This window comes from Pleurodeles waltl, chromosome 3_1 (assembly GCF_031143425.1).
Source record: "Pleurodeles waltl isolate 20211129_DDA chromosome 3_1, aPleWal1.hap1.20221129, whole genome shotgun sequence".
Lineage (NCBI taxonomy): Eukaryota > Metazoa > Chordata > Amphibia > Caudata > Salamandridae > Pleurodeles > Pleurodeles waltl.
Window position 1 is genome coordinate 1,340,667,716 of NC_090440.1, and position 72,089 is coordinate 1,340,739,804.

Genomic DNA, 72,089 nt, shown 5'->3' on the forward strand with positions numbered 1-72,089 from the left:
GTGTTCCACCCTGGCCTATACCTAATCTTTGTCAATCACAGATTTGCAGATTGGCTGTTTGGCTCATCCTCATTTGGCAATCTCAGACTGTGCCACAGGCAGATGGGATTTGCAGATTGACATGAGAAGTGGACATAGATTACACAGGTACTGTTTAAAATGAGATTAGTGTTTGTGTGTTCAATGCCCAGACTGTCAGGACAGTGGGATGGAAGTGTCCTTTTCCTGTTAGGTATTGCAGGTGGCTCTAATGTGTGTGTCCATTTGTGTCTAACACATGTCATGAAGTGGTATCCAGACCCTCAACCATCATTATGGTTTGTTTTGTATGTGTGCTAACTTGTGTGTAGCTGTCAGTGTTTTTCCTCATTGCAGACCAATGTGTATGTGCCTGAAGACTGATATAGGTGAGTGGCAAGCCTACAGATACCTGACCATGGTAATTGTAAGGTTCCATGTCTGGAGAGATTAGTACTGACCTCTGTCTGTTTCATGGACTATGGTTATTTGAAAGCTAAAGTATGGGTTTGTGCTAAGGCTTCAGGTGATGAGAAATGGAACCGCTCTGTCTGAAAGACTGATATGTCCCTACCGTCTGTATTCTGTGGGTTGGTAGTGAATGACACCTAAGCAGAAACAAGGAAGCCCACAGCAGTACTTTGGTATGTGCTGATAGCCATTCTCCAAATAAATATGTGGAGATGTACAATACAGGTGCTTTATGTCATGTCTATGTTGCAATCCCAATGCAAAATGTATCCTGGTTATCCAGTACATGTGTGATAACCATGCCAAACATTTAACATTGGAGAGTAACATTTTACTACAATAGTTATCATACATGACAGTTGTATATGGCTGATACATCTCACTTACACATGATCTGTGGTTAAGTGGTATTTATTGTGGAGTGAGCAACGAAATGAGTGATTTGAAACAGAAATAACACAAAGTTAAAAGCAAAGGGTTCAGTCACAGTGGATGAAATCATCAGGGTAGCTTCTATAACATTTGGAAACACAAGTCCAGTGTCCTTGCACCACAGGAAAATGGGGTTAGGTTTCAAAACAGTCAACAGGGTGTATCAGTGACACATAAGGGGAACCAATCAGGAGATGTTCACTTCCTGGCAGTGGGTTTTGTCTTGGCATCTGTTCCTCCTGGATATCTGGGTGGGCATCAACGTTTCCAGGGGATTTTTCCGCTACAGAGAGTGGCGTGTCTGAGGCATCCCCTTCCCCTGGCAGGGCCTCAATTCTTCTGGCAGCCACAGAAATAAAAGGGCCTGCTGTCTCATTGCTAGTGGAAGAGGCCTGATGTTGGGTGCCAAAGTTACTCAGGGTAGTGCTCTTGTTTTTTACCACCCCAGCAATGGAAGCCAGGATGGTATTTTGGGCCTGCCACTGCTGCACGGCTTCCTGGTGATTATCCTTCTGCAGCTGTTGGATCTCCCCCATCATTGTCAGTACCTGGCCCATCATGCCTTGGGAACTTTGGTAGGCTCGCAAGACTTGGGAGATGGTCTCCTGGTCAGTTGTGTCCTTTGGAGCCCCCATCCTCTGGCCCACACCATCGGTCCCATGCACCCTACCCCCAACCACCTGTGTCCCTGGCATAGTGTGCCCACTCCCACTGGTGCGAGGACCATCATTGTCAGGGGTGACATTTGGAGACTCAGGTACCTGTACTGAGGGCACACAATGGAAGAGACTGTCCTTTGGACACAGGTTTGGGGCGGATGGTTGCCTGTGATGTGGTTGCAACAGGGCTGAAAGGAGTTGTTGTGAGCAGGGTGAGGCTGACAGTTATTGACTGACCAGGTGTCCCCGATGGGCCAGATTTGTCCTCAGTGTCCAAACATCCAGGGATGTTTTCCTCACTGGGGCCTTCATCCAGAGGGGTAGTGTCAGTCTCTGGCGTCCTCTCCATGTTGGTGATGGCAAGGTTACCTGTATGAGAAGTTTAACACACGGTTGCTGTAAGTGATGTATAGACAACTAAACATGGTATGTGAGATGCACACACTGCCTTTACATGATCCCCTGAAATGACAATGGCAGCAGCTACTAATTCTGGGTTAGTGCAAAGTGGGACACAGAGATTAGCAATTGCATACAGCATGCTCCAAATTCTTGGATTATGTTGTTGTTTAGATGGCTGCTGATACCCTCATATCTTATCTGAGTAAAGACATGGCAATGTACATTTCTCTCCTAGTAAGGTACATGGCATCATTGAGTCAACTAGAAGCTGAACAATGCTCAATAGTGTCAGAGCTGGCACACATATTGGAGTTACAATTTGATCTGGGCCTCTGTCTGGATGTACTGCAAGTGCATCCAGTTTGCCATTTAGTTGTAGACCCCAGGTGAGTATATGACAATATTAGGGAGATTTTCTCAGAGGCCAGTTTGGTATGGGACACAGCTGTAGCTGTGATTTGCTTGTAATGGCACTGGTAGTGGCCACTGCATAGCTGTAATTGCAATAAACTGGTAAATGGTTGATGATTCAGGAAGGATTACTTTCAGGGTTAGTTTCACATGCAAGACATTTCAAATTTGGTGCACTGTTATGGTTTTGTTAATGGTGGAACAGTGCCTTTTGGGAGTTGTAGTCCTGTGAGTTCCCAGTACTTCACATGCCCATCCCAAACACTGTGGCCAAGGTGAGTTTACTTGCATGACAGAGAGGGGAGATTTGGACAGAGGGGCGGTGGGTGGTTTGGTCATTGAGGTGGTCAGTGAGCATGCAAGACAAAATTGTTTGGTGACATGAATGTTGTTGTTACTTACTCAACTCCATTCCCCCAGTTATTCCTGTCAGGCCCTCAGGATGCAGGATCCTCCCATGATGTGAGCTGTGGGGGAGGAGGTGTGGGCCTACCGCCAGTCTTGTGGACTGCCGACAGGTGCCTGGATGCCATGGAACATACCATCCCCCTGAGGTCATTCACCTCTTCCTGATGTCCTCCCTTGTGCGTGGGTAACTGCCTACAGCATTCACTCAGTTGACTATCCTTTTCCTCAACTCCCATTTTCCTGGTTCTTGATGTTGACCAGGGTTCGCATCTCCAATGGTTTTCCGCCATGGAAGAACTGATCTCTTGATTTGTTTCTTTCGTAATTAGAACGGTTGATTTTTGTCGGGCTGGTGGTGCTGGTGGTCGAACCTCCTTTTTTCCATCTGCCAGTGTCCTGGCGGTTTCAGGAAATTGGCTGCTTTTTGGCAGTCTGTGTACCTCTTAATACGGTGGTCAGATGACCCCCAACAATGAGATCTTTTGACGGCTGCGACCGCAGCAGTCTTATCATCAGACCGCCAAAAAGCAGCCAATTGAAAGAATTTAAAAATATTTTTGTCTGAAAAATTGATCTAGAGACTTTATGACAGATTTGTTTTGAATTTTTGAGATATTAACTTTTTGACATTTGAAAAGCTGATCAAATGTTTTTTTTCCCTTTCTCTAGTTTATTATTGTTTTAAAGAAATAAGAACAGAAGGAGAAAATGTTATTGTGTTAAAGAAAATTTTCATTTATTGTTAATTTTGCCACAAAAGGATTCCTGTTCTCATATGACAAGATGGGAAACAGCAGATGCTGTGAAACTGTAGAGATCACACTACTATTTATAACCTTACTGGTATTAGTTGGCCTGTCGGTGTGCTTACTGACTCCTGTGGAAAATGTTTCAAGTTTGATGAATAGCAATGTTGAAACGGAAACTAATCTTGAGAAACCTGAACAAATGATACTGATACATTGAGAAAATGTAGCTATTGGTTTTAAAGATAATGTATATGTAACAATGATTAAGGAATACTATAACATAATGAAGATTAGCAGGTGCTATGTGTGCACCTATCTTCCCAGATCAGCGGAGGAAAGCTCGACATATTTACATTTAGAGATATCATATTCACTGTCTTGTAACATTTTTTTAGCTATTTTTAATTGTTAGGAATTTCTTTCTCCTTACATAACTGATTTTGATGTGTCCTTGAAAATGTGTTAATTGCTGAAAATCATAAAGAATTTTAATATGGTGAGTATTTGAGGGTGATTGCACAAAACATATAATAATAACATGAATAGAGATAATTTGTGTTTATTGAATAGTGAAGAGCGTGATTTTATATGGGAATATGATGAGAGCGGAGTGAAAGTAGTGAGAACATTAGAGGAGTAAAATATTGCTTTAGAAGAAATACAAGATAAAGGAGAATTTAGACTTCCAGGTTTGCATCCTAGGTAAAAAATGGATCAGGAAAGGAAAGGTGAGATGTGTATGGTAAGGTGTAGTCCTACGGAGATGGAGAAAGTAGAATTTGAAGGTGAAAGTGTACATGACAAATCTCATGAGGTCAGTGGAGATCTTTTGTCTGGAGGGGAGCCTATTATATTTGTGGTTGGACTGCTAAATTTACCCTGCCAATAAAACTGTCTAGGTATATGTTGTTTGGTTTTAATTTTTCTTAGAATATACTATGTACATGAGTTAGATAAAGAATATGGTATCAGAAGAGTAAATCAAAGTTTGGACCCGTTGTTTTAAACCTTGTAGGGGCTTTTATACCACCAATGGGTATAGCCATGGATAGTGTTAACATTAAATGATTGTCTACAGTAGTAGTTAGACTTGCTTTTGAGACAATTGGGTCTTTTAAATTAATAGATGCAAAAATGGTTGCAATTAGATCAATGGTTATGCAGAATGGTCTTGCCTTGATAGTCTTTTTCAGAAAAAAGGGTGGAGTTTGTAGAGCAATAAAGGCAAAGAGGTATTGTAAGTACATCCATGATTATAGTGGAGTGATTGATTCTTTCATTAGTAACTTAACTAATTTGACTCATGAGATGAGATCATTGACAGAGCCAAGGTTATGGGAGAGTGTAGGATTCTGGGTAAGAAAATTAGTAGGAAGATTTGATAAAGTAGATGAACGGTTAGGTAATTTTGGGTGTGGTGTTCTTCAATTGGATCCAACACCTAAAATAATTATGATAATTTGTGCGATTGCTCAATTACTCTTACTAAAGTTTTTAGAATATATCTTTAGTAGACATTAATACGACTAAAAGCTGTAATAAGGAAAAGGTAAATGGAAGTGGATTGGATGACTACAAGGAACGAATGTATCAACAATTGAAGCAATTGGAGGAGAGTGTATGACTATCTAAAAAGATGAAGGTTTCGACAAGTAAATGAACTAATGGCTGCTTAATAAAGTTTATCAATGGGGATTTTAGTGCATATTAAAAAATAATCAGGGGGGGTTTGTTAAAGTTTTTTCTAATGTGCAATTTTGAGTGACAAATTACTTGTTTGAATTAGTAATTTTAATGATGCCTATGACTGTAACAGATTACTTAATGATTTTGTCTCAAAGCTATATGGTTATTTCATTTAGAAATATGATTAATAATGTAGTATAGTTATGCCTCATTTTTATGTGAGACACCATTATTTTAAAATGGATGGAGTTTCTGGTGTTCTGCTCATCTTGCTCCTCCTCATGCCCCCTCCCGATCAGCTACCTGCTGCAAGACTTTTCCCATTACAGTTTCCATGGAACTCAGGGAACGATTATGTAAATGCACTGTAGTGTTAGGAAGCATGTATTGTGAATAAAACATCCCATCATGTAACCGATACATCATTTTGAAGGAATTCCATTGTTAGTTTTGATGCAGACTTGGAGAACAATATAGTTCTTTGGGCTATTGTTAAGAAACTGTTTCATATTTGAGATATACACCTGTGGAGTGCAGTTGCTGCGGAAGCAAGGGGAAGATTTCTCCTACCTTAAGAAATTGGTTAGTGTTAGGAATCTTTCGGCCGATGATAGCACAATTCTTGAACTTTCAAAGACCAGGATGTTGTCCTTCGAGAGGCTAGAACCCAGTCAGATCTCTGCTGGGACAACCATAGGATCCTCATATTCCCGGACTATACCCGTGAACTGCAGGCCTGGCGACGTTCATGTGAACAGAAACTGCGGGCTATGCAGCTGACATACATGCTCCTCTTTCCCGCAAGGCTGAAAGTCATAATGGGCGGGAAATCCCTCTTCTTTGACTTGCCGGAGGCTGCATGGGAATGGCTCACAGAGGAGCGCCCTGTGACTCGGGGGGGGGCACCTGAGTCGAGGAGCAGTCTGCCAGAGACGGGCTGGGCTGGCCCCCGAGGAGTGCCGGGGGGCTGCAGGCGCACTCGGTCTCGTCGGAGACGGAGGAGCGGACTCCGTCGAGCCTCTGCGGAGGATGTACGGCATGACCAGGCCCCCGCTGGCAGAGGGGCCCTGAGGAGAAGGGGCCGACTCGAGATGTGGAGGGGTGCGCGCCTGAGCCAATCTCCCTTGCTCTCCTGACTTTGACTCCTGGAGCTGTGAGTATCTGGGAGGGTCCGGGTGGGTGCTCCCCCATGGAGGTGAGGCGAGGGACAGTGTTGCCTGCATTGTAGAACTCCGACTCAAATGGAGGGGTCCACCATTCCACGTTCACTGTAGACATTCTGTATCTACTGTTTGGGGCGACAGATACTTCTGGGATGGAAGTATGGGGGCAGTTGGGGGAGTTCAAGGGTTGTTTAGCAGTTCTGTGCTAAGGTTGATGCAGTGTTTCATTTTTCAGGGTTGGCTTGACAGGTCACGATGGAAGGGTCGGGCGGGCGCAGGGAATGCACTGTTCTTGTTCTTTTGACTATGTCAGAGTCTGCCAAGCGAGTATTATCCTGGAACGTAAACGGACTCCTAGAGAAAATCAAGCGGTCTGCCGTGTTTAGCACCCTCTGTCATTTTGCACCGTCTGTGGTCCTATTGCAGGATACCCACCTGCTTGGCACTCGATGCCCTGTGCTGCTGAGAGGGGGGCATGACTGGGTTTATCATGCAGGCTTTACCAGAGGCTCTAGGGGGACTGCAATTTTATTGCACCGTTCGCTAGCTATGGTGGTGGCTACCTATCACTCGGCCCCGCAGGGCCGTTACGTGGTGGTCTCGGGGTTAGTGGGGGGCGCCCCATCAACATCCTTAGTGTTTATGCCCCCCCCAGAGCTTTCTTACGACCCTTAGGGATGTGGTGGCGGGGCTCCCCAGGGACTGACTATTCTGGGAGGGGGACTTCAACTCTGTGCTGAACCCAGAATTAGACATTATGGGGCCCTTGTCCTCGAATTGGACTGTCAGAGCCTCGGGCTGCTTAATTGGGTGGAGGGTCTCGGTCTCTGTGATGTCTGGCGGACGTGGCATCCCCGGTTGCGGCGTTACACCGAGACGTCGGCAGCGCACCACACTCACGCCAGGATAGACCTCTTTCTTGTTCCGTCCCTTGACGCATCTCGGGGTGCTGGGGTGGAAATGCTCCCACACATGGTCTTGGATCATGCGCCGCTCTTGCTATGACTAGATGACGTTGATGTGGGTCGACGCCCGATTTGGCAGCTTAATGCATGTTTCCTACAGGATTACGACTATGTACAGGCCATAGGCAAACGCCTGTCAGAGTACTTCTCTATTAACCTCGGTTCGGTGTCATCCCCGGGTATACTTTGGGCTGCCTGTAAGGCTTCCCTTCAAGGACACGCAAAACACCTTCTTCATGTGAAGGAGCGGGCGCCTAATCAAGCGGTGTCAGTGCTGGAGGGCCGACTTGCGGAGGCTGACAATGAAGTAATTACGAGGCAGCTCCTTCTCATTCGGCAGGAGATCAAGCCTGCAACTCTTGAGACAGCGAAGCATATGTGGCGAGCTTCTGTGGCCCAGGTTTATGGGTGGGGAGACAAAAATGGCAAGCTTCTGCACTGGTTGGCAACTGGTCCAATGGCGGGGAGGATCGTCCCGGAGATTGTTGCTGGGTCGGGCGGTCTTCGGGTCGCCCTGTGAGATTGCGAAGAGCTTTGCCACCTATTATGAGAGATTATTTGTGGAGCGCCCTAGACCACTAGCGGAGAGAAATGACCCCCTATTATATGAGGTGTCCTTCTCTAAGATTTCGGTGGCCGACAGAAGAGACCTGGATGAACAGGTGAGTGTAGAAGAAGTTGGAGCCGCCATCGCCGAGTTAGCGGTGGGTAAGACTCTAGGTCCGGACAGGTTCCCAGCTGAGCTCTATAATACATTTTGAGATGTACTCGCCCCACACCTGCTAGCCATGTTTGAGGAGGCAGAAAGGACTGGGGGATTCCCGCCAGAGCTTGACCAGGTAACTATTGTAGTATTCCCCAAGACAAAGCCGCCGTCGCAGAGCTGCTCGGACTATTGACCAATCTCATCCTTAACTAAGAAATTAAGATTTTTCTTAAAGTTCTGGCGGCCAGATTATGAAAAGTGTTGCCCTCACTAATACATTCGGACCAGTGCGGTTTCATGCCGAATAGGGGTACTAGGCATTGTATCAGATAGCTGCACATGGCACTGGCTATTCGGGCCATCCTGACCCCCCGCTGGCACTTCTCCTCCTGGACTTCGAGAAGGCGTTTGATACGGTGGATTAGTCCTATCTCCGGGGGTGCTGGAGAGGGCAGGGTTCGGCCCATGATTTCAGGCCCTGGGGGGCTCCTCTACTCTAACCCTACAGCCCGAGTGCAAGTGAACGGGGTGGTGTCAGATTTGTTCCCCATCCGGAGGGGGACTCGTCAGGGCTGCCCTCTCTCTCTCTGTTTTTATTCGCTCTAGCGATGGAGTTATTGGCGAAGCTTGTTAGGCAGGATCCCTTGGTTGATGGTTGGGCCTGGCCCACTGGGCGGGAGGACCGCATTGGGCTGTATGCAGATGATGTTCTGGTGTTTTTAGCTAACCCGGCTAGAAGTAGGCTGCGGGTGTGGCAACTCTTAAGACTGTTTGCGGACTCATCGGGTCTGGTAGTTAAATCCCGGTAAGTCTCTTCTGGTCCTGCTGAGCCCGGCCAGAGATAGCTATGATTGGCAGCAGGGTATTCCCCTCTGCCGTAATAGCTTTCGGTATATTGGGATACATGTGGCACTCTTACCTGAGTTGGCGTGGTCCCTCAATGTAACACCCTTGACTCAGAGAGTCAGGGAGGACCTCCAGTGCTGGCGTTCACTCCCCCTCAACATTTTGGACCCAATTGCGCTGTATAAAATGATGGTGCTTCCTCGGCTCCCTTTACGTGCTTCAAAATTTCCCACATCATATTCCTAGGAAGTGGTTTAGCGAGATGGAGGTGGTGGTGCGGCGGTTCTTATGGCATGGTTCGCGTCCCCGGCTAGCGCTCCGTACCTGTCAAGGGGACGTTTATGGAGGGGGACTGGGAATGTTCAACCTCTGTCTATACTACTTAGCTATGCATCTATTGGTCATCCATGACTGGCTGGGAGGGGGATGGTGGGATCCGGCATATCAGCTAGAACTCTTGACGATGGGCTTCTATGGCTTGCTTGGGAGGTTATACTGTGATCCCCTGCTGCGTATTGTTCCAGAGGTGACTCGGTGGTGTTGGCGGGGTGGAGGGCTGCACAGCGAACAACCGAGTGGTGGCGTCGCCTTACCCAGCAGACGCGGTTGTTGCATGGACGGTGGCTTGGGGAGGTCTCAGCGCTTCGGGGATTCAATAAATGGGACCTTATAGGTATCTCCTAGCATGAGATCATTTCAGGAGCTCCAGGAATGCTTTGAACTGCATCAGTCCCAATTCCACAAGTTTCTGCAGCTTAGGCATGCATTGCAGGCACATATTCAGGCAGGGACAGAACTCCCAGAATTCAGCCGCGTAGAGGCCAAAGTTATGATGGGTGTACTAGGTAGGGGGGAGTGTCACGCATCTACCGCTCATTAGTTAGTAACACCACCCAGGCACTTGACAAGATCCGAGAGCGATGGGAGCAATGGGTGGGTCCGATCGATGAGGGAGACTGGAGGGAGGCGTTGATGGCCTCACAATCCCTAGTTGCGGCCTCCCGACTCCAAGTGGTGCAGATATACTTTCCTCACATGGCATACCTGGCCTGACCGGATGTGTAAAGCGGATCTGCGGCCCCAAGCAGACTGTCCTTGTTGTGCAAGCCCCAACACAGACTTCTTTCATATGGTACGGACCTGCCCCCAAATAACCTGTTATTGGAGGGCGGTGCAGGGAGAGATCTCAAGAGTTATACAGGGGGAAGTTTAAGTGGCTCCATTGCTAGCTCTCCTAGGGATGCTCGATGGGGTGGGATCCAGCAGAGCGCAGCGAACATTTGTGGGGGTGGCCTGCTTGGTGGCCAAAAGAGACATTGCAGCGAACTGGAAGGCCGAGGCCGCTCCCTCGATCATAAAATGGCGTCAGGGGGTGGACCGGTGTGCACAACAGGGGGTGGTCTGTGAAGTACGAGGACACCTGGCCAAATACACAAAGGTGTGGGGGAGTTGGAATGGGGCAAGATGCCTCGGTTCACCGTAAGCAGATGTGTGCAGTCTGACAAATGGGGCAGTGGTTCCTGTATGTGCATTAGAGTACTATTGCGATGGATCAATATGGTGTACTACTTTACCTGTGCTGATTGTACCAGTGACCTATCGGACTGTCAAGCTGTTTCACATAAAACTAATAAAAATGGTTTATCAAAAAATTTGGGGTGATATGCTCTTTCACAGACAGAGGTTGGGTTACATTAGAACCCTGGATCGAGATTTCTCTCCAATGCCTTTCAATAGGACTCCACTGAGCCACCTTGTTAACAACCCATCCTGTCTTGTATTATTTAGTCCCAATACTTCAGAAACTTTTCCCTCCAGATCATTTATGACCTTCTTTAGATCACAGACCTCATCCCTTCGGCAAAGTACAATATCCAGCAGAAACCCTGGTTTCCTCCGGTCAGCCCAGTGGGAATGCCGTAATTAGGCTGGCGGGGAGGTTGCCAGCACGGTGGCGACGACCCTGTCGGGAGTGTGGCAGATGGGCGTTTCTGTCCACCAAACTCCTAATCAGACCCTAAGTATCTGTTTTGACAGTGAATAACTGGAATGACATGCACAGGAAATTGACCCTCTATAGCAATGTCCGGGAGAAGTGCCTTCTGAGAATTCCTTATCTGTACTGCTTGCTTGACTCGAGAGGATGCCTTTAACTTCTCAAATATTTTCAGAACTTGCTTACTTTCTTTACTCAGAGCAAGGGGAATAGTGGGTGGTAGAGCGTGAATGGTGGAGCAGTGGGATTTAAGATTATTCTGCTTCCGCCAATAGATTATGAATCTTATTCATCACAAATGTTTTCCCCATGAACGTAAGGTTTTCTTGTGTTATAGTGGAAGCAGCAGCCACATCAGACGGCTTCCTTTTCCCTATTTCAGTTGCTTAACAATCATGTTTTAAGGAATGTTCCTGCCCCACCCCAACAAATTAGGGCACTCTGCTGCTGCTACTTCAAAAAAATGATTTAAAAAGTGATATCTAACTACTTTCTACCACTGACCTGTGACACTAAAACCAAATATAACCCAACCTTTTTCAAAAGAGTAATATATATATATATATATATACATATATATATATATATCTATACACACACAGACATATATATTTTTATTAATAAAAACAATTGCATTTAAAATAGTCCAAATGACACTTCCAGTCATTTAATCCATTGGTCAATGAGAACGTAGTGCCAGAGACCCAAAAACAATACCAGTACTTTTATGTTAATGTTAGAGGGGTAGCCCAGCTCAGCCTTCTCCAGGCGTAGATGGGCCACCGTTGGCCCAGGCTTTGTCTGGGTGCCGTCCCGTGCTGAAAGATTCCCTGAAGCCTTTTGAGTCCCTGAGCGGGGTTCCTGGAGCCCCCCCCTGAATGGAGAAGGGGTCTGAGGCTTAGGGGGCTTGTAGTTTCTCTCTGTCCCATCAAGTATTGTGTCACTTAGGGCCAGATGTACCAAAGCATTTTACCCATTCTGTGTCTATGGGAAAAAGCTTTCGTACATATGGCCCTTAGTGAGGTAGTGAAGAACTTCACACATGAAGATGCAGCATTCAGCTGGGGGCTCAACATGATGCTCATTCTCAAGTTTCTTGAACAAATGCACAGCAGTCAGACATTAAGCATTACTTACAGCAGTGGCCACCGCAAACCCAATGAGAAAGCACTGACTCATGAGGAGGGGCCCAAAACGACCAGACTTGGCAACAATCATTTATGACATCAAAAATGGAATGTATATTTTGGGTTTTATGGGTGCAATTCAAAAATCAAAAGAAGCGGCTGTGGCTAAGTGCATAGAACATAAGGCTGGCAAAGACATTGGGGGTCATTATGACCCTGGCGGAAGCCGGAGAAGCGGCGGTAAGACCGCCAACAGGCTGGCGGTCTTTTTGTTTTGTATTATGACCATGGCGGTTACCGCCATGGTCATCCGCTGCTTCTCCGTTCCGCCCGCTAGGGCGGAGACGACCGGCGGGCTGGAGACCAGTGTCTCCAGCCCGGCGGCCGTCACTATACCGCCGGCGGTATTTGGACCCGGCTGACCGCCATGGATTTCATGCGGTTTGAAACCGCCATGAAATCCATGGTGGTAAGCACTATCAGTGCCACGGAATTCCTTCCCTGGCACTGATAGGGGTCTCCACCACCACCCACCCCCACCCCGACTCCCTCCCCTACCCCCCCCCCACCACCCCTGCCACTCCCCAAAGGTGGCAGGACCCCCCTTCCCACCTGACCCCTAACATAACATCACTCATACACACACGACACGCACAGAGGCACCACCAACACACATACACGCACACACACCGACATACATGCCAACATCCACACACACAGTCAGACACGCACACCCACATTCAAACATACACGCACACATCCATACAGACATACCTACAGACATGCACGCACTCATTCCCAAACACACAACACCCCCGCAAGCATACACGCACTCACACACCCCCTCTACATACACACACACACACCCCCATGCACGAACACAACACACAACACCCCCCCACTCCCCTCCCCTCACGGACGATCGACTTACCTGGTCCGACGATCCTCCGGGAGGGGACGGGAGCCATGGGGGCTGCTCCGCCGACACCACACCGTCAACAGAACACCACCACACCGAATCACAGGACGTGATTCGCTGGGCTGTGTTCTGTTGGCGTGGCGGTGGAGCAACCTCCACTTCCCCGCCGCCCGCCAGTATGAGCCAGAGCTGCCAACGGTCATAATAGGCCGAGCGGCAAACCGCCACCACTGGCGGTTTTCCGCACGGCGGTCCCTCGGCGGTCTTGGAAAAAGACCGCCGAGGTCAAAATGACCCCCATAGTCATTTTGGGAAATAGCTATGCGGATCAGATGGCCAGGTATTGTGTCCTACAAAAAGAGATGATTGTTCAAATAAATGAAAATAGTTATTCCACAATTTATATTTTATAGAGTTCAAATAAAGTAAGTTGTTTCTTTATGGACTCAATGCAGACATTCTTGAGTAAACTAATGGATTTGCAAGAGGATGCTCCTAAAAATTAGAAAAGAAAATGGGAAAATTGGGGCTATTAAAAGAATTATCGGAATTTGTATGCAAATTCAAAATAGAAATATGTCCCGCCAGACTTAGGGCCTGATTCTAACTTTGGAGGACGGTGTTAAACCGTCCCAAAAGTGGCGGATATACCACCTACCGTATTACGAGTTCCATAGGATATAATGGACTCGTAATACGGTAGGTGGTATATCCGCCACTTTTGGGACGGTTTAACACCGTCCTCCAAAGTTAGAATCAGGCCCTTAGTGTTACTGCCCATGTGTAAATATTTACATAACCAAACTCATGCAGAAAGAGATACCCTGGTTAGGATTTTTCAGAAATACTGGGAGAACACAGAATTTCAACAAATTGCTGAGGGTGTCTGTAGGTGCTGCCTATTGTGCCACTTAAATAATCAGAGCAACAAAACTGTTACGATTATGAATCACATTGGCAAACCAGTAGGCTCATTTACAACATTGCAGGTAGACTTTATTGAGATGACACAGTGTAATGCCTTCAAGTATGTCTTGGTAATGGTGTGCCTGTTCCCCAAATGGATGGAACCCTTTCCCACAGCAAGAGCAGATAGCCTCACATTGCCAAATTGCTGTGGAGAGAGTTCATATCAAGATTCAGACTACCAACTTCTATTGACACCAATTGTGGTGCCCACTTCAAGAATGAAGTCCTGCAAATAATGTGCACAGCTTTTGAGATCAAGCAGAGGTTTCATTGTAGTTATTGACTACAAACCTCAGATTTTGTGGTACATAACAATGGAGCACTCAAGAATAAACTAGGGAAGGTCTGTGACGCAACTGGTCTTACGTGGCCTGATCTTCTTGTTTTGATGAATATGATAAGTACTCCAGACAGAAGGACAGGCTTGACTTCCCTTGAGCTCACTGAACACAAGAGTGACCCAGAATGTTCACGTGAACCTAGGTTAAGTTCAAGGAAAGGGCACATTCACTTGAAGCTCACTTAATAAAAAATATACAATCAAGCAGAAAATCCTGCCAATTAGTTAATCAATCAAAATGCTTAAATAAAGACAGTTGTCAATTCTGTCAAAAACATCTCAATTTTACACAAAGCAACCAGTACTCAGATGCATAAAACACATCTTTTTTTAATTGTGAGTAATGACCAAGGCATAAAATATTTTTTCATAGTCATCACAAAAGATACAATAGTGAAGGTAGTGCACCCAGAGTGGGACAAAAACAACACAAAAACCAGAACAATCACAAAATCCACTGTTATTTCTTCAATAAATAGTGTATCTTACACAAAGACAGCCTCCTGGCTTCCCTTGAGATCCTGAAGGGCAGGGCAATGAGACTTGCTTTTGGACCTTCAGCAGAACTAGTTTCAATAACTGATAACGTTGTTTTGGATTATTGCAAAGTTCTGCCTGATATGGTGATATCTGTCTCTTCCAATCCAAATGGATGATGGACAGAGTGTTGAATCTTTTCAAACACTCACCCCCAGTCACAGATCTGGGTTTCATCAATCAATCAATCAATTTGTAAAGTGTGCTACATACCGTGAGGGTTTCAAGGCGCTGGGAGGGGCGTGGAGGGTGCTGCTACTGCTCGAAGAGCCAAGTCTTGAGGAGTTTTCTGAAGGAAAGAAGGTCCTGGGTCTGTCGTAGATCCGACGGGAGGGTGTTCCAGGTCTTGGCGGCGAGGTACGAGAATGATCTTCTGCCGGAAGATTTGCGCCAGATGCGGGGGATGGAGGCGAGGGCGAGGTTGGCGGAGCGGAGTTGCCGGGTGGGGGTGTAGAAGCTGAGTCTGTTGTTCAGGTATGTTGGTCCGGTGTTGTGGAGTGCCTTGTGTGCGTGGATGAGGAGCTTGAAGGTGATCCTCTTGTTGACAGGGAGCCAGTGAAGGTCTCTTAGGTGGGGGGTGATGTGGCAGTGGCGAGGGATGTTGAGGATGAGTTGGGCGGAGGCGTTTTGGATGCGTTTGAGGCGTTGTAGGAGTTTGGATGAGATACCGGTGTAGAGGGCGTTGCCATAGTCGAGTGTGCTGCTGACGAGGGTCTGAGTTACTGTTTTTCTTGTTTCTGTTGGGATCCATTTATAAACTCTGCAGAGCATGCAGATGGTGTTGTAGCAGGAGGAGGAGATGGCGCGGACCTGCTTTGACATGGAGAGTGAGGAGTCGAGGGTGAAGCTGAGGTTTCGGGCGCTGTCGGTGGGTGTCGGTGGGGGACCCAGTGTGGTCGGCCACCATGAGTTGTCCCAGACGGAGGGGTGCGCCCAAGGATGAAGACCTCTGTTTATTCCGAGTTCAGTTTTATCCGGCTGTCTCTCATACAGTCGGCGATGGCTTTTAGTCTCTCGTGGAGGTTGGTTTTGGCGGTGTGCGGGTCCTTGGTGAGGGAGAGGATGAGTTGGGTGTCGTCGGCGTAGGAGATGATGTTGAGGTTGTGCTGACGGGCCACTTGTCCGAGGGGGGCAAAGTAGATGTTGAACAACGTCGTGCTGAGGGATGAGCGCTGGGGTACACCGCAGATGATGTTGAAGGCTTTGGATTGGTACAGGGGGAGGCGGACTCTTTGGGTTCTGCCGGTGAGGAAGGATGCGGTCCATTCGAGGGCCTGGTCCTGGATTCCTGCTGCGTGGAGGTGGGATTTTAGGGTGTGGTGACAGACGGTGTCAAAGGCGGCTGATAGGTCTTGGAGGATGAGGGCTGATGTTTCTCCAATGTCGAGGTGGCTTCTGATGACCTCTGTGGCGGCAAGGAGGGCGGTTTCGGTGCTGTGGTTCCGTCTGAAGCCGGACTGGGAGGGGTCGAGGATGTTGTTGTCTTCGAGGTACCGGGTGAGCTTAGTGTTGATGATTTTCTCAATGACCTTTGCCAGGAAAGGGAGCAGAGAGATTGCCCGGACGTTTTTCAGGTCCTTGGGGTCCGCCTTTGGTTTCTTGAGAAGGGTGTTGATTTTGGCGTGTTTCCAGCTTTCCGGGAATCTTGCAGTTTTGAAGGAGATGTTAATGGCTTTCCGTAGGTGTGGTGCAATGGCTGTGTCTGCTTTGTTAAAGATGTGGTGTGGGCAGGGGTCTGATGGTGATCCAGAGTGGATGGAGTTCATGGTCTTGCGGGTTTCGTTGTCACTGATGATGGTCCAGGAGGTCAGTCAGCTGGAGCGGGTGGAGTTCGTGGTGGGTGGGGTAGAAGCGTCCGGAGTGTGAGGGGAGTTGAAGCTGTCGTGGATGTCCGTGAATTTTCGGTGGAAGGCGGTTGCTAGGGTGTCGCATAGTTCTTGGGAGGGGGTGATGTCGTTGACGGTGGTGTTTGGGTTGGAGAGTTCTTTTACAATGCTGAAAAGTTCTTTGCAGTTGTGGGCGTTGTTTTCTAGGCGGGTCTTGAAGGAGGATCTTTTTGCTAGCCTGATGAGTTGGTGGTGTTTGTGTGTGGCATCCTTGAGTGCTGTGTGGTTGTCTGGAGTGTGTTCAAGTAGCCATATTTGCTTGAGTTTTCGGCAGTGGCGTTTGGAGGCTTGGAGGTCGTCGGTGAACTAGGTGGCTTTTTTGTTGATGTGGTTGTTGGAGGGTTTTCTGAGTGGAGCAAGGCGGTCGGCGCAGTCGTTGATCCATAGTTTGAGGTTGTGTGCGGCGATGTCAGGGTCGGTGGGGTTGACAGGCGGTTTCTGGGCTAAGGCATTGGTTAGTTGAAGTTCAGTGACTTTGCCCCATCGTCAGCGGGGTGGTTGTTCCGTGAGGTGGTGTTCTGTCTGCTTCTTGAAGGTGAAGTGGACGCAGTGGTGGTCGGTCCAGTGAAGTTCGGGGTTATGGTTGAAGGTGACGTGGTTGCTTGTGGAGAAGATGGGGTCAAGGGTGTGACCGACTGTGTGGGTGGGTGTGTTGATGAGTTGTGTGAAGCCGAGGTTGGCGAGGTTTTCGGTGAGGGTGGTGGAGTTGGTGTCATTGTTGTTTTCGAGGTGGAAATTCAGGTCCCCGAGGAGGATGTAGTCCGTGGAGGCGAGTGCGTGGTTGCTGGCCAGGTCGGCGATGGCGTTGCTGAAAGGTGCCCTGGGTCCTGGGAGTCTATAGATGAATGTTCCTCTGAGCGTGGTGTTGGGGTCCGTGCGGACTTGGAAGTGAAGGAGTCGTCCAGGGTGGTTTTGACTTCGAGGGTGGCTTTGTGGACGATGGCTATGCCTCCTCCGGTTCTGTTGGTGCGGTCTCGGCGAGCGACTTTGTATCCATTCGGGATGGCGATGTCGGGTGCTGAGGAGTCGTTCCACCAAGTTTCGGTTAGAAAGGCCACGTCCGGGGAGGTGGAGTCGAGCAGGTCCCAGACTTCGATGGCATGCTTGCGTGCTGAGCGGGCGTTGAGGAGTATGCAACGGAGGCAGTTGGTCTTGATCCTACAAGGTATGAGGGCTCTGTTGCAGGTGAAGCTGCAGTTGTGGCAGGAGAAGGGTCCGTGTGTGCTCTTTGGAGAGGCCTGGAAGCAGGTGGTGTCTCGGCTGGTGTTGAGTGCGTGGAGGGTGTTGGCGTCGTAGTGAATGCTGGTGGGGTGGCTGTTGCTGGGGCCAGGGGTTCTGGCACTGGGTGCGGTCCAGGCGCGGATGGGCGCAGACGGGCTTGCCTTTGGTGCACCTTTGGTGCGCCAGTGGCGCGACCGCGCCGCGGCTGCCATAAGAGGAGGGAAGGGTGGGAATGACAGCTGGGAGGGCCTGACAAATGAGAGGGCTGTGGGGGGTGGGGACGCAGGGGAATGCAGCGGCGGGAAAGAAGGCAAAAAGTAACGGTGAGAAGGAGGGGGGAGGCAGGAGGGGCCGCAGGGGACGCAGCGGTGGGAAAGAAGGCAAAAAGGAACGGTGAGAAGGAGGGGAGGAGGCGGGAGGGGCCGCTGGGGACGTAGAGGCGGGAAAGAAGGCAAAAAGGAACGGTGAGAAGGAGGGGGGAGGCGGGAGGGGCCGCAGGCGGACGAAGCGGCGGGAAAGAAGGCAAAAAGGAACGGTGAGAAGGAGGGGGGAGGCGGGAGCGGCCACAGGGGACGCAGCGGCGGGAAAGAAGGCAAAAAAGGAGGGGTGAGAAGGAGGGGGAGGCGGGAGGGGCCACAGGGGACGCAGCGCGGGGAAAAGTAAGCAAAAAAATGTGGAGTGGAGGTGGCGCAGAAGGCGGAGAGGGGAGCGACCTGCCTGCAGAAGCAGGGTCAAAGGTTGCTCCCTGCTACCCCGCCGCGGCTGCCATAAGAGGAGGGGAGGGTGGGAGTGGCAGCTGGGAGGCGGGAGGGCCTGACGAATGAGAGGGCTGGGGGGTGGGGCCGCAGGGGACACAGCGGCGGGAAAGAAGGCAAAAAGGAACGGTGAGAGGGAGGGGGAGGCGGGAGCTGAAGGGTGCTAGGGCCCCTATGATTGCTTCTAGAGGCAGTATACAGCAGCTCAGGTCATGGAGGTTTTGCCGGTAGCAGTGTCAAGAGTCAAGTGAGGGATTGTGCAGAAGATGGCAGTCACATCCGCCATGTACAGGACAGTTACCGCCGGAAAACGTCGCCATTGGCCCAAGTCCACCAAAGGCAGCAATGTGTTCCAATGGCAATGTCCACAGCGGTTGTAACCGCCTACCGCCATGACAACATCTGCCGGCGGAGTAAGGTCACTTCCTGATAGCCTATACAGTAGGTCAGGCAGCTGCCATTTCAGGGCTCACATATGTATGATGAAGTAATGAAAGTTGCGTAATTTACTGAAAACGCATATCTTTGATAATGTGTTAAGTGCTGGCTTACTGTTCACAAGTGTCAATGTGCATGTCATTAGTAGAGGAAGTGAAATGAGGTATTTTGGGTTATGTACATGAAACTGTGTTGCCACAATACTAGTGATAATATGAAGATAGTATAGGTGCAACACATATGTGTTACACGTCAACTAGGTTGATGTAACTTTTACTGTCAGTGACATGTATCTCCATTTAGAGAACATGCGAGGGTTTAGGGGATTTGAATACAGTACACTTTCATAGTTTGCCTAGCTATGTGCTAAATCCCACATATTCACTGTTTCATGAGACATGATTCAGATATATGTGTGACGTTGGTGTGATCATACTTATGATGTATAGATTGAGTCATTCACATACATTCTGGTGTTGTCCCACATAGTTACCCTGGCCTGAGGAGAGCAAGACAACCTCCAGTGTACCGCCCACTAGTAGACCTGCGGACCAGGGAGGAGCGACATGCAATCCAAATATATCGCATGGCTAGACCTACAATTATGGATCTATGTCGTCAGATGGAGCCAAATCTGATGCCTGACATTCACAATACCAATAGCATACCTCCTATAGTTCAAGTCATGTCAGTCCTGGCCGCTGGGTCCTTTCAGAATACAGTGGCCCTAACTGTAGGGCTATCTCAGCCCATGTTCAGTCTGGTTTTGAAGGCTGTACTGTCTGTATTGTTAAAATACCTGGACAGCTACATCAGATTTCCCCAACTTGAGGATTTGCCCTATGTGAAGGCAGATTTTTATGCTTTAGGACACATTCCATATGTGGTTGGGGCCATAGATGGCACCCATGTAGCTTTGGTTCCCCCAAGTGCTAATGAACAGGTATATAGGAACAGCAAAAACATCCACTGCATAAACATCCAAGTGGTCTGTTTGGCTGACCTATACATTTCTCAACTTTGCGCAAGGTATCCAGGATCAGTCCATGATTCCTTCATCATGGGAAACAGCAATATCCCACTGCTGATGACACAACTATACACAGAGAGGGCCTGGCTGTTTGGTAAGTCATATATGTCATGTGTGTTTGTATCTTTTTTTACTGCAACCATATATGTGGATGTCCAAGATTTATGTTTGGATTGGCGGAACTATGCCTTACAGGGGACTCTGGCTACCCAAACCGTCCTTGGTTATTGACACCAGTGAGGTACCCAACCATGCAAGGGGAAGTCTGCTTCAATGAGGCACACGGAAGGACAAGGTGTGACGTGGATTAGACTTTTCAGCTCATAAAGGCAAGATTTCACAGCATAGACAAGTCTGGAAAAACCCTCCTCTACTCACCCAGCAAGGTTTATCAAATAATAATAGTTGCCTGCTGCATGCTCCACAACCTTGCCCTGAGACGTCAGATACGATAAATACCAGATGAGGGGGAGCCGGCAGATCCTTTGAGTGGAAATGCAGATTTGCCAAGTGAGGATAAGCATGATGAGGATGAAGCTGGAGACATCAGGGCAGATGCCATCAATAAGTACTTCAACTGACTCAAGGTATGTGATGTGATGTTACAAATGTGAGTCCTTGGGGTACTATTGTTTAGCTTATGCATGCCAGGTCATGTGCTATTTACCACCATCAGTGAAGTCTTAAGGGTCTCCAAAACCCATGACTCAGATATGCATGCAGATTGTTACTTGGAGCTGTGTACAGAACTGTTATGTATAGAGTCTATTGTTTTGTAAATGCACATTCAAAGTCACATTTGTTGTTATGCATTGAAAATGTGATGTATGTTTTTCCACACTGGCCTATACCTAATCTTTGTCAATCACAGATTTGCAGATTGGCTGTTTGGCTCATCCTCATTTGGCAATCTCAGACTGTGCCACAGGCAGATGGGATTTGGAGATTGACATGAGAAGTGGACATAGATTACACAGGTACTGTTTAAAATGAGATTAGTGTTTGTGTGTTCAATGCCCAGACTGTCAGGACAGTGGGATGGAAGTGTCCTTTTCCTGTTAGGTATTGCAGGTGGCTCTAATGTGTGTGTTCATTTGTGTCTAACACATGTCATGAAGTGGTATCCAGACCCTCAACCATCATTATGGTTTGTGTTGTATGTGTGCTAACTTGTGTGTAGCTGTCAGTGTTTTTCCTCATTGCAGACCAATGTGTATGTGCCTGAAGACTGATATAGGTGAGTGGCAAGCCTACAGATACCTGACCATGGTAATTGTAAGGTTCCATGTCTGGAGAGATTAGTACTGACCTCTGTCTGTTTCATGGACTATGGTTATTTGAAAGCTAAAGTATGGGTTTGTGCTAAGGCTTCAGGTGATGAGAAATGGAACCACTCTGTCTGAAAGACTGATATGTCCCTACCGTCTGTATTCTGTGGGTTGGTAGTGAATGACACCTAAGCAGAAACAAGGAAGCCCACAGCAGTACTTTGGTATGTGCTGATAGCCATTCTCCAAATAAATATGTGGAGATGTACAATACAGGTGCTTTATGTCATGTCTATGTTGCAATCCCAATGCAAAATGTATCCTGGTTATCCAGTACATGTGTGATAACCATGCCAAACATTTAACATTGGAGAGTAACATTTTACTACAATAGTTATCATACATGACAGTTGTATATGGCTGATACATCTCACTTACACATGATCTGTGGTTAAGTGGTATTTATTGTGGAGTGAGCAACGAAATGAGTGATTTGAAACAGAAATAACACAAAGTTAAAAGCAAAGGGTTCAGTCACAGTGGATGAAATCATCAGGGTAGCTTCTATAACATTTGGAAACACAAGTCCAGTGTCCTTGCACCACAGGAAAATGGGGTTAGGTTTCAAAACAGTCAACAGGGTGTATCAGTGACACATAAGGGGAACCAATCAGGAGATGTTCACTTCCTGGCAGTGGGTTTTGTCTTGGCATCTGCTCCTCCTGGATGTCTGGGTGGGCATCCACGTTTCCAGGGGATTTTTCCGCTACAGAGAGTGGCGTGTCTGAGGCATCCCCTTCCCCTGGCAGGGCCTCAATTCTTCTGGCAGCCACAGATATAAAAGGGCCTGCTGTCTCATTGCTAGTGGAAGAGGCCTGATGTTGGGTGCCAAAGTTACTCAGGGTAGTGCTCTTGTTTTTTACCACCCCAGCAATGGAAGCCAGGATGGTATTTTGGGCCTGCCACTGCTGCACGGCTTCCTGGTGATTATCCTTCTGCAGCTGTTGGATCTCCCCCATCATTGTCAGTACCTGGCCCATCATGCCTTGGGAACTTTGGTAGGCTCGCAAGACTTGGGAGATGGTCTCCTGGTCAGTTGTGTCCTTTGGAGCCCCCATCCTCTGGCCCACACCATCGGTCCCATGCACCCTACCCCCAACTACCTGTGTCCCTGGCATAGTGTGCCCACTCCCACTGGTGCGAGGACCATCATTGTCAGGGGTGACATTTGGAGACTCAGGTACCTGTACTGAGGGCACACAATGGAAGAGACTGTCCTTTGGACACAGGTTTGGGGCGGATGGTTGCCTGTGATGTGGTTGCAACAGGGCTGAAAGGAGTTATTGTGAGCAGGGTGAGGCTGACAGTTATTGACTGACCAGGTGTCCCCGATGGGCCAGATTTGTCCTCAGTGTCCAAACATCCAGGGATGTTTTCCTCACTGGGGCCTTCATCCAGAGGGGTAGTGTCAGTCTCTGGCGTCCTCTCCATGTTGGTGATGGCAAGGTTACCTGTATGAGAAGTTTAACACACGGTTGCTGTAAGTGATGTATAGACAACTAAACATGGTATGTGAGATGCACACACTGCCTTTACATGATCCCCTGAAATGACAATGGCAGCAGCCACTAATTCTGGGTTAGTGCAAAGTGGGACACAGAGATTTGCAATTGCATACAGCATGCTCCAAATTCTTGGATTATGTTGTTGTTTAGATGGCTGCTGATACCCTCATATCTTATCTGAGTAAAGACATGGCAATGTACATTTCTCTCCTAGTAAGGTACATGGCATCATTGAGTCAACTAGAAGCTGAACAATGCTCAATAGTGTCAGAGCTGGCACACATATCGGAGTTACAATTTGATCTGGGCCTCTGTCTGGATGTACTGCAAGTGCATCCAGTTTGCCATTTAGTTGTAACCCCCAGGTGAGTATATGACAATATTAGGGAGATTTTCTCAGAGGCCAGTTTGGTATGGGACACAGCTGTAGCTGTGATTTGCTTGTAATGGCACTGGTAGTGGGCCACTGCATAGCTGTCATTGCCATAAACTGGTAAATGGTTGATGATTCTGGAAGGATTACTTTCAGGGTTAGTTTCACATGCAAGACATTTCAAATTTGGTGCACTGTTATGGTTTTGTTAATGGTGGAACAGTGCCTTTTGGGAGTTGTAGTCCTGTGAGTTCCCAGTACTTCACATGCCCATCCCAAACACTGTGGCCAAGGTGAGTTTACTTGCATGACAGAGAGGGAAGATTTGGACAGAGGGGCGGTGGGTGGTTTGGTCATTGAGGTGGTCAGTGAGCATGCAAGACAAAATTGTTTGGTGACATGAATGTTGTTGTTACTTACTCAACTCCATTCCCCCAGTTATTCCTGTCAGGCCCTCAGGATGCAGGATCCTCCCATGATGTGAGCTGTGGGGGAGGAGGTGTGGGCCTACCGCCAGTCTTGTGGACTGCCGACTGGTGCCTGGATGCCATGGAACATACCATCCCCCTGAGGTCATTCACCTCTTCCTGATGTCCTCCCTTGTGTGTGGGTAACTGCCTACAGCATTCACCCAGTTGACTATCCTTTGCCTCAACTCCCATTTTCCTGGTTGTTGATGTTGACCAGGGTTCGCATCTCCAATGGTTTTCCGCCATGGAAGAACTGATCTCTTGATTTGTTTCTTTCGTAATTAGAACGGTTGATTTTTGTCGGGCTGGTGGTGCTGGTGGTCGAACCTCCTTTTTTCCATCCGCCAGTGTCCTGGCGGTTTCAGGAAATTGGCTGCTTTTTGGCGGTCTGTGTACCTCTTAATACGGTGGTCAGATGACCCCCAACAATGAGATCTTTTGACGGCTGCGACCGCAGCAGTCTTATCATCAGACCGCCAAAAAGCAGCCAATTGAAAGAATTTAAAAATATTTTTGTCTGAAAAATTGATCTAGAGACTTTATGACAGATTTGTTTTGAATTTTTGAGATATTAACTTTTTGACATTTGAAAAGCTGATCAAATGTTTTTTTTTCCCTTTCTCTAGTTTATTATTGTTTTAAAGAAATAAGAACAGAAGGAGAAAATGTTATTGTGTTAAAGAAAATTTTCATTTATTGTTAATTTTGCCACAAAAGGATTCCTGTTCTCATATGACAAGATGGGAAACAGCAGATGCTGTGAAACTGTAGAGATCACACTACTATTTATAACCTTACTGGTATTAGTTGGCCTGTCGGTGTGCTTACTGACTCCTGTGGAAAATGTTTCAAGTTTGATGAATAGCAATGTTGAAACTGAAACTAATCTTGAGAAACCTGAACAAATGATACTGATACATGAAGAAAATGTAGCTATTGGTTTTAAAGATAATGTATATGCAACAATGATTAAGGAATACTATAACATAATGAAGATTAGCAGGTGCTATGTGTGCACCTATCTTCCCAGATCAGCGGAGGAAAGCTCGACATATTTACATTTAGAGATATCATATTCACTGTCTTGTAACATTTTTTTAGCTATTTTTAATTGTTAGGAATTTCTTTCTCCTTACATAACTGATTTTGATGTGTCCTTGAAAATGTGTTAATTGCTGAAAATCATAAAGAATTTTAATATGGTGAGTATTTGAGGGTGATTGCACAAAACATATAATAATAACATGAATAGAGATAATTTGTGTTTATTGAATAGTGAAGAGCGTGATTTTATATGGGAATATGATGAGAGCGGAGTGAAAGTAGTGAGAACATTAGAGGAGTAAAATATTGCTTTAGAAGAAATACAAGATAAAGGAGAATTTAGACTTCCAGGTTTGCATCCTAGGTAAAAAATGGATCAGGAAAGGAAAGGTGAGATGTGTATGGTAAGGTGTAGTCCTACGGAGATGGAGAAAGTAGAATTTGAAGGTGAAAGTGTACATGACAAATCTCATGAGGTCAGTGGAGATCTTTTGTCTGGAGGGGAGCCTATATATATTTGTGGTTGGACTGCTAAATTTACCCTGCCAATAAAACTGTCTAGGTATATGTTGTTTGGTTTTAATTTTTCTTAGAATATACTATGTACATGAGTTAGATAAAGAATATGGTATCAGAAGAGTAAATCAAAGTTTGGACCCGTTGTTCTAAACCTTGTAGGGGCTTTTATACCACCAATGGGTATAGCCATGGATAGTGTTAACATTAAATGATTGTCTACAGTAGTAGTTAGACTTGCTTTTGAGACAATTGGGTCTTTTAAATTAATAGATGCAAAAATGGTTGCAATTACATCAATGGTTATGCAGAATGGTCTTGCCTTGATAGTCTTTTTCAGAAAAGAGGGTGGAGTTTGTAGAGCAATAAAGGCAAAGAGGTATTGTAAGTACATCCATGATTATAGTGGAGTGATTGATTCTTTCATTAGTAACTTAACTAATTTGACTCATGAGATGAGATCATTGACAGAGCCAAGGTTATGGGAGAGTGTAGGATTCTGGGTAAGAAAATTAGTAGGAAGATTTGATAAAGTAGATGAACGGTTAGGTAATTTTGGGTGTGGTGTTCTTCAATTGGATCCAACACCTAAAATAATTATGATGATTTGTGCGATTGCTCAATTACTCTTACTAAAGTTTTTAGAATATATCTTTAGTAGACATTAATACGACTAAAAGCTGTAATAAGGAAAAGGTAAATGGAAGTGGATTGGATGACTACAAGGAACGAATGTATCAACAATTGAAGCAATTGGAGGAGAGTGTATGACTATCTAAAAAGATGAAGGTTTCGACAAGTAAATGAACTAATGGCTGCTTAATAAAGTTTATCAATGGGGATTTTAGTGCATATTAAAAAATAATCAGGGGGGGTTTGTTAAAGTTTTTTCTAATGTGCAATTTTGAGTGACAAATTACTTGTTTGAATTAGTAATTTTAATGATGCCTATGACTGTAACAGATTACTTAATGATTTTGTCTCAAAGCTATATGATTATTTCATTTAGAAATATGATTAATAATGTAGTATAGTTATGCCTCATTTTTATGTGAGACACCATTATTTTAAAATGGATGGAGTTTCTGGTGTTCTGCTCATCTTGCTCCTCCTCATGCCCCCTCCCGATCAGCTACCTGCTGCAAGACTTTTCCCATTACAGTTTCCATGGAACGATTATGTAAATGCACTGTAGTGTTAGGAAGCATGTATTGTGAATAAAACATCCCATCATGTAACCGATACATCATTTTGAAGGAATTCCATTGTTAGTTTTGATGCAGGCTTGGAGAACAATATAGTTCTTTGGGCTATTGTTAAGAAACTGTTTCATATTTGTGATATACACCTGTGGAGTGCAGTTGCTGCGGAAGCAAGGGGAAGATTTCTCCTACCTTAAGAAATTGGTTAGTGTTAGGAATCTTTCAGAACTTATGAAATTGTTTTTGCTTTGCCAGTGTGACCTAAACCTGATTGTACTGTGCCAGGTTTGCAGTTTTATTATTTTAATATGCATAAAATGTTTCTAAAACCCCTGGTTTTGAAGTATTGGGGGCGGACTTTCCATTTTGCTTCTAAATGTCTGTCCGATTATTTTGAGATTTCCTCACTTATGATGCTGTTTGTACTCTTTACAGGTTTGGCACATGAAATTTAGAGAGATTTTTATATTGACTAACTAGGGTTTCTGTTATGATCTGTGTGAGGAAATGAGGTTTATAATATGGTGTGGTTGTACAGCCTCACCGTGTAATATACTTACCAACCCCTTTAGGATCTTTAAGTTTTGTTTGTCAAACCTTCAGCTCAAGCCTAGGCAGCTGTGGCTCTGAGCGGCAAGGCATACACAAAGGAACAAGTGAGAAAACTGATATAAAGTTTGGTAGCGGGTCAAAATGAACACTGCACCTGCCCCATATCACCTATTACAGTAAAGATGAAACAAAATGTTTTATCATTCCATGTGTGCACTTATCACAGCACCTGCCACCAAAGTGCCAACCCGAGGGATAACAAATGAACAATATTTTGATAGTGCACCACTTGTTTAGATATATCAAAAAAGTCCAGACATTATGTGATGTCACATTGTTGTCTTCATTTTATTCAACTTTTCTTGAAACATATTCATAAAAAACATCAGCCAACACGTTTCGTCTTCGACAGAAAGGCAAGGGACACTCACATCCAATACTACACAATAAAACAAATATATGTACAAAATTAATATATGACAAAAAAACAATTATTGCTTCCCCTTACATATAATTACAAAAATATTCACATACATGTACCATGAGAAAAAGAAGCTATAGACACAAAAAACATTAGTCATGACAAACACAGTAAAATCTGTATGAATACATGGCAACATAACAACATGCTAGTTGATATGATTGATATAATTTTGTCAAAAGATTTCTTCCTGCATGATGGCCAATGGTCTATCAGATAGAAGGGACTGCAATAGGTTCCAGGTTTGCTCCTTCCTATGCCTGCCTCTTTATGGGCTGGTATGAGAGGGAGCATGCATGGGGCAGACATGCATCACAATGAACTGACTGTGGTTTTTTGGGGAAGATATATTGATGACATTATCATCCTGTGGAAGGGAACTGAGGAACAACTATTAGCATATCATCGCTTTCTCAACGATAATCCGTATAATGTTAATTTGAGCCTACAATACAGTTAGGAACGGATAGATTTTCTTGATATTCAATTTTACATTGAAAATGACAAGATACATAGCACCTTGTTTAGGAAGTCCACAGCATGTAGTAGTGTTCTTCATGCTAGTAGTGCTCATCCTAAATCAGTCATTAACAACATTCCGTTTGGCGAAATGGTTCGCATTAGACGTAATTGCAGCAGAGGTGACACTTTTTCTGCTCAGGTCACTAAAGCCAAAAAGAGGTTTAGAGATCGTGGGTATAACGAAGATGTACTGAGAAATGCAGAAAAACGTATTGGCACAGCAAAGCGTAGCACTACACTTGAAACCAACAAGAATAAAAGGAATTACAAGCCCAGGCATTTGTCATTTGTTACTCAATATTCTACATTGAGCAATGATATTTATAAGATTCTTTATAGGCACTGGCATTTGTTGGTGGAAGTACCCTAGTATTGGCATGTCTCTGACCAGGAAACTGAGGATTACTTACCTGAGAGGTTGCACTCTCAGAGATCATCTGTGTCCTAGTTATATCACAACGACTTGGCTACCAACAGGTCCGAAGGGATTATTTGTATGTCATGTTTGTAACATCTGTAGCTTTGGTATTGATAAGATAAAAAACTTTTATATAATACTGGCAAAAGATATGAAATTAGACATTTCATTAATTGTAAAACAAAGTATTCTGTCTATAGTGTTGGCTGCAATGGTGGTAAAATCTATGTGTGCAGTACAATCAGGCCCCTTAAACTTCGGATACAGGAGCATATTTGTGCTATAAAAAACAAGGATATTAAATATCCATTGGCACTTCACATGATCGAACTACACCCTGATGATGGCAAGATCTGGTTTCATGGGGTGGACCAGGTATCACCCAACTTGAGAGGGGGTGATAGGGAATTGGCCCTACGGCGCAAAGAGGCGGTGTGGATTTGCCGCCTACATGCTGTTGATATGGGTCATAATACTGATGAGAAATTCCATTATTTTCTTTAGGCTATGGTGAAATAATTGTCTGTAGTTTAGGTATTATGGTTATCTAACCTTCTGTTGTTTTATATAGATATGATGGTTTAGGTACATTTTTTGTTGATATTGGGTTGTTTAGTGGTTATCAGCATGCATAACAGAGTGAATATATATATATATATATATATATATATATATATATATATATATATATATATTCTGTCTGACCATTTATAAATGGCCGTTCTGCAATGCATAACTGATATCTCTATACACTGGCTCTTTGTTGATGGTATGATCATATTTGTGCTTTTGGCTATTATAGTTATTGAATGTTTCCCAAACTTATATCTTACTCTTGGAATATCTTACTGTTATTTGCATAATACTAGTTTTTTGGGACAGTTGGTATATTTTTTCTTGTTCTTGTGTATAGGATTATTGGATCTTTCCATTTTTGTTTTCTATTATAATTTTTTGCTTGTCCTCTTGCTTTGATGGCTTATGCATGTATGGGATTAATGATATGTAATAACGGTAAGCGTTACACTTTTTTAACAGTAAGCAATATCCTTATTTTTTATTCTTAATTGGTATTCGTTTATTCTTTCCACTATAAGATGGCCGCCACCTTGGTGTTTCTTCGTGGCGCGCCAATAAGCAGTCTGGTCACCATGGAAACATGCGTACACGCTGGACCTATCGGAAAGGTAGTCTCTGTTTATAACCGTAGCATTGTTGTTTGCTCGTTTTCACTTGTCGTTATGGCATGGAACGCTATGGTGGTGCTTACATGCAGACATAACAAAATCTGCAGAGGTAAACAGTTTTCATACAGCATTTTCTGTGAGATTATTAATACAAAATCTGGGCAAAGAGACCTGTAAATCTTGTTCCGTTGCCCATAGCGGTTGAAATATAAAAACTACATACACTATTGGTGTGTAACAACAGTGGTTATCGCATGCCTTTTTTTTTATAGTATTAGTAACCTCAGTTTTTTGAGCGTTCGGTCTTGGTGTTATTTGTTTGTTGGTCTTTCTGGTAGGTTTGGCCCTTACTTTGGCCATATCGTCACGGCGTGGAACCCTACGGTCGTGCTCACATTCAGACATAATATAATCTGCAGAGGTAAGCAGTTTTCAGACGGCATTTGCAGTGAGATTATCAATATGCCAACATGGGCAAAATGACCTGTAACTCTTGTTTCGTTGCCCATAGTGGTCAAAATATAAAAACTACATGTACCATTGGTGTGTAATGACGGTGGCTATTGAGCGTTGTTTATTCTATAGTATAAGTAACTTTTGTTATTATTATTTTTTGAGCGTTCTGTCTTGGTGTTATTTGTTGTTTTCTTTGTTTGTCCTTCTGGTAGATTTGGACCTTACTTAGGCCATATCGTATGAACATTATTGATCCTGACATCTATTTTGGTGACTACCATAAAAGTTATAAATATACAAGGTACGAATTTCCTACATCTTTAGTCGGTTATTATAACCTATACCAAATTTAAGTGTTAATACAATTACTAGCTATATATATTATTGACACACATTTGCACATATTTTGGTGGGCTCATTTAACTGTATGCAATTAGTATTATTATGGATGGCAAAGATTGATATGGGAATGAGTATTGGTGTTTTTAGCTATATTTAATTATTGATAAATGTTAAAACTAACTTTTTTCTGTCAGACATAGAGTCAGTTTTTAATAACTTTTATATGTTTGTTATTATATGTATTCATACGGATTTTATGTGTTTGTCATGGCTAATGTTTTTTGTGTCTAAATCTTCTTTTTCTCAGGGTACATGTATGTGTATATATTCTTAATTATATGTAAGGGGAAGCAATAATTGTTGTTTTTTTGTCATATATTAATTTTGTACATATATTTGTTTTATTGTGCAGTATTGGATGTGAGTGTCCCTTGCCTTTTCTTTGTTATTGTGGATTATGGGGGTTATTACAACTTTGGAGGAGGTGTTAATCCGTCCCAAAAGTGACGGTAAAGTGACGGATATACCACCAGCCGTATTACGAGTCCATTATATCCTATGGAACTCGTAATACGGCTGGTGGTATATCCGTCACTTTACCGTCACTTTTGGGACGGATTAACACCTCCTCCAAAGTTGTAATAACCCCCTAAGTGTTTTTTTGCACTATTAAGGATGGTTTGATTTCTTTTTATCTTTTTAGAAAAAGAACACTTTTCTTTTTATTAATATTCACTTAAAATATTTTTTGTCTTTTATTATTTTGAGGATATTATTTCTATTGTATTACCGCCCTGAAGAAGTCCTTTGTCGAGGACGAAACGCGTTGGCTGAAGTTTTTTATGATTATGTTTAAAAAAAAGTTGAATAAAATGAAGACAACAATGTGACATTACATAGGTGGTCATTCTGACCTCGGCGGTAAAAGGCGCTTACCGCCGGTCAGAAATCCTCCATAATCCCGCCGCGGTCGCGGTAACCCGCCACGGTCATTCTGACCTGCAGCAGCCAAACCTCCGAAAATCCGACAGCCACAACCGACCGCCAGACCAGCGGGCGGCGGAAAGGTGGAGGTGACCAAACCTCCACCGCCACGCCAACAGAAATACGCCCATGCCATTACGACCCACGAATCCACGCGGCGGTCATTCAAACGCGGTATTCCATTGGCGGGACACACCGCCGCGGTCAGAATACACACAAACGAACAAAACTCAGCCACATTGGAGGATTTGAATCCCACACACCTGATACACATACACACACCACTCCCACACACACAATACAATATAAAACACCCACCCACATCACCCACAAACCCCTACGCAAAAAAATTCTGAAAGAAGGCCAGAGCGAGACACCAGCATCCACAAACTAACAGCCACAGCCACTCAACACCATCACCCACACACTATCCACACACAAAACAACACACACCACCACACTCAACACACTTAACTACACATACTCCACCCCACACATCATACACACCACCCCATGGCACCCCAAAGACAACTCCGCTTCACAGACGAAGAACTCAGGGTCATGGTGGAGGAAATCGTTCGGGTAGAGCCCCAGCTGTTCGGCACACAGATACAATACACCAGCATTGCCCGGAGGACGGAGCTATGGCAGAGGATTGTCGACAGGGTCAACGCAGTGGGACAGCACCCCAGAAATCGGGAAGACATCAGGAAGCGATGGAACGACCTACGGGGGAAGGTGCGTTCCATGGTATCCAGGCACAACATCGCCGTGCAGAAGACTGGCGGAGGACCCCCACCTCAACCCCCACAATTCACATCATGGGAGGAGGAAGTCTTGAACATCCTGCATCCTGACGGCCTCGCAGGAGTCGGCGGAGGAATGGATACTGGTAAGTTGAAGCTTCACCACTGCTTCCCCCCCACCTGCATGCCAAATCATACCCCAACCCTCACCCCCATCCTCGAACCCCACCCTCACCCCCACCCCCATCCTCACCCCCACCCTCACCCCCACCACCATCCTCACCCCCACCACCATCCTCACCCCCACCCCCAGCACACCTATTCCCCGCCAATGTCTCACCATCACAACCCACACATCCCAAAACCTAGGCCTGCATGCGTCCACTAAGCATGGACACCCATCACCAAAGCATGCCCAATGCATATACACATCCCCCCCACAAGCCACCCTCACCAAAGCCCCCACACACGAATGCCAGCACTTGGGGACACGAGAACCCATAGATACACCCATATGCCACACATTGAAACTATAACCATACCTCTATACCCCTGCAGGACCCGACCGTCAACACACCGCGGCGGAGGGGCCAGAATTCTCCACACCCCCCACCCAAGAGGCCGTCAGCGATGACAGCAGCTCTGTCGACCTGGACACCGATGACCAGCCCGGACCATCGGGGACCTCTGGACAGTCGGTTCCCCTCACACAGGCCCAGGCCACTACAGCCCCAAACCCCTCTGGGAACACCAGCACAGCTCCCACCCAGCAGGCCCATGCCTCTGTCTCCAGGGCGCGTCAATCTGCGGTGTGTCTACCACTACAGGGCACCCAGGATAACCCACCACCCCAACAACAACAGGGACCTGGGGGCAGTGGTAGTGGGCACACCGGCCAGGGGGCAGAGGCCCAGGGAAACAGGGCAACTCGGAGGGCAGCTGTGCGACAGGGGGGGGACGGGCCCAGGGAACCCACTCTCCACGAGGTCCTCACCACCATCATGGGAGCATACAACCGCTCCCAGGAGACGATGGCGACGGTACTGGCCCGGTTCCAGGAGATCCAGGTACTGCAGGAGGAACACTATCGGGGGTACAGGGAGGACATCAGAGCCATCAACACCACCCTGGTTACCATGGTAGGGCTGCTGCAGGACCTCGTCAACACCAGGGCGGACACTCAACAACACCCAAGGGCCCCTGCCACTAGCCTGGACCAAGAACAGCCAACCACCTCTGCCGGCGCTAGTGGACAGGAGGCCCCCGCACAGCAGCAGCCCATCAGACCCCCACCTCCTGCAGGAGAAGAACCACCCCGCAAGAGGGCCCTGAGATCTCGCAAGACAGAGTAGGATGTCAAGACCCCCGCCAGCAATGGATACCACCTGATGTCATCCCACTGTCCCACATTGTCACCCTGTCCATCCTTGAACTGCCCATGCTCCATCTCTCCACAGGCCTCTGGACAATGCACCTGTGTGACTGTTACTCTGGACTCTGCCATGGACATTCCTTCACCATAGCCCCCACCCACTTGAAACCACCCATCCCATTTTGAGCACTTAAATAAACACCAATTTTGCACAAAACTATCTGGAGTCTGGCTGTGATTTCAATATATTGTAATTGACATGACAGTGCAAATATGTCCTTGTACATGGTGAAGTCAACAAACAGCTGCCACAAAGCTGTAGTCCATGGGGAAACGAAGCACAGGACTCGTAGTGGGGACCCCAGATCTGAAATAGGGAGGGAAAAGCCAAAACTCAGTCATCATACACTGGGGCAAATAGACAGGCAGCAGAGATGCAGGAGAGTAGTTAACAGTTACTAAATTATCTTTGAAATGTTACCTGTGTCCTATTGGAAGTACTGTTCAATGATTCTGTCCCTGTTGTCTGTTTCAGCCCCGTCGTCTTCCTCCTCGTCACTCTCCTCAGGTTCCACCGCTGCCACAACACCACCGTCTCGACCATCCTCCTGCAGGAAAGGCACCTGGCGGCGCAAAGCCAGGTTGTGAAGCATGCAGCAGGCCACGATGATGTGACACACCTTCTTAGGTGAGTACATTAGGGATCCACCTGTCATATGCAGGCACCTAAACCTGGCCTTTAGGAGGCCAAAGGTGCGTTCGATCACCCTCCTAGTACGCCCATGGGCCTCATTGTACCGTTCCTCTGCCCTGGTCCGGGGATTCCTTACTGGGGTCAGTAGCCACGACAGGTTGGGGTACCCAGAGTCCCCCACTAGCCATACACGGTGTCTCTGTAGCTGGTCCATCACGTAAGGGATGCTGCTATTCCTCAGGATGTAGGCGTCATGCACTGACCCTGGGAATTTGGCATTGACATGCGAGATGTACTGGTCAGCCAAACACACCACCTGGATGTTCATTGAATGGTAATTTTTTCTGTTCCTGTACACCTGCTCCCTGTCTCTTGGGGGAACCAAAGCCACATGGGTCCCATCAATGGCACCAATTACGTTGGGAATATGTCCAAGGGCGTAGAAATCACCCTTCACTGTAGCCAATTCGCCCACCTCAGGGAAAATGATGTAGCTCCTCACGGATTTCATCAGGGCAGACAACACTCTGGATAACACCTTCGAAAACATGGGCTGAGACATCCCAGAAGCAATTCCCACTGTTGTCTGAAATGACCCACTTGCCAAGAAATGGAGTACTGACATGACCTGCACCAGAGGGGGAATCCCTGTGGGTTGGCGGATGGGGGACATCAGGTCGGGCTCCAGCTGGGCACACAGTTCATGGATAGTGGCACGGTTAAGACGGTAGGTCAGGATAATGTGGCGTTCTTCTATTGTCGACAGGTCCACCAGCGGTCGGTACACGGGAGGATTCATCCGTCTCCTCGCCCAACCCAGCGGACGGTGCCTAGGAAGGACAACATGGAGCACACAGTCAAGCAACCCACAGGTACGTACTCACAGCTAGCACAGTAAACGATTCTCTATGCAGTGAATGGCGTGTCTGAGTGGCTATGCAAGGCCTAGGCCTGTGTGACGCAGTTGAAATTGAGCCATGTGGGCCCTGGAAATGGCGGCTGCCTGACCTGTGAAGTGTGACAATGGGATGTGAGGTCAATGCGCTGGCGTGGCACACCGCGGCGGGCGAAGACCGCGGCGCGAAGCCGCATTGGTTAACATTGAAGTCTATGGGTTTCAGGAGCCAATGGCGAAGGGCGCCGGCGGTGGCGGGACGCACCGCCGCGGTACGCACCGCCGCGGACGTGACCGCCATTTTCTATCTACTTATCCACTTGCGACTTGAACTTTCACAGGAGAGGACCTATACTGCAAGTGTTGCTGTGACCTTGGTCTGGAAGGGACAATGGCTGCTGCGCCTGGGGAAAGGGCCCCTGCCTTCACTGGAGAGGAGTTGGAGAAACTTGTGGATGGGGTCCTCCCCCAGTATGCGCTACTCTACGGTCCTCCAGACCAACAAGTGAGTTTAATTCAATCTGGATTTGGGGCCACTGGCTGGCTTGGGGGCCTGGCGGGGGGCCTGGCGGGGATGGGGGGCATGTTGGGCCTGGCGGGGGGCATGGCGGAGGGCCTGGCGGGGATGGGGGGCATGTTGGGCATGGCGGGGGGCCTGGCGGGGATGGGGGGCATGTTGGGCATGGCGGGGGGCCTGGCGGGGATGGGGGGCATGTTGGGCCTGGCGGGGGGCCTGGCGGGGATGGGGGGCATGTTGGGCATGGCGGGGGGCCTGGCGGGGATGGGGGGCATGTTGGGCATGGCGGGGGGCCTGGCGGGGATGGGGGGCATGTTGGGCATGGCGGGGGGCCTGGCGGGGGGCCTGGCGGGGATGGGGGGCATGTTGGGCATGGCGGGGGGCCTGGCGGGGGGCCTGGCGGGGATGGGGGGCATGTTGGGCCACTGGCAAGGAAAATGCTGACAAACTTGAACGTGGTATTTCTCCCTCCCTGTACGTGTCACATAGGTCCGCGCCCATGAGAAGATCGGGATTTGGCGTGCCATCGCCAAGGAAGTCCGGACCCTGGGGGTCCACCATCGACGGGGCACCCACTGCCGCAAGAGGTGGGAGGACATCCGCCGCGGGACCAAGAAGACCGCCGAGTCTCTGCTGGGGATGGCCTCCCAACGTAGGCGGGGTGCCTGCCGTCAACTGAGCCCCCTGATGTTCCGGATCCTGGCGGTGGCCTACCCTGATTTGGATGGGCGCGTGAGGGCAGCACAGCAGACACAAGGGGGTGAGTACAAGCATTATCTACTCTGTTGTCGCGCAGTGGAGGTGTCTGGGTGGGGGACGAGGACTGGGGGTCCCCCTAGGCCAGGGCGATATCTGTAGGCTGGGCACCCCCGTAAGCCCCTGTGTCCCCAGCCACCACCCTCAGTAGTTTGTCAGTACAGCCATCACTGGGCCGTGTCATCCATGGGTGCAGTTGTCAACTCTAGGCGTGTAGGGCATGTTCCACGGAATGCGTAGCGGACCCCAAGTGCGCAACTTAGTGCAGGGGGCATCTGTGTCTGTCATGTCCGCTAACTGTACCGGAGATCCATGTACTCAATATCCCTTTATTTCTCTCTCCCCCCCCCTTTTTGTTTGTCTTTCTGTGCTTGTGTGCATCAGCATCATCAGGCGGAGGAGAAGTGGCATCGGGGCAGGAGGGAGCTGCATCTCACATGGCCCAGGAGGGCCATGCCACAGAGTCAGACTGGACCAGTGAGACGGAGGGCGAGGGGAGCTCCACGACGGGGACGACTGGACCCTGCAGCGACACGGACACGTCCTCGGAAGGGGGCTCCCTTGCGGGGGTGGCACCATCCGTGCCCCCCGCCATTACAGGTACAGCCGCCACCCAGCGCACCATCTCCGCCCTCCCAGCAGCCCCTCAGCGTTCGCCCCGTGCCCGCTCTGCCAGGAAGCCGGGCATCTCCTTCGCCCCAGGCACCTCAGGCCCTGCCCCTGTTACCCCCGCTGCCCTCAGTGAGGAGGTCATTGACCTCCTCCGAACGCTCATTGTTGGGCAGACTACCCTTTTGAATGCCATCCAGGGGGTGGAGAGGGAGGTTCATCGCAGCAATGCGTACCTGGAGGGCATTCATTCGGGTCAGGCTGCCCATCAGCGATCGTTCCAGGCCCTGGCCTCAGCACTGACGGCAGCCATTGTCCCTGTCTCCTGCCTCCCTCTACTAACTCCCTCCTCCCAGTCTCCTGTTCCTCTGCCTGTCCCACCCACACCATCAGACCAGCCTGCACACACCACAACACCCAAGAGAAGCTCATCCAAACATAAGCACCACAGATCACGCAGACATTCACACACGCAACATTCCGATGCAGACATGCCAACAGTCACTACCACCTCTGTGACCCCCACCTCCTCGTCTCCCTCCTCCCTCCCTGTGACGTCTACACTCACACCTCCATTCACCTCACCATCAGCCAGTGTTTCCATCACCAGCACACCCTCCACTCCAGTCCGCACACGTGCAGTCACCACCCCAACTGCCATTTACACGTCCCCTGTGTCCTCTCCCACTGTGTCTGTCACCCCCTCTTCCACACCACACAAACGCAGCCACCCACCCACCCAACAGCCATCCACCTCACGACAGCCTATCCCTCCTGCACCTGCACCCAAAGACAGCAAACGTGACTCACCTACAACCACATCCTCTCCCTCCACTCCCATTCCCACTGTACCTCCCACTCTCCATTGCCCCAAGAAACTCTTCCTCGCCACTACTAACTTCTTTCCTGACCCTGAGCCCCCCCCTCCTTCTCGTCGGGGTAAGAAGAGCACCTCAGCCACCACCAGCCCTGCAGCCCCCTTGACAAGGGTGCAGGGGTATTGGAGCCCGCCAGCCCGCATGTCTGGATCTTCGCCCAGCAGCAAGGGGACAGCCAGCCCACCCCCTGGGAAGAGGAGCAGAAGGCGGAAGGGCCGCCGCAGGAGCCCGGGTTCTATATCCCCCCAGGACACTAGCAAGCCACTGTCAACAGCCACAGCTCCAAAGGGAGGAAAGGGCCACAGGCCCACGACTAAGGAGGGCAAGGGCAGCAAGTCGGAGAGGTCAGGCAGCAGGCCTGCTGCCCAGGAGGAGCCCACAACCCCCATAGCCGCTGCCCCGGGAGGAACCGGCACAGCTGCCCCGGGAGAGCCCACCACCCCCATAGCCGCTGCCCAGGGAGGACCCAGCCCAGCTGGCCAGGAGGGCCCCACCACCCACAGCCCAGGTGGGCATTGAAGGAGCACCATCCCCGCTGCCCAGGAGGGCACCACCAGGCAATGAGCAGTTGGCCATAGACCGGCCGCCGTCTCCAGAACCGCTGAACTGGGCCCCGCCGTCTCCAGAACCGCTGAACTGGGCCCCGCCGTCTCAAGCACCGCTCCGCTGGGCCCCGCCGTCTCAAGAACCGCTGAACTGGGCCCTTCAAGGCAAGGAGCGCTGAACTGGGCCCCGCCGTCTCCAGAACCGCTGAACTGGGCCCCGCCGTCTCACGCACCGCTCCGCTGGGCCCCGCCGTCTCAAGAACCGCTGAACTGGGCCCTTCAAGGCAAGGAGCGCTGAACTGGGCCCCGCCGTCTCCAGAACCGCTGAACTGGGCCCCGCCGTCTCACGCACCGCTCCGCTGGGCCCCGCCGTCTCAAGAACCGCTGAACTGGGCCCTTCAAGGCAAGGAGCGCTGAACTGGGCCCCGCCGTCTCCAGAACCGCTGAACTGGGCCCCGCCGTCTCACGCACCGCTCCGCTGGGCCCCGCCGTCTCAAGAACCGCTGAACTGGGCCCTTCAAGGCAAGGAGCGCTGAACTGGGCCCCGCCGTCTCCAGAACCGCTGAACTGGGCCCCGCCGTCTCAAGCACCGCTCCGCTGGGCCCCGCCGTCTCAAGAACCGCTGAACTGGGCCCTTCAAGGCAAGGAGCGCTGAACTGGGCCCCGCCGTCTCACGCACCGCTCCGCTGGGCCCCGCCGTCTCAAGAACCGCTGAACTGGGCCCTTCAAGGCAAGGAGCGCTGAACTGGGCCCGCCGTCTCCAGAACCGCTGAACTGGGCCCTTCAAGGCAAGGAGCGCTTAACTGGGCCCGCCGTCTCCAGAACCGCTGAACTGGGCCCCGCCGTCTCACGCACCGCTCCGCTGGGCCCCGCCGTCTCAAGAACCGCTGAACTGGGCCCTTCAAGGCAAGGAGCGCTTAACTGGGCCCCGCCGTCTCAAGAACCGCTGAACTGGGCCCTTCAAGGCAAGAACCGCTGGCCCTTTGGCAGACGTGGCAGGGCAGGATCTATCTCGGGCAGGGCTGCAGGATGTCCTCTGGCCAACTTGCCTCCTCCAGTGGCAGTGGGGTCTGTTATGGACTGTATGGACCGTGGCTTTGCACTCCCCAGGATGGCCCAGTGGGCAGGCCACCCACTGTATGGACTGTTTGGACTGTGGCTTTGCTCTCCCCAGGATGGCCCAGTGGGCAGGCCACCCACTGTATGGACTGTATGGACTGTGGCTTTGCTCTCCCCAGGATGGCCCAGTGGGCAGGCCACCCACTGTATGGACTGTTTGGACTGTGGCTTTGCTCTCCCCAGGATGGCCCAGTGGGCAGGCCACCCACTGTATGGACTGTATGGACAGTGGCTTTGCACTCCCCAGGATGGCCCAGTGGGCAGGCCACCCACTGTATGGACTGTGGCTTTGCACTCCCCAGAATGGCCCAGTGGGCAGGCCACCCACTGTATGGACTGTGGCTTTGCTCTCCCCAGGATGGCCCAGTGGGCAGGCCACCCACTGTATGGACTGTATGGACTGTGGCTTTGCTCTCCCCAGGATGGCCCAGTGGGCAGGCCACCCACTGTATGGACTGTTTGGACTGTGGCTTTGCTCTCCCCAGGATGGCCCAGTGGGCAGGCCACCCACTGTATGGACTGTATGGACTGTGGCTTAGCACTCCCCAGGATGGCCCAGTGGTCATGGAGTCCCCTCGTGGATCTGGCGTCGTGTACTCAAGTGGCTGAGGTGCCCCCCCTTCCCTTCCCCCTGAGGTGCCTGTCCTATTTTCTTTCTGATGCCCCTGCAGTGTTCTCTCCGTGGAGTTCTTGTCGTGGGACTGGGCCTTGCCCCTTTGCACAGGACCCCTGTGATCCACGGACAGTGGTTGGACTACATTTAGTAGCTGTGTATATTTTGTACATAGTTTATTTATTTATTGGGATTACTGGTGTACATATTTCAATATATCTGCCCGTTTATGATCTCTTCTTTTGGTCTTTGCATTATTTCGGAGGGGGGTGGTTTGTGGGTTGTGACAGTGATCTGTGGGAATGCATTGATGTGTGTGTTGTAGTGGGTGTGGGTGGGTGGGTGTGTGCCGGTAATCTTTTCCCTCCCCTGTGTCGTAGGTGCAGTACTCACCGATGTCTTCCGCGCCGCCGGGCGTGCTCCTGGTATATGAGCAGGTATAGGAGTGCGGGGATGACCTGCAACTCTGGTTCCATACTGCCGGAATCTCGCGTGGAGTGCGTAGAGGTGAGCGTTTTCCCGTTCGTAGTCTGTTTCCGCCGTGTTCTTATCGGCGGTGCTCCCGCCCCGGAAAAGGTGGCGGATTGGTGGGTCGTGATAGGGTGGGCGGTACTTTGTCTGCCGCCTGGCTGTTGGCGGGGACCGCCGCGCTGTTTGTTTGTACCGCCGTGGCGGGCGGAGTGTTAATACAGCGGGCTGTGTTGGCGGTTCCCGCCAGGGTCAGAATTGCATATTTTAGACCGCCGGCCTGTTGGCGGCTTGGCCGCCGCTTTATCACCGACCGCCAGGGTCAGAATGAGGGCCCAAGTGTCCAAACTTTCAGAACTTGCAGGAAAAGTCCTACAACTCTATCTTTAGAGCTCTAAATGTCCCCAAACATCCAGCACCTGCTCCATGGCACCAGACAATGGTTACTAGTGGGGAAATAGGTTTTCAGTTGAGTTCCTCAGTCATATGTCCAGTTCCCAGAACCTTCTGTTTTCCTCCTTGATGTAGCTGCTGTATCTGAGTCCTTGGACTCTATCTTTTTCCCAGACTTGGAAAACAGTAAGTAACAGCACCGTTAGACAGTCATGGATTAGCAATGTGGGGCTTAGCCAGCATCCAGTCTGGCTGAGCCTCAGTACAACCATTCAAAGTCCAAGATACAGGGAATAACTGGTGCAATCTGCAGTCCCTTCCCAGACAGAGAAACATTTTCTCCAACAGCAAACTTCCTATGTTCTTCTTGCCTTGTCCAGCCAGGTGTAGAACACTATTACCATGTTTTAGGGAGTGAGTACAAGCATTTTAGCACGAGTTAGCATTGGTAAAGTGTACAGACTCCCAAAGCCAATAAAACCAAATCCAGCAGAACAGTAGGGGAGAAGGCAAAAACTTTAGTGGAAGGCCATCCTAAGTCTGACAGCTTTAACACTTATGTTTTGGATTAAGTGATTGGCTCATTAAACTGGGAGTCAAACTGAAAACTCTGCCCATGCTCAGCTGCTCTATATCTATTATGCCCGCATTTACGAGATTGCTTCTACAACTGATTATCCTGATTATCAACTTTGTGTGTAAAATCAAAATCAAAAAGAGGTGCTGTTGGAAAATGGGCATTTGGTTTGATGAAAGAAACATAGCCAAATGGCACTAGACCACAATGAAAAGTGAGGTATTCATCTGAAGCTCCTTGTTCATCCAGCTAAGTAGCAGCTGTCCAGACCTTCGCTACCTCCCTTTTCACAGCTAATTCCTGTCAAGCTTTGTTGGGAAGATTCTTACACTGGATTTATGTTGCACAATACCATACCTGTAGAATGTTGTCCAGGCTGTCTGATGCTGTGAAGCAAGCTCAGGCACTATTAGGGCTTCTTTCAAAAAAGTAAATATACAAACATATCTTTACTCCTACACTTGGTTGTAACTCTCTGCTTTTTGGCTATCAACCATTTCAGAGTGCAGATTTACTCCTAAGGAATGTAGGAAGTAGTGGAGCCTCCAACAACAGAATTTACAACTACAAAGTTACTTCTTGTAACTTTGCATCTATTGTTGGAGATCTCCCTATAAAAAAGTATTGAAAAAAATATTAATGTTTATTATTCTCTAAACAAATTAATAGAAGCATATTAATTTACAATACAAATTAATTAAAAATATGTATTATTAATGTGAAAAAAACCAAATACCATTTTAGAGCACTTTAACTTATTAAATGAAATATGTATTAAATTCTAAAATAATATAAATGAATTAATTCAATTTATAAATATTACTTGTAAACAATAATTTAAAACAATACTCACCATACAACATTTGTATTTAATTTAATATATTTTTTTATAACTCTGTATTTATTGATTTTATCAAGGATGACAGACTCTTTTTCTTTTGTACCTATTGGTCAGGTTCCTGTAGGATGAGGCAGACATGCATTCAGGTACAAGATTCTATAATACCCACTACAATAAGAATTACACTCCCCCATACCCTCAGGAAGGATCTACCTGAGACCAAATCGTACATATCTTAAGAATCACGTAAACCCGACCTAACCACAGTTGGTCGTCGTTCCTTTAAGCATGACACATATCATTCCATCAGTTATCCTCATCCGTGCTCCCCTCTAGACATAACTCCTCCACACTGGAGTAATGTCCCCCACACAATCACATCAGTGAGTGCCCCTTCCCCTCTCCGCATCATGCGCAGATGTTGTTCTTCGGCAGCACCCCATTATCAGCAAGAGACTGCCGGGCACCGGGAGATCATCCAACCAATGGCCACCCTATGTTTGGCCAACACTAAGGCCAGTTGTGTTTGTTTGTATAGGATATTCTTACCCTGGGGCCTCTTCACCACTCCTAGAAGGCATGTCACAGGCGACACTTCGAGCCCTAGTCCTGTTATCTCCTCCACTTTACCCACCACCTCCCACCAGAGTTGATACACCATCTGACAGGACCAGGCCAAATGGAGAATAGAAGCATCCAACAGGCCACATCTAGGACAGCTCGCCCCCGTCGCTGGGTTGATCTTATTGAGCCGATCAGGTGTGATGTACATTCTGTGCACAAAGTTAAAGTGTAATAGTTTGAACCTGTGTTTGCATGACCCAGCACGTACTAGTGATAATGCCACTGCCCAAACCGCATCCTCCAAAGATTCTCCAAAATCACGCTCCCATGCCCTGCGTGCGATTGGTCATCCCGAAGGGCCGTATAAAACCTAGTGATCAGATGGGCGTCATCACCCCAATTCAATAGTCCATTCAACACCGTCAATGGTTTAGGGGCCAACGGAAACTCGCACCAGGGGCCAGATGTAGCAAGCCGTTTGCATGTCGCAAACTGCGAAAAACGCAGTTTGCGCCGTGCAAACAGCCTCCCGCAATGCTCATTCCCAAATTGCGAGTTAGTACCGACTCGCAATTTGGGAATGCGACTCGCAAATAGGAAGGGGTGTTCCCTTCCTATTTGCGACTCACATCGCAATTCAGAATTGCTTTGTGACCGCGAATGCGGACGCAAAGCAACTCGCAGTTACCACCAGTGTCACACTGGTGGTAACTCATTCGCAAAAGGGAAGGGGTCCCCATGGGACCCCTTCCCCTTTGTGAATGTCGACAAAAATATTTTTTCAGAGCAGGCAGTGGTCCTATGGACCACTGCCTACTCTGAGAAAAACGAAACCAAATGGTTTCGTTTTTTTTTTCATTTTGCAACTTGTTTTCCTTTAAGGAAAATGGGCTGCAAAATGAAAAAAAAAACAGCTTTATTTAAAAAGCAGTCACAGACATGGAGGTCTGCTGACTACAGCAGGCCACGATCCCTGTGAGTGCAGGGACTCGCTATGGGGTCGCAAAATGCGACCCACCTCATGAATATTGATGAGGTGGTTCTTTGCGACCCCATAGCGAGTCACAGAAGGTGTCCGAGACACCATTCTGCATCCGTTTTTGCGGCTTGCAAATTGCGAGTCGCTCAGACTCGCAATTTGCAAGTCGCAAAAACGGATTTTGCTACATCTGGCCCATAATCTCCTTGGCCACACTTTCCATTTTGGCATATTGCAAGAACTGACCTGGGCCTAGTCCGAATGTATCCTGAGCATCTAAGAATTAGATAAATTCTCTGTTGGGGTATAAATCTCCCACCACTGCACATCCTTCTAATCTCCAGGCTTCCATTGACATTAAAGCATACATATCCCTAAAGGGGGCTAAGTCCAAGATCTTTAACTCTCTATCAAACGGGGCACGTTTGAGAACCTTCTTGACCGCCTGCTCCAATATCCAAGCAGTAGTTTTAACCAGATATGGTACATCTGACTCAGACGGCCACTCAACATTAATAAATGCGCCAGCGTCTTCCCGCGCAACAATCCTACAAACAATCTCTTCTCCCAGTTGTCCGAGTCCGTCATCCACTTTGCAGCATGCTGTAGGTGCACTGCAAAGTAGTAATTTCTAATGTTCCAACTCCCTTTGCATCGTCGACAGTGGCACCCTACTGCGCCGCCCAGCCCATACCAACAAAATCAGCAAGCTGTCCAGTCGAATAAAAAGTCGAGCAGGCAGTGGGAACAGTGAGTTCTGAACCAGATAAAGCACCTTGGCAAAAAATACCATCTTGGCTACAGCCGCTCTCTGCATTGTCCAGAGAGGTAGTTTATTCCAGAATAGCACTGACTGCTCAAGACCAGACACTACTCGTTCCACATTGTGTTTTTCATGGGCTGCCATGGTTTGAGTCACCGAAATTCCCAGATATCTAAAGCTTTCTGGCTGCCATCGGAGCCCCACCCTCGGTAGCTCCTCCTGAGGGGTACCACAGAGAGAACCCAATGGGTACAAGAGTGACTTCTTCCTATTCAATCAAAGACCGGACACAGCTCCAAAAGCCTCCAACAGCTACAACAGTGCAGGTCCCAAAACACCGGGTTCACGAAGATACACCAGTGAATCATCCGCATAAAAAGAGACAGTATGTGTGGCCTGCCCCACTCGAAAACCCCACGGCTCCAGCTCCTCTCGGATCCAGATCGCCAGTGGCTCCACAGCTAAAGCAAAGAGAAGCGGAGAAAGTGGACAGCCCTGCCTAGTTCCCCTGCCAATCTCCCACGCCTCTGATAGCTCTCCCCCACTCGAACACGTGCGACGGGTGCAGTACATAGCAGTTGCACCCACGCACAAAACTGTGGGCCAAACCCCATACCTGGCAGCAGCGCTAGTAGGTAGCCCCATTCCACAAGTGTTCAAGGTTTTCTCCAGGTCCAATGACACTAGTGCCAGCTCATCCTTCCCCTAAATTATAGGCTGTGCTGCGACCCAGAATGAAACCACATTGGTCTTCATGCACCAACCTCCGAATTACTCCTCAAAGCCTAGTGGCCAATATTTTGCAAAGGTCCTTCACATCACTATTGAACATAGTAAGTGGGCGATAGGAGGAGGGATCACCAGGATCCCCCCCAGGTTTGAGCATCAAACAGACAATGCCCTGGCAAATGGTTTCTGGCAGAACGCCACACTGACGTGCCTCTTCTAACACCGGCAACAATTTCTCCCACAAAAGTAGTGGAAACGCTTGATATAACTCAATTGGAAACCCGTCTCCCCCCGGCGACTTAGATTTCAACAAGGCCTCAATCGCCTCACTCACCTCCTCTACTGTTATGGCTGTTTCGAGAGCCTTCGTGCATTCCGACTCTAAGAGCAGCAGCCGCATGAGCTGTAGAAACCCTGCCACCTCCTCATCTGGGATTACCGCACCCACACGCGATACTCTCTGCAGGTGCTCCACCAATACCTGTATATCCTTGCGCTTGGTAATCATCTCCTCTTTGGCATTCCTAATATAAAATATGAGGAATTCTCCACTTCTCTTTTTAGAATCCATGCCAATGATTTGCCTGACTTGTCCCTCTCCCTATGCAAGCGCTGTCTAAATGCTCGAAGTGTTACCTTGCTCAATGTATCCCAGCAGTTGTTCACCATCTTTTACAGCCGAAGCTGTTTCCTCTCAGCCTCCCGCTTAGGTGGTGTCTGACCCTGCAACGCCACCAACTTGTCCTCCCAATCAGTAAGTTCTTTCTCTACCAAGCAGTACCAGTGCACACCCCCCTCACAACCGCCTTCAGCGCTTCTCATTCCGTACCTCTAGAATCCGTAGTGGACCAGCTTAGGTCCAAATAGTCCTTGATAGCCACCGCCACCTTATCACGACATCCAGAATCTTCCAGAAAGCCCACAGGCATCCTCCAACTACGCGTTAGCTCAGTATTATCGGGTCCCCACTGCAGCTGCATCAACACAAGTGCATGATCAGACAAAAGCCTGGCCAGATGACCAACGTCCAAAATCTGTGATGCGTTGAGGCCACCCAGGAGAAACCGATCAAGCCTACTATGTGTGTTATGCTTCTTAGAGTGACATGTATACTCTCTGCCCTCCTGGTATAGTACCCTCCATGCATCCCATAGCCCTACAGTGTGCATTACATCCGTGAGGGATCTCGTCATCAGTGGTATGGTCCCCAATCTGGGCAGAGACAAACCTTTTCGCCATCCAGGATATCCAGGATACAGAAATAATCACCCGCCCAAATAGGAGGCACATCCATCCCATCACCTGTAATCTCAGGGATACCATCATAAAAGGAGGGACCATCAACATTAGGTGCATAAATGTTCAGAATGGTGAGGGGTTCCCCGTCTAACATGCCTTGCACAAGCACATACCTCTCCTCAACATCCACCTCACTGGGTAAAGGGGACCCTAGGGGCGATCCATATCGTCACCCCTCTCGCGTAAGAGGAGAAAGACGAGGAGAGCATCTGACCCCGCCATTTCTTTGCTAACTTTTGAGTTTCCTCCTCGTCATATGCATTTCCTGGAGGCAGGCTATGTGGACCTTATGACGTTTCAAAAAGGAGTGCACCCTATACTGTGTGGTGTAATTCTTCAGCCCCTGACGTTCCACATCAGTATATTGATCTGCTGTCCCATACCAAATAGGTTTTTCCCTCCAGTCCCACCTGTCCTTCATCCCTTTCGTCCTTGCCAGGGAGTTAAACAGAGTGAGAGTCCATTCCATCTCCTGCACACACACATGCACTGTTGTTGTAACCTGCAAACATTCACACAACGGACCAACCAAACAACCCAACTCCCAAGTTCCCACCCCGGATGAACAGTAATTCAAACACATCAAACCATACTATAGATCCATACCTATGATTGCTGCCAGGGCAATAGCCTAATCCCCAACTCCACAGCTCCAAGGTCCCACCATGACTGTGGAGTGACCACCCCCACCCTATCCACAACAGTTTTGTAGTTGTGTACCTACGCATAGATCGCAGGAAACGGCTTGCTCCCCCCCATCATACAACTTATGTGCGAATTAATAGTTTAACAGTGCCCCCCGTATAGCAGACCCCCCAGCAGCATTTCAGGTGCCATCCATGGAGATCCAGACCTTCCATTAGGAGAGCATGACATCGGCATTCCAAAGTCAGATAAGAGGTCACATGTCTACCGGGAGTGACTCCGCACCCAGAACCATCATTTCCACCGATCCATCAGTCGAACCAGGAGTCACCACAACTATTGTTCCATCTTGTTGGATCTCGACTCTGGTGGGAGCGGCAATGTCCACTATCTGGTCTGCAGTGCCCTCCAGCTGTCTCTCCCCACGAGATCTCCAATCCGGGCTAGTCGGACTCGAAGGGCAATGGACAGTCAAGCCAGTCTGTTCCATCCTACTAGGAGCAGTTTTGTCCCACATCTGCAGCCACCTCCAAACCTCCTCCGGTTGATCGAAAAAATGGATTTCCCCCTGGATATCACATTCAGGTGTGCCGGATATAGTAACATGTATCTGGCGTTCATAGCACGGAGTTTGGATTTCACGTCCATAAACCCCTTCCTAGAGGTCTGAACCTTGTTCGTAAAGTCACGATAAATTGAGATTTAACAGTTCTCAAAAACTGCTCTCTCCGATTCGCGGGCTGCCCTCAGGATACAGTCCCTATCCTTATAATTCAGTAGTCAGGCAATAATAGCTCTCGGGGGTGCCCCGGGACGAGGTCGCCCCACCAGGGCTCTGTGAGCTCGCTCCCCCACAAACACCCTGGATAATCCAACCGGTTCCAACACATTCTTTATCCAACTTTCCATGAAGCCTTCCACCTTGGCTTCCTCCGGACGTTCCGGGAACCCCAGCAAATGGATATTATTCCAACGTGACCTGCCCTCCGCATCCTCCAATCTGGCTTCCAACCTTACGACCGTGGAATTGACCTGCACTATTTGTTTGTGCAGAGAGCCCACCTCGTTCTGCAGTTCCACTATGGAACCCTCTGCTACCTTGACCTTCTCAAAGACCTTCCTGAGATATGCCTGCAGGAGATTGACCTCCACCGCCACCATTTCTATTTTCCCCTCAAGGGCCACCTTGGAGCCCTGTATAGCTGCAAGAAGTTCCACTCACAAAGGCTCACCGGTGGTCCCGGATGCACCCAGAAGATCCTTGGGCCCCTCAGACCATGTCTGGTGCTGTGGCAGCTGCACCAGCATAGTATATTGTTCAATGGTATTCTCCTGCGATGTCGTCGACTGCCGGTGCCGTCCCATACCGCAGCCGACAAGGTACCACGCAGTGTTGGCACCACGAGTAACCCTGATGAGGAGCAGAAGCGCCTGACAAAAATAGCCCCACCCGAAGCAGCAGGAGTCGCTGCTAGGCTGTGCACCACTCCAGCCATATGGCATTGTTAACAAGCTGCTGCAGGGTCAGTATATTAGTTCTTCCCCAGAAGTCCCAAGTAGCAAATTCCATACAACTGTGCCAGGCAGGCCCACAACTGGGCTACGAGCGCTTCACTGGCCAGCCAAGTCACCACTCTAGAGTCTGCAGCTCAACCATGCAGGCAGCACCACTGTTTGTCCAGGAGCTACAAGCTGCCCCTTCACTGCCCCCACTCAGCCAATCCAGATTTTGTCACCAGGTCCCCCCTCCTCACCGTGCGCCAGGATGAACAGGTAGACCCAGGCAGGGCCCTCCACAGGTGCTCGAGCACACAAGCCTGCTGCAAAGCCAGGCCGCAGCAGCCCGGAAGCCGGTACCGCCCACGCCGTGGCACTGCGATCTCACCAGGCCAGCCGATCCGGGAGTCCTCCACTGGGGGCGGCGATCACCCCCTCGCCTATGCCTCTCCAAGCGCGGCACGCCCGAGTGGACCTCTGAGCGCACACCTCCTTGTCATGCAGCCCAGAGATTTCCTGCCGATCAGCTCAGTCCGAGAACTGCGGAGCCCTCAATCCAGGCACCGGGGGCATCCGCAAGGTCCGGACACCTTCCCCTGCCGTAGGGAGAAACTTGCGATCACGGGTACCCCAGGATATTATGCAGGATTAGGCTGGAGAGCAGGAGTCCACCGAGAGTGCATCCCACCAGCCATCTTGCTTGGCCAGGCCCCCCATTTAATATTTAGCAAACTTAAACCTTATATATTTTAATTTAATTATTTATACATAAAGTTATCTTAACTTTTTATTTAAAATGATAAATTAAACAAGAATTATGTTCCGTCACTTAAAAAGTATCTGTATTATATATCATAAATATAAAATTTTAAATGTTGAACTAGTTTAATTTGTTGAACATTAGCTCCTATGTGTGTTATTTTAATACTGTCCGTCTGTTGGAAAACCAGTGGTTAGCATGCCTCATTCCAACTATGGCTGGAGGACATTTGAGTCCGTTATCACACTTTTAGGAGTGCAGTTATTATAGCAGTGTTTTACTAAATTGTTGGAGTGTTTTGTATGTGCATGTCCCTTCCAAACTCCTCCTTAAATTTCCCCAAACCTTTCCCATTTAGTGGCAATTATTCCCCCTTTTCCCATCACTCCCCCAGTCCCTCCGACAATTACTACTAAATTCTATACATATGTGTGCGGACATCTTCACACAGAAACTTGGGTGAGGTGGTGGTATCCTGCAGTAGGTTTGTGAAATGTATTTTGTAGTTTGCAAGTAGGACTATTGTACTAAAATGTACCACAAAAGGCAGCTTGTGAATTGGGCCCCTAGATTTTAATTTCCAAAACAAGCCTGTAGTCAGGAACGGAGTATTTGGAGGCACAAAACCAACAAAATCAGGAAACAGAAGTGCAGGGAAAGAATAGGTAGAAGTGAGATTGGAGGATTTGGAAAGCTGGTCAGTGGGGCAAAAAGGTATCAGGCAAGCCTTCAATGTGAAGGCTACTTAGATCAATCAGAGGGAAGCATCAAGGGAAGGCTCCAGGGGAATTTAAGAACAACCAGAAACAATGGTTAGCTGCCTCACAACTGCTTTGTTGTATGGCTGACACATAGTAGTTGCCTTCTGTATACTCCTTGTCTGAACAATTGTTGTTTTCTCCCTCCCTTTCCTTGTCTCTTTTCCGTACTAGTTTCCCTCACTTGGCTGGCGTGCTCCTCCGGTGCCTTCTCCTGTAATATTCCTCTGGCTTCCTTGCTGTGTCTTCTTGACCAGTCTGTTTTCCTGTCCTCAGGCTTTCTGTTTGCCAGAGGTTTACTGGTACTCTTGGTCTGTAACTGGCACTTCCTTACTTAGAACTCTAGTGTACTGAATGGACAGCATACATACCACCATTTCAGAATAAGAAAAGGGGAGATTTTGAAAGAAAACTCAACAGACTTTACTCTCCCCACTGAATAACATTGAAATAAAAGTAAATTTTAGGTGAAAGGCAGCTAAAACAAAGCCTTTATCTTAAACAATTAATGAGTCTTCCCCCCAGAAACAAGTCTATTAGCATGTATGGGACGGGTACCGGTCAGGGCCAGTGCTAGGCATGAGCAGTGTGGGCTGCTTCCCATGGCCTTACTCATGCTCACAACTAGGAGGCCCCTCACCAGAGCACCCCTTTCAAAATACTCCAGTCTTATGAGGCCCAAGGAGAAGCAGATGTGCAGCACTGCAAAGCCCAGGGGAGGAAGGGAGCCCCCTCCCCTGAGCCTCACAGCCATGGGTTGAAAGGGCTTCAGACATATAATCACAACATCTGCATGATAAACAGCGATTAAATGGGTACTTGAAGTGCCCTTAGGTGTGATGTGTGCCAGGGACGGTGGCCTGATCAGCGAACATGGTGAACACGTGAACACTCCGCTCCGCTAGGGCTCAATAAATATCCTGTCTGTACTACCCCATCGGGGGTCCGTAGACTGGCACCAAAAGCTGGAGAGGGGCGGGGAAGCACTAAGAGGGCTCATACGACGGGCAGAAGAATGGTGAGCGAGTCGTGGGGAAACCGGGCCCACGTGAAACCCGGCCGTGTCGGGTGAGGCAGTACCTGAGGGACGGCCGGGCCGTGGATGACTTGTGCTGCCCAGAGGGCTTGGTGGAGTCCCGGACGGAGTAGGGGGTGCTGTGGGAGGCCCTGCAGTAGAGCCGGATTGGAGAGCCCCAGGGCCCTGCCGTGACGCATCAAGGGGCAAAGGCTGAATCCTAGCTGATGCCTGTGGGAGACAATGAGAGGCCCAGGACAGGCAGAACTCATTGGGGGAGAGGCCGGGCCGGACCCTCCTACACCTATAGCGAGCAGCGAACCCATCGGGAGGGGAACCCTCCAGGACGTTGTACGGTCAGGCGCACTGGAGCAGAAAAGTGTCGGGGCAAGACCCCAGATGTAGATGGTGACTGGGAGTAAAGTGTGACCCCCGCACAGGGTCCCTAGGGTAAGATAAGACCCACCTGGGGGGCACGCACGCTGATCCAGGCTCTACAAAACCCACAACGCACTGAGACCCGCTGAGGGCCATGAAGCTGTTCCCCCGGGGGCAATAGGCAGAGCGGCCAACAATGGTGGCAAGAGGCTATGTCTGCCTTCTGCCCCCCTGGGCGATGTCCCGGAGGGGAGTGAGCGGGACATCAGGGAAGAGAGCCAGCGGCGACTGTGCGCCCCACGACACCGGATCCCCTGTTGGACAGCCCTACCTAAGGGGGAGGAGAGTGACTAACTTTAACAAAGCTGTGGGGGCTCCTACCAGACCCCCTTTGACATTGCCACTCGTTGCATCGAATGACTACTAAAAGCCAGAATAGAGCTAAGCCACAGGGGCAGTGCCAAGTAAGTGACTTGGCCCAAACAGACATGGCGAACCCCGTCCCGAGCTCCTTACAGGCCACACTAGACAAAATCCTGGGGACCATAGAGGAATCCAAAACAATGCTTCAGCGTGTAATTGGCCAGGTGTCTGGGGAACTGGGCCTGCTGACAGCTGACCACCAGAAGCTAGCAGACAGAGTCCAGTGCACTAAAACCATGCTCACGGACCTAGCTCTAGCCCATCGGGAGATAAAAGCTACTGTCTTACAGCTGACCGAACGTATCTACCGGCTGAAATGATGGGCAGAGGATGCAGAAGGTCGGAATCGGAAGAATAATGTGTAGGTCACTGGTTTCCCAGAGGGCGTCGACATGGTGGCCTTCCTGGAGAGATGGATGAAGACAGAGGTAGCCCCAGAGAACTCAACCCCCTTTTTCGCATTGGAGAGGGCGCATTGAGTGCCGTCAAGACCACTCGCCCCTGGCCAACCCCCACGTGCAGTATTAGCTAAGTTATGGCATTACAGGGACAGAGATACACTGTTGCAATGGGCCAGAGAAGTTGGGCCCTTCAGAGTGGAAAATGGGGCAGTAAACGTCTTCCCAGACTTCACAGCAGAGGTGCAGGACAGACAGGCCTCCTATGCAGCGGTGAAGCAGGTGCTGCATGAGGAGGGCATCCAGTACTTGCTCTTGTTCCCGGCCAGGCTGCGGGTGATAATAGAGGGGCACACCACTTTCTTCCAAACCCCAGAGGAAGCATGGATGTAGCTGGAGTCGCACAAAATGGGTGGAAATGCTCACACCAAAGTGGGAATGGCAACACAGTGGGGTGCAGGAGAATGAGGAAACAGCTAAATTGGTCCCAATCGAGACCCGGACGACTCCGGCACAGAATGCAATGGACAGAAAGGCAGCCCTAAAAAGCAGTGGCATCATTACGGAACACAGACCTGGCTGGCGACACTAGCGGAGGAGAATCGGACTGGCATACACATTCTACCGACTCGCACCACACTGATGAAACCCCAAGAGTGACCTTCCCCCACCCCCCAAACCGCAGATGATTTTGGCCACATGTCACTGACCTCACAATGAGGGTTTCCGATAGAACTTGGGGCCACGACAGCCACGGACACCCCAAGCTTCTCAACTGCGACTCCACGAATGGCGACTCTGACTTGATGCTACTGTTATGTTTACTTGTAACATGAAATATCCGAGGGATGGGGACCATCACTAAGGGCCAATATTACACAATTGGCAGTGGGCAAAACGCCGGGCACAGACGGACTCCCTATGCAGTTTTTTAAAACATATGCAGATATCCTTGCACCTCTATTGGTTGAGCTATACGCAGAGGCATATGATAGAGGAATACTCCCCGAGACGTTGAGGGAGGCACTAGTGGTCCCCTTGCCCAAAACCAAATTGCACAAGGCCTCAGTGACTGACTTTTGACCCCTGTCTATGATTATATGCGATTTCAAGATTCTGAGTAAGGCTATGGCTAACCAACTGCTCCTGCATGTCCCCCTCCTCATACATGAGGGCCAGAATGGTTTTATACCTGCGCCCAATACATCTCTGAACCTTAGATGGCTATTTTTACTCTTGCACATACCTCACGATGAGCAACACCCCACTGCCGTGCTCCTGTCAGTGGACCTGGAGAAGGCATTTGATTCACTGAGATTGGATTACCTGCAGGCAGTAATGATACAGATGGGTTTGGGGGAGAGATGGGTGTGATGGGTCAAACTATTGTACTGCCTCCAGATGGCGAGGGTACAGTATCCGACACCTAGCCCATATTTTGGGGCACCAAACAGGGATGCCCTCTCTCACCTTTATTGTTTGCACTCACCATCGAGCCTCTAGCAGCGCAGTTCCGTTTGGAGGGGCGCAGTAGGGAGGTGCAAGGGGCTCTGTGGATCATGTCATCTCGCTCTATGCGGATGACCTACTCATTTATGTGCGGGATGAAGCATCTGGGATCCCTTGGGGACTAAGTTTACTTGAGGAACTTGGGGGCCCTTCGGGCCTCAGGGTGAACAGGAAAAAGACATGCGTCTTCCCACTGGTCGCAGGTGCGGACTGCCCTTCCTCCTGCCCTTGTGATATCCCATGGTCCCCCATACGTTCAAATACTTGAGAATACAAGTATTCCACTACATGCAAGACCTCCGAGACGGCAACCTGGGTAAAACGCTTCAGTCTTTACGATCATGCGTGGCATTCTGGCGCTCTGTTAGACTTTCCATGATGGCTCGAGTATCATTATCCAAAATGATTATGCTGCCCTGTCTTCTGTACTACTTCACTAATCTCCCAGTAAATATACCAGTGAGCTGGTTTAAAGAATTAGATGCACTCCTCATGGAGCTCCTCTGGGATGGGGGCCAACAACGAATATCTCTTTCCACTCTCCGCCGCCCCACTGATGGAGGTGGATTGGGGGTACTGGACTTTGAATTATATTACCTGTCGAGCCAGCTTCAGTGGGTAGCTAGATGGGTCACGGGCGGGAATCGGTTAGACTTGACCACATCCCGGGGTAATGTTGGAAGAGATCTGTTGCTAGCGCGGATGCTCAGCCCCCAGATCACATAATGTCATGGTAACGGTGGCCCTGTCCTGCTGAAGACGGTGCCTGAGACGTACGGGCGTGATTGTTTCATATTCTCCTGAAATTCAACTGACAGCGATACTCTTGGGGACGCTGACTCACACTTTCTCTGGGAGCTAAATGAGGACTTGGACTGGGGTAGGGGTGACGGCAGTGGGAGATTGTTTTTGGGAAGGGGTCCTACTGCCACTCATGGATTTGGTTGAGGAGAGTGGAGTACCAGGAGGGTAATTCCTCCTATACCAGACACTGACGCACGTTTTAAGGGGATTATGGCTCACAGTGAACGCAGAACCAGAGGTGCACAAAGTACTCCAACTCTTATTGACAATGGGAGAGGGTGCCCACTCAGTTACCAGGCTCTATAGAGCCCATAGCGAGTTGACTCTGAAGTCTTTGCAAACGTTAAGTGTTAAATGGGAAGGGACGCTGGGCAAGGAGATGACTGACACAGAGTGGCGGAAGCTGCTGGCACAACCCCGTAGGGTATCGCGTAACACACGTCTCCGTTACATCCAATATAATTATATACACAGAACATATCTCACTCCACATAGACTCAGGGTAATATATGGCGGAGAACCCAGGAGATGCCCCAGGTGCAATGCTTTAGACTCAGATTTCGACCACATGACATGGGGGTGCCCCAAGATACAGTGGTACTGGCAGGGGGCATTGAGAGCTTAAGGGGAGGGTCCTGGACGGGCAGCTGGAGCTAGATCCTTCCCTTTGCCTACTGGGGCTGTACTCCAGGCCCACCTCCAGGACGGTTGGCAGCAGGTTCTTAGGCCTAGCCCTGGTACTGCTCAGATGCTGGATGGCCATGGCCTGGAAATCACCTACAGGCCTGGCCCTGGTGGACTGCAGACAAAATGTATCAATATGGGCACAGGCTGAACTACATGTGCTGCAGAGGGAAGAGGCTTGGGGAGTGCATCCACGTCCTAATGCTCCCTTGTGGGCCGAGGTGCTGGAGACATGGGTGACACAGAGATGGGGGTGGGCGGGGAACTGGAGGCTGAGGAGGGTATGCCCTGCTAGGAGTGGGCCCCATCCCCGAATTGATGGAATATAGGGGAAGTGATGTAACCCATGTAATACAGCAGAGACCACTCAGTGTGTTCATTACCAGAGGTAGATGGGCAGGGGCCACTGCTATGACGCCACTACATCTATACTGCCTCAACCCGTAAACCCTAGACAACACCTATAGCCAGTTGGGGGTAACTCTATTCCACTACAGGAGAGGAAGAGGGGTCATGGTAATGATAATGATCTCCCAATTCGGATAGCCCGGTTAGTCTTGAATACCTCTTTTATACTACAGCATGGAACTGTTCCTCCAGCCAATTGTTTAATGTTCCCTTTAGTTGTGTTAATGGTTGGAATGGTAATATTAAGGATGATAGCGAATGACTACTTGCTGATGTGGGGTAGTTGGTGCAGGTCTAAGCGAATGCAGATTTATTTACTGAATATAGTGGATGCAATCAGTAAACCCAGAAGGGTTGTGCTACAACTGTAATATTGATCAGGAACTAGCTGAAATGTCCGACCTTTCGTATGTACCATGCAACAGGGGATATCACTCTTGTCCAAGAATTGTACTACATTAGTAAAATACCAATAAACAAAGTTTAAAAAAAAGGTGTGATGTGTGCCCTGTCCCTGTATGAATGAAAAGCAGGGTGTCCGGCAGGGTGCACAAAAGAAAGAATCATGTCCCATCACCAAAGGGCATTACTCACCTAGAATGGAGGAAAGAGAGACATGTCATCAAAACTCCAAAAAGCATATTTAGTTTAATACACAGAAGCGTTTTACCTTTGTACACCAAATTATAACGCTGCATTGATATGTATTTAGTAAAAGAGAGAGTTTTTAAACAGCAACTGAGAAACATTCCTGACCTTGCCCTGATGATAATGGTATTGGTAAACTAAAAGCATGAAACTGGACTTATGTGGCAGGAAAGGACTAAATTAGGTGACAGTATTTACATAGTTATGCAGCAAGAAAAGGCAAATTATGTGGCATAATGAGGCACATTTTGTGATAGTATTACCTCATTATCTTGTAATTTTTATCATGTTATTACTATCTGGGCAAAGGTTTCATCACATTAGTACGAGTCTGATACCTGAATACAGCAATAAGCAAGAGAAAGATGACCAGTCAACCGTTGCAAAAGCTTTTCCACCGTGCAGCAACAGGGATTGCTGCATTTTTAGTAACTTTTAACCCGTTTGAGGTAGAAACATTTTTTTTGTTAAATGCAGGAGATTTCTTATGCGGCAAATCCATAATTATGGGGAAAAAACTGCGACCACACAATTGCATTATTTTAGTAGACCAGTCTAAGAGGCATGTCAGTATTCATGTATACCATATGTGTGGGCCAGATTCCTATCAAATATGGAGGACAATTATAGTCTATTACAAAAAACTCAAGTGACGTTGTACAGCACACGCCCTGACTTCACTTATTTGAATGTGCTCTAATGTGTGATAATGAATAAAATGGAATTTGGTCAAATAAAACATTTGCCTAGGATTAGACAATTTGGTCAAGCAGAGAAGCCAGGACTGATTCTAGATTTTCCAGTTTCTCACTGTGCAACTCAGCTACTACATGGGTATCTCTTAATGCTGTTAAAGTGTAATGCTTCATCTTTAATACTTAGATGGTGAGACAAGAACCTGGGTGACAGGCAGGGTCCACGTTGTATTTTTGGCAGTTTTACAAAGCACAAGCCCTGGCCATGAACATACCAGCGCTTTACAACAGGCACAGAATCTGTTGTTTGTCCCCCAGCATAGAGATTTGCCTGTCTTCATAGGATGCTGAGCCGAGGCCGGGATTCAAGACTGGCACCCTAGGATACATGATGGGCAGCTGTAGCCACTAGGCTACATCACCTCCTGTGAAAGCTCGGCTCATTTTGGGCTCAAGGTTGGAAGAGTACCTTGAGCTGCGCAGCCCTCTGGCTCGAGTTTTCAGTGGCTTGCCCACCTATAATAGCCTGCAAAAGACAGTACTGTTAGGAGGGGCAGAATACATGCAAAAATATTGAAAAAACGTTGGGAGAGTGGAGGGGTAGAAAGGGAGAGACTGATGTAAAGGAGGAGAACAGCTGAAGCAAAGTAAGAGGCTAGGGGGATAGGAGTGGTAAACAGCAGTGTGTGAATGGAAGGTGTGGATGTAAGAGGGCCAGAACAAGCAAGAAGAGTCATGGGGAAAGAGACAAGTTGGTGTAAAAGGGACAGAACCAGCAAAAAACGTTGAAGCAAGAGAAGATAAAATGCTGGGTGGGAACAGGAGATGAAAGGAGTAGAGTATTGTGGGGAAAGGTGGATGTAAGAGTAGCAGAATCAGAGAGAAAATGTAAGGTGCTTGGGGAAAGATGAGGGGTGAGGAGGAGATAATGCAGGGGTGAAGTGGGAATAAGAGGAGAATTTACAGGCAAAAGTAGGTAATAGGTTGGGAAAAGATGAGGTGAAAAGTAGAGCATGTAGGGGAGAGTTGGATTGAAGTTGGCAGAATCAACAAAAAAGTAAGAGGCTGGAGAAGAGGTAACAATAAAAATATTGTTGAACCTGTGTGTGCTGCTACCTCCAATGAGCCATTTGTCGAGGTTTGCAATTCCCTACTTCTTCATTTTCCAAGAAAAAAATTGTCTTCGTTTTATGATGCATGTGTTACCCATCACAAAGGGTTGTGACCTCAAACCAATCTCAATGTGTTTGCTGAATTTCAGCCTGCTCTTTGTGTACTCTATTACTCCTCTTGACCTTTTTATTAAATGTCACTCCTGGTGGGACCCTATCCTGACTGTGTCCTGACAAAAGATCTAGAGATGATAGCACTTGCTCTGAACTCCCTTTAGAATGTCTTACTTGTCTTGTCATTGGTTCCTAGCAATGTAACAAACTAAAGAAAAACTGTGGTTGTTTCTCTGCCAAAAAAACCTAACATCTCTTGGCTGCCTTTTCTCGACTACCCCACAATATTTTATTTAAAAGGTTAAAAAAAACAGAAGTATATTGTGAGAGCTTTACTTCGGGTCAGAAACATTAGGTGATTAATTGGCAGCACCTGTGGAGGATTCCATTGTTTATAACTGATTCAGAACTGATTATTTTTTTTCATTTGGCTAGAGTTATTCCTTTTACAAACTTGTCTCTCCCAAGGTGGCAGTAGCGAGCAGTCAAAGCTTACTCCAGGAAGTGATAAAAGTATTGCAAATGAATTACAGTACGTAATTTTATTAATTTCCGATTAACACATTATCCGGCTAGCCTAAAGTACAACTTTGGCGGTCCCAGAACCGCTGGCACTGACACTGCAGTCAGACCGCCACAGACAACTAAAGGCACCTGCAGGCCGGCGGAGACCACGTTTCCACCGGACATTTTACGAGGCTGCACACCGCCAAGATTTGCACCGCGGTTGCACCACCACAGAATCCCTGGCGGAAACAAACTCTATAAAAGGAGACACTTACCTTCAGGAAGCCATGCACGTCCAGAGATATCATGGAACATCAACTAGACATCATCCCTCTGCTCCTGCTCGCCAAAAGACTTCAGAATCTTCACCGACGACGATGACAGCAACCGTAAGTACATACGTTTACCTGTTACTGTTGTATATTGTTAATTTTTGTACACTTACACAACATACTATTGGGAAGGGGATGTGAGAGCGACACCCACATGTAACTGTACACTGACACGCACATTCACATATAGCCACACAGACAACCGCAAATACACAGTGCACACACTTCAGCCAGCACACGCACACACGTCAAAAACACACACTTATGCACACATACACAGCACAAGCCACAATAACATACAACACCACCTCTACACCATCAACAACACATTGGCAAGCATTCACAGGGACACATCACACATACAACACAACCTGCAGCCAACACGGAACGAACACACACAATTACACAATCAGACAGCTTACCAATTAACACATGCATCACACACACAGCACATCGTACCTATCATCACATGCACTAAACAGGCACACTCACACAGTCAAAGCACACAAAGCCACGCAACACAGCAAGAAACACGACAACACAAACACTGTACAATACCATGACAACAACATGACTGCTACATACACATACCCATCACACAACATACACCCTATCCATGGGGGACAAAAGCACTGCACACACCCACACATACTGGCCATACAATACAGGAAGCACAAGCACCACACACACACACACACACACACACACACAAATACTGACATACAATCAATGTCAGCCAGGAACATCTCTAACCTAGCAAAAGAAATGCAGGACAAAGATGTAACCAGGGAACCAACAAATGGTTGGTCTGAATATATATTTTTATCATAAATGTGAAGAAAGTCAAAGGCAATAGGCCAGTCCATAGTCACAATGATGTGCACCAAAGGCACATATTAGTGCCCCGAACTTGACTCCTGACTGCCATGTAACCTCCACAGGTAGGGGCGTCAAGGGGGCAGGCAGGCACCTCAGTGATTAACTGGGGGTGGTGGCAGGGAGGGGGGTCGGGCTTAGGAATGGAAGGGGAGGCTTTGGGGTTTGGCTTGGAAGGGGTGCCTAGGCTTAGGTGAAGGGTGGGTCTTCATGGAAGGGGTAGACTTCTTGGCAGAAGAGGGGCCTTGGAGGTTGAAGGGATAGACTTTGGGAGGGAAAGAACATGTTTAGGAGTTTCACAAGGGGAGAGGAGTAGGGAAAAGGGCAAACTCAGAAAGGAAAGCTTTTTTAGACACACAGGGACGGTCATAGCAAAAGGGTTTGGGTGTATGAGGTTTTAGTGCTGATGTTTTGGGTGCGTTTTGGGTGCGTTTCTGTGGGACATATACTTGTGGGTGTCTGGTGGGTGGGTGATTTTGTTTATGTGTTTTAGGCTGAGGGGGTTGGGGGTGCTTGGAGATGCTGTGGTGGGCGCTTGGCTGTCTGTTGGGGTGGTGACTGCAGGTATGGTGGATGTGCTGCATGTAGGAGTGTCAGTGGTTGTGGTATCTGCAGGTGTGGTGACTGGGGTGGATCTCTAAGGGTCTGCTGTGGTGCTACCTGTGTGTAGGAATGGTGTAGTGACTGGAACTGTGAATGTTGGTGTGGTGTCTTGCTTGTTTGTCTGATGTGCTGTCTGTGATGCTGGGGGTGGTGGGGATGTCAGGGCAGGTTGTGACTGTTGCTGTGTGTACATCTGAATGTTGCTTGTGTGTATGCCGATTGTGTGTTCAGTAGTGCTTATGCCTATCTAAGCTACCCTTGGATGTTGTGGTAGAAGCATGCCTGCCTGTTTGTGTGCTTTGGCCGAGTCAGGGAGGAAGCGTTTGGGATTGGGAAAAAGAAGGTGGAGGGGGGACAGTGGACAAAGGGTGACTGGCTGCCATCAATGTGGAGGCCAGAGCCTGAAAGGATCTTAGTAGCCCAGCCAGTGCACCATGAATGCCCTCCAGGAACACATTACTCTGTTGGATTTGAGTTACCAGTCCCTAGATGGCATTCACAATGGTCAACTGACCCACAGAGATGGACCTCAGGAGGTCAATAGCCTCCTCACTGAGGGCAAAAGGGCTAACACGGGCTGGGGTAGAGGTGCCTGCGGCAAAGGAGATGCCCACCCTCTTATGTGAGCAGGCACAGCCAACTGGGTGGGGAGCTACAGGGAAGGCGGTGGTAAAAAGGGGGTTAGCGGACTCAGTGTCCAGGGAGTCTCCACTGGAGGAGGAATCCAAAGATGATGAGGTGGATGCTGTCTCCCGCCTGGAACTCCCCTCGCCCCCTGGGCCACTGGGTCCCTCATGTGTCTGTGGTATGACTTGGGGTCCCATGGCCAGCAGCTTCCCCACTCGGCTGTACCCCATCTCCTTCACCTGCTGATGCTGGAAAACAGGAAGAGAGGTAGGGTCATCACATTCTCTTCATACATTAACATCATACTGTACACATCATTCACATTATGTCCAGTTGTACTACACCCCAGGTAGAAGCAGGTTAGTACCAGCATCATATCACAACAAGATACTGTCTACACCCCTACATTACAACAATGTCACACACCACCTAAGCCACCTATCACACACCTACTATACCACCATATCAGTAGAGCTATCATACTAACCACTTCATGACAACCTGACTTGGCAACATGATTCTGAGTCCCAATCCACAGCAACATATTCAACCAACAACAAAGCAATGGGAAATAGTGGTAATATTCATTTCCACATATCACATACACATAATCCACATATACCTACAATATTAGCTGATGTCATGTATACTAGGAAAGGAACCATATCATGTGCCAAACACAAGACAGCATGTTGCATACAAGTCAAAACCATTTCATGTCACAGCATCCACAAACTTCACAATTGAAATTTGCAAGCATGCAATGACTTTTCCTAATTTGGAGTATGATAGAGTCTAAACACATGTCACCAACACATGTACCAATAGTGATGTAGGAAAGGATGATACATAGTTTGTTGATCTACTTATCTTAGTCATTCTCCAACTGTAAATAGAGTCTTGCACACTCATTGAGCATAGAGGGCCAATTAGCCCATAGAATTTACCCACAGACAACCACAGGTACCATAACTATTCCTTAAATATAATGGACACCTGTCATGTGCATGAAGGCCACATAAAGTACAACATATCATGATGAGTGGTAACGACAATAGCTCAATGTTTGATTGGCATCATCACTATGCACACTTCAGATATGAGTTGTCTTACATCTGTATCGGAATTTGTCAATGACATAAAACCACATTTGAGGATACCATGATGGAGACATACACCTGGAGGCAAGCCATATGACTGACTACACATACCATTCCACTGACATGTGAATGGGAACTACAACGCCTGCACCACAATGAAGTTAGTGCAAACAATAGGTTTCCATACTAAAAGCAATCAAAACATATCCAATATAGCGAAAGAAAGTATGACTATGGTACATTACAATGTTTTTTATCACTGAACCTTACAACATACACATGATGTTGGCAAAAACCAGTGAATAATGTCTTGGCCTATTTAGAATGCCCACAACACAATGAATAAGGAAATAGCTGTGCAGCCACTTACCGTTCAAATTAAATGTACATGGCACTACCATTCAGAGTTCTGATAACAATATACGTGTTGCAATAGTAGTCTAGCAATATGCCCATGGTTTTCAGCATGTAGGATGACCACTCAGATGAGACATTACTGGGGCTAATGTACAGCCCTAACTTACCAAATGGGTTCACCTCCTCACAGCTCTGAGTAAGTTTAACAAGTATGGCATATGAAATGTCAGATGGACATCAAAGCCTCACACAAAGTTGTCACTCATCTGTTACCTCATGAAAATTAGGTATGACTAAAACAGACATTATGTTGCACATAGACATGGATCAAGGGGCATTGAAATGGACGGAGGGCAAATACCTGAATAACTTACCATCATGATATTGGGAGTATGGATCTGTAGGTGGCAAGTAACAACCAGCAGATTATATATAGTAGTATAGTGTGACACATATGACACAGTTACCTGTGCATTATCATATGCTTTTGTACAGAAGGGATAACATAGGAGAGTATACACAATAGTATGTGCACACCTTTGTGCCAATGTTGAGGACTTTGCATGCATGTGTTCCTTGGAGATCTTTGACCTTTTGCACTTATCACATTGTCGCAGCATAGATTATATCACTTCATACACTGACCTGGCATAGGGATGAAAATGTGTTAAATCAGTCCCCACCCCCTTGTGGCTGCTGTGCTGCCCTCAAACACCCATCCGACTCAGGGTAGGCAACTGCCAATATACGGACCATTAGAAGGGTCAAGGTCTGACGAGCACCCCTTCCTCCTTGGAAGGACATCCCCAGCTGTGCCTCTGAGGTCTTCCGGGCCCAGCGTCTCAGGTCCTCCCACCACTTCCTACAGTGGGTGCTCCGCTGACTGTGGACCACCAGGGTCCGCACTTTCCTGGTGATGGCACGCCAGAAACCCTTTTTCTGGTGGGCACTAAACTGCACGGATGACACAGACAAGAGGAGAAAATCATGTCCACATGCACCATCCCAAAACAAAAAGGGTGAACCAAAGGTTTGTGCAAGTAGCCATACATACACTTCCTCCAAAATCCCCTTCTATGTGGAATGACCATCTGCAGACAGGCCATGTGTGAAGTGGAGTCAGGCATACAACATGCTTATACAGTACCAGGTCTTGGCTAGAAACATAAGACCAGACCACAAGCATATCTTTAAACATGGTATAAATATGCAACTATTTCAAACATCACCTTCATTTATCATGTTATACAGTTTTTCTGTGGGTCAGGGTACATGCATCACACACTCCATACAATGTATAAGGGATCAAAACCATCTATGCACACGTGCACATGTCCATCTACCCACACACATCATCCCAATCCTTCATTCCACAACAGTTCATCAACATCATCAAACACTCAACATTTCATACATTGGTATTGAAGTGCACTTACCTGCTCCTCCGGTGCGCCATAGAGCTGTCCATATGGGGGCAGGCCCCCTTCCACCAGCTTGCCCAGCTCATCAGCCGAGAATTCAGGGGCCCTATCACCTGTAGGATGTTGCATAAGTGCGCTCAGAGGCAGTACACAGCAGCTCAGGCTGTGGAGGTCGAGATAGTGGTCATGTCCACTACATCCAGGACTGTCACCACCGGCAGACATCGCCATTGGCCCAAGTCCACCAAAGGCAGCAATGTATTTGAATGGCAATGTCCACTGCGGTTGTGATTGCCTACCGCCATGACGACATCCGCCGGCGGAGTTGGGTCACTTCCTGATGTCCAGTACAGTAGGTCAGGCAGCTGCCATTTTGGCGCTCATATATGTACATTAAGTTTATGAAAGTTGCCTCACTGACTAAGATTTGTATTTGTGATAATATGTTCACTGTTGCCTTAATACAAACAAGCAGCAATGTGAATGTAATATGTACAGGAGTTGAAAATGAAGTATCCCGAGTTATGTACATGAAACAGTATTGTCAGCAAAGAAATGACGACCTGAACATAGTATAGATGAAGCAACTATGTTACACAATCAATCAATCAATCACAATATTTATAGAGCGCGCTACGTACCCGTTAGGGTTTCAAGGCACTGTGGGGGGGGGGGTGCTGCTATTGGTCGAAGAGCCAGGTCTTGAGGAGTCTCCTGAAGGTGAGAAGGTCCTGGGTCTGTCACAGGGGGGTCGGGAGGGCGTTCCAGGTCTTGGCGGCGAGGTAGGAGAATGATCTGCCGCCGGATGTCTTGCATTGGAAGCAGGGAACGATGGCGAGGGAGAGGCTGGCAGAGCGGAGTTGGCGGGAGGGAACGTAGAAGTTGAGTCTGTTATTCAGGTAGATGGGTCCGGTGTTGTAGAGTGCCTTGTGAGCGTGGGTGAGGAGCTTGAAGGTGATCCTCTTAACACATGTTAAGTAAGTTGATGTTACTTTTACAGTCAGTGACCTGTTTCTCCATTCAAAGAACATGATATGGGTAAGGGGATCTGATTACAGTATTTTGGCAAATGTTGCATAGGTATGTGCTGAGTACAACTTTTTCACCGTTTCATGTGTGACATAATGTAGCTTTATCAGTGACATTGGTGTGATCATACTTATGATGTACTGATTGAGTGATACACATAGGCCCTCATTATGAACATGGCGGCAATCACCGCTCTGCCGGCGGTGGCGGTGGCGGTAACTACTGCCAACAGTCTGGCGGTCCAGACTGCCAAATAATGAAGCACATGAGAAGCAGCCAGTGGCCCATCCACACACCGCCATCATTGGAGTGCCGACAATGACAGAAGAGGCCGCCCACAGGCTGACGGAAAGGCCCCACCCACCTAACAAATAATGAAGCATAAGACCGCCGTCAGTTCTGGGGCGGGAACCAAACGAACCAAATAAAAGAAACACTCACCGTAGGCACACAAAACACACCAGAGCAGACATGGAGTTAGAGTTGCAAGAATGCCAGTCCTGCTCCTTGCAATATACCTCCACGACTATGACCACCGACAAAGACGACGACGGTAAGTACTGCAATCTAGTAAACAAGGGAAGAAAGAGCAGTTATACACCCACCCACCCTGCAACACACCCCCAACCCCTCACACCATCACAAGCCATACACATCAGAATAAGAGGTACTTGCCCGACACAATGCAAATAAAACCTGCCCAAAGTACACACATGTGCACAGCACCCCCCCACAATGAAACGATGAACCACGTCTCCATATTGTGCCAACAGCACCACTGGGCACACAAACTTTAATACAAAATTAAAATAGGGATGTCCAAATAAGGCCATTGGCCAGTCCATGATAATTAGCCTGAAGGCCCCAACTGGGCCGAACTTGACTCCCACATGTGCACAGGGTACTCCACCGTATAGAGACATCAATGGAGGAGCCAGGCACCTCAGAGAACGGGGGCAGAGGGTGGTGGGGACTTACGTCTGGGAGGGGGGCTTGGGCTTACGTTTGGGAGACGGAGAGGGTTTGGGTCTGCCCTTGGAAGGTGGGGGAGCGGGCTTGGACCGGTGGGTGGCAGATGGACCTGGGCAGCACGGGGCTTCTTCCTCTTTGGGGAAGGGGCACGGGAATGGGAAGGACGGACTGGGCCGGACTTAGACGAGGAAGTAGTGTGCAGGGCAAGGGGATGGGCACATTAGGGACAATGGGTCTGGGTGTCTACAGGTCTGGGAAGTGTGCTGCATGTATCAGTCAATGTTATTGTGGTGAGAGCAGGTGTGGTGTCTGGGGTCGATGACTGGATGTCAGATATCGTTGTGACTGCAAGAATGGGGCCAGCAGCAGTGACTGAGGGTGCAGTGCTTGTGGGTGTGTATGTCGAGGTGACAGACAGGGAGGCAGGAGAGGTGGACACATTGGGGGAAGTGGATGTTGTTGTGTGTGCCTTTGCATGTTGGCTGTGTGTATGCCTGTGGTGGGAAGTGTGGTGCTTGTGTTTCTCTGTGTGCTTCTTGTGTGTTGAGGTGTGTGCATGGCTGTCTGAACATGTGCTTGGGATGGGTGATGGGAGTGGGGTGCTGGAAGGGGTAGAGGTGGTCGGAGGGGGGACAGAAAGACCAGGGACACAGGCTGCCGTCAAAGAGGAGGCCAGAGCCTGAAAAGATCTCTGTAGGCCAGACATTGCACCGTGAATGCCTTCCAGGTATGCACTGCATTGATGCATCTGGGATGTTAGCCCCTGGATGGCATTCACAATGGTTGTCTGCCCTACAGAGATGGTCCTTAGGAGGTCAATATCCTCCTCCGTGAGGGAAGCAGGGCTGACTGGGGCAGGGGATGAGGTGCCTGGGGCGAAGGAGATGCCCACCCTCCTGGGTGAGCGGGCACGGGCAACTCGGTGGGGAGCAACTGGGAGGGCAGTGATGGTATGGGGATGGCGGAAGATGACACAGAATGGGTGGGCTTACTAGGGTCCGCCACGACCAGGGAGCTGCCATCGTAGGAGGTATCAGAATCACTACCACCAGTGGTAGTTGCCTCCCCGTGGTACTCCCCTCGCCCTCCAATCCACTGGTCCCCTTGGCATTGGTCGACTCTGCCTCCTTGGAACCGTGGGCCGCAGCATCCCCACTCGCCGGTGCCACTACTCCCTCGCCAGATGATGGTGATGTACACAAAGAACACAAGAGCACAGGGGTGGGGAGACAAAACATGAGAGAAATTGTAAATACCAGAATGGAATTACATACTTGGTACACACACACTCCCATCCAGCTTATACACCTACATGCAGCACCTACAACTATAGTCTTGACTATGGCCCTGACTAGTGGCCACTACCCCAGCATAAAACTCATTTCCCACATGAAACAGACCTGATGAACTGTGTGGACTACACACATGGGGGACCATGGCCATCTAATGCACCCACTAGTCCATGTGCCCACAAAGAACCCTACACTACAGGAAGATCAATCCCCAAGGGCCTGTTGTTACTGTTTAGACCTGCCCCTATCCATTTCCGTGCCCATGGGTGGCAGGACAGCTGGAAGACACCTGTCAGAATGCCTGGCACTAGACAGCATACATACCACAGCACCCAAACACATCCCTCAAAGTGGTATGAAACAGTGTTGGTACTCACCCCCTTGTGTCTGCTGTGCTGCCTTCCAGCGCCCATCCAAATCCAGATATGCCGCCGCCAGAATGCGGGACATTAGGGGTGTCGGGGTCCGGCGGGCACCCCTTCCTCATTGGAGGGCCTTCCCCAACTAGGCCTCACAGGTCTTCAGCGCCCCAGGTCCTCCCACCGCTTCCTGCAGTGGGTGCTCTGCCGGTTGTAGACCCCCAAGGTCCGCACCACCCTGGAGATGGCCTGCCAGAGTCCACTCTTCTGATGGGCGCTGACCTGTATGGGACATGCAGAGAAGAAAACAGATGTCAGGATACGCCCATCTGATACAACTGACATGTTGTTCCCATTGGGGATGACTCCTCACTAACAGTACTTGCCACACAATCTACACCTGTGCAGTTACAAATCGACCACAAATGTATACAGGCTTCCGCCACCATCACACACATCCATGCAAGACAACCGCCAACTCACCTGCTCTTCTGGTCTCCCATATAACTTGGCATACAGGGGTAGAACCCCGTCCACCAGCTTTTCCAGCTCCTCCTTGGTGAAGGCCGGGGCCCTTTCCCCTGTGACACGTGCCATTGAAGTAACCAGAGTCAGGACACAGCAGCGCACTCAGTGGAGTACCTGCATGCACGGGATTCGGGAGTCAAGTGAAATTGGGGTGACGACATGGCGTACGCTCCGCGATGGTGTGCACCGTCTCCGCCAGCGGCGATCATGATAGGCCGAGTTCCCCATTGACAACCATGTAAACCAATGAATGGGTGCACGGCGGTGAACAACGCCTTCCGCCATGACAACTACCGCCAGTGGAATTATGTCACTTCCACTCCTTCATAGCTGGATGGCAGGAGGCTGCCATTTTGCTAGCACCATGTACATATTCCCTGGTCATGGGCCCCATTCAGGGCCTTCAGATCCCAGCCCTTAGTTGCCTGCCCACATGAGTGTGTGTTCCTCACATCAGTCCAGAGGTATCACTGCATACATGTCCCTAAAGTTGTACATCATACGTTGCATATGTGTGTAACCTACGTATTGTACTGCACTTATTCATACACAACATGTTTTGCATGTGTATTTGTGTCCTTCATATGTGTTCTCTACTCCCCCATACGTACAGACCAATGTGGCGAGGGAGGTCCCCATCTGTGTACAGACCTCTTAATGATTTGGATACGTCAAATCATTGTCACCTACAGACTCAATCGTACAACAATCCAGGACCTATGTGCTTTACTGGATCCTGTACAGAGACAGGGTAATCAGAATCAGCATGCCATCCCTACTGAAGTGCAAGTGCTCTCTGTACTCCATTTCTTGGCTACAGGCTCATTTCAGGTGAGTGCAGGGTTCTCACAGCCAGTGTTTAGCCTCGTCCTGTCCAAATTCCTGGATGCATTTGTACAACACATGCAGACATATGTCAAGTTTCCCCCAAAGGGCTGAACTCCCTTCCATCAAGTCTGAATTTTATGCCTTTGCCAACATTTCCCATGTGATAGGTGCCATTGATGGCACCTACATAGCTCTTATCCCCACAAGAGTGAATGAACAGGTGTACAGGAACAGAAAGAACTTCCACTCAATGAATATACAATTGGTGTATACTGCTGACCAGTACATCTCACATGTAAATGCCAGGTTTCCAGGATCAGTTCATGATTACTTTGTCCTGGGGAACAGCAGTGTGCCACACATGATGGAACAACTACAAGGGCACAGAGGATGGCTCATAGGTGAGTGTGTATGACACTGGATCAGTACATAGCTGATAGCTAGGCTGTATGCAAGGAATGGCAGTTTGATACATTTCTGTTTCAACCACTGTTGCAGGTGATTCTGGCTACCCCAACTTGCAATGGCTCCTGACACCTGTGAGAAATCCCAGGACAGATGCAGAGAGGAATTATAATGAGGCCTATGGACGTACTAGGAGGGTGATTGAGCGCACTATAGGTCTCCTGAAGGCTAGATTTCATTGCCTCCATCTCTCTGGGGTATCCCTGTGCTATGGCCCTGACAAGGTGTGTAGAATAGTGGTAGCCTGCTGCATGCTGCACAACGTGGCTGTGAGGAGAGCTATCCCTCTACTAGAGGAGGAGGGTGCTGTACATCCAGACCTGCTACCTCTGAGAGGGGATGAGAGTGATGGTGAGGATGAAGAGGGGGATGATGTACTGTTCACTGATGATGTTGTCTGCACTGCATAATGTTGGTCTGACTCATTTGTTTGGGGATGTGGTATCTGTAGTGATTGACACTGTTACCTGAAGAGTAAGGTGGCATGTGCCATGGAAACAAACATGGTGTACATTTTGGTTTATTCCAGGCGATGTTGTGCGTGGGGTACCATTCCTGCAATAAAGGTATTAATATGGAATTGACTGACAAATGCATTCACACTTACAACTGAATTATCATAATGACAGGGGACATACAAATTAGTGTAAATGTGTTTTATTACGTGTCACAATAGCATAGGTGCGCTGTACTGTGATATGGAGTGGACTCATTGTGGATGTCCAACCAGGTACATGGGCTCAGCGATTGGTGGCAGTGGGTATTGGCCCACGTGTCACTTGCAAGTTGTTATGTTGCTATTGGTGGGTGAGGATGTTTGCACAGTGGCACATTTGGGAGACAGTTCAGGTCAAAGTCATTTTGTTGTGGGAGTCTTTGTCTTGGCAGGTGTTCCAGTGCCATATCTGGGTCTGAGGGCACGTTTGAATGTCTGGTGGCGGGCTGCACGGATAGGGGTGCTGGTCTCTTGTGCGTCCTCTGTCAGTGCCACCAGTCCAGTTGCTGCTGCAGATGTAGAGGGCAGGTCTGTGTCCTGGGCAGTGGTAGGGGCTTCCACGTTTGTGGTGGTCTCAGGCTGGCTTGGGTAGTGGTACTGCAGCAGCCCTGCAATAGTGGCCATAGTGACATTGAGTTTTTTCCACTGCTCCATGGTCTCTTGGTGTTGGGCTATCTGCAGCCTTTGACTCTGCTCCAGGGTGGCCAGTATCTGACCCATCCTGTCTTAGGTAAGGTGGTATGCTCCCAGGACCTCAGAGGTCACCTCCTGGGCTGCAGCATCTATCCTTTGGCCTCCCCCCTGAGCCACTAATGCCCTCCCACTGAGACCAGCCCCCTGTGCCTGTGTCCCCTGCACAGGTCTGGCAGTCCCACTTGCACTCGGGCCAACAATATCCTGTCTGCTAGTTGGTGGTGACTCTGGCCTCTGTACATGTGGTCCACCAGTCTGTGGCCTGGAGACACTGGTGTAAGGTCGTTTTACCTGAGCTGTTGGTGGTGGCTCGGTGGTAGGGGTGTCAGTTGTATCCTGGGTGGGGCTGCTGGAGGGTGACAGCCCAGGACTGTGTTACGGGCCAGGGTATTCCTCACTGTCCACACTTCCCTCTCCAGTCTCCTGAGTGGGGCCTCTATCTCCATGTGGGGCGCTAGCACTCTTTGGCCTTTCCGTCAGTGTGCGATGGGTGGTGGTGCCTGAGGGGGAATGGACATGTATGTTACATGTACTAATTCGAATAAGGTTGCACAGCTCTTCCCTATTTTGTGCTATTTGTTCCCCTGTCGGGACATGCGGGGACCTATTGTGGGGTTGTCCTTAAATTTTTCATGGGATGTAGAGGTGCATTGTGGGTGCAGTAGTGCCATTGTGATTCCTTGCAGGGGTAGGTGGCTGTGCATAGGGGGCGGGATGTGGGCCTGTTAGTGGATTTGTGGGCATGCAGCATGACTGGATGTAGTGATTGTGGCCTGGGTGGGGTAGTGGTCCTGGTGGTAGTTGGAGAGGTGGGGTGATACATGCATTACAGGTGTGGTGGATATGAAGAAATTGGAGATGACTTACCTGAGTCCAGTCCTCCAG